General features: G+C 36.5%; 3 protein-coding genes and 2 pseudogenes across 3 annotated transcripts in view; 2 read left to right on the plus strand and 3 right to left on the minus strand.

Moving 5' to 3' along the window:
- Positions 1 to 2,415: 2,415 nt before the first annotated feature.
- On the minus strand, positions 2,416 to 3,096 carry LOC140183125 (uncharacterized). Its single transcript, XM_072231143.1, has one exon. The coding sequence runs from the start codon at positions 3,094 to 3,096 to the stop codon at positions 2,416 to 2,418; it is 681 nt and encodes a 226-aa protein (XP_072087244.1).
- Positions 3,097 to 12,473: 9,377 nt separating this feature from the next.
- On the plus strand, positions 12,474 to 14,696 carry LOC112786051 (protein FAR1-RELATED SEQUENCE 5-like). The gene is made up of 6 exons (XM_025829476.1): positions 12,474 to 12,595; positions 13,126 to 13,129; positions 13,388 to 13,447; positions 13,542 to 14,278; positions 14,374 to 14,417; positions 14,566 to 14,696. Exons 1-6 carry the CDS (start codon positions 12,474 to 12,476, stop codon positions 14,694 to 14,696), a joined length of 1,098 nt encoding a protein of 365 aa, XP_025685261.1.
- Positions 14,697 to 16,433: 1,737 nt separating this feature from the next.
- Positions 16,434 to 17,129, minus strand: LOC112785173 (probable protein phosphatase 2C 76; annotated as a pseudogene).
- A 14,393-nt stretch (positions 17,130 to 31,522) lies between these two features.
- On the minus strand, positions 31,523 to 32,629 carry LOC112786053 (probable protein phosphatase 2C 76; annotated as a pseudogene).
- A 37,998-nt stretch (positions 32,630 to 70,627) lies between these two features.
- The window catches only part of LOC112782442 (transcription elongation factor TFIIS), a 2,831-nt gene continuing 1,369 nt past the window's right edge, over positions 70,628 to 72,089 (plus strand). Inside the window, exons 1-2 of the mRNA XM_025824824.3 lie at positions 70,628 to 70,888; positions 71,014 to 71,221. Coding sequence (XP_025680609.1) covers positions 71,063 to 71,221 — 159 coding nt within the window. The 5' untranslated portion in view covers positions 70,628 to 70,888; positions 71,014 to 71,062. The remainder of the gene's footprint in view (positions 70,889 to 71,013; positions 71,222 to 72,089) is intronic.

The raw sequence follows: 72,089 nt of genomic DNA on the forward strand, positions 1-72,089 counted from the left end.
CACCTGAGCCGTACATACCACAACTGGTAATTCCAGCCGAGGGTCACTTTAGTTCGTTGGGTGGATCTGACACCATCAGCTTCTCTCAGGTCCTGAGAGATACAGATTATTTATTTCCGATGCAACTGCAGGAAGGGTCTGCTCCATCTCAGCAGTCTGGTGGTCGTCGCGCCACTTCAGGTCATGCCAGTGACTTTGACTTTGATCAGTCGACGGGTCAGGTAGATCCGCCCGGTCCTTCCGCACCACCACATTCCCAGTTGTTTGATTTGAATGAGTACCCACAGCAGGAAGAGGGAGATTTGGGATACTGGTGCATGAAATTGTGATTACACTTTTCACAATTCTGCACAACTAACCAGCAAGTGCACTGGGTCGTCCAAGTAATACCTTACGTGAGTAAGGGTCGATCCCACGGAGATTGTCGACTTGAAGCAATCTATGGTTATATTGTAAATCTTAGTCAGGAGATTAATGATAAGAGTGATTCTATTTATGAAAAATAAATAACATGAAATAAATAGTACTTGTAATTCAGTAATTAGAAACAGGCTGAGGTTCCGGAGATGCTCTGTTATCTGAATCTCTGCTTTCCTACTATCTTCTTCTCCAAACACGTATGGCTTCCTTCAATGGCAAGCTTTATGATCCTCTCGAATGAAAAATACCAGGTACGATCTCTGCACGGCTAATCAACTATCGGATTTCTCGTCTCGGATGAAAAATACCATGTACAGCTACCGCACGGCTAATCATCTGTCGGTTCCCACTAGCGTCGGAATAGGACCCTTGTCCTTTTGCACACTGTCACTGCGCCCAACATTCGCAGGTTTGAAGCTCATCATAGTCATCCCTTCCCAGATCCTACTCGGAATACCACAGACAGGATTTAGACTTTTCGGATCCCAGGAATGCTGCCAATTGATTCTAGCCTATACCACGAAGGTTCTAACCTCCGGACTCGGTCCGTGGATTAGAAACCCAAGAGATACGCACTCAAGCTGTCGCCCAATAACTACGTTGAGCTCATATAGAATGGGAGTGGTTGTCAGGCACGCGTTCATAGGTTGAGGATAATGATAAGTGTCACGGATCATCATATTCTCTATATTGAAGTACGAGTGAGTATCTTAGAATAGAATCAAGCGTGATTGAATAGAAAACAATAGTAATTGCATTAATCCATTGAAACACAGCAGAGCTCCTCACCCCCACCTATGGGGTTTAGAGACTCATACCATAGAAGATACAATATGAAGTGTAAAATGTCATAAGGTACAAAGTAAATCTCTAAAAGTAGTTCTTATACTAAACTAGTAACTTAGGTTTTCAGAAAATGAGTAACTAAGTGCAGATAGTGCAGAAATCCACTTCTGAGACCCACTTGGTGTGTGTCTGGGCTGAGCTTTCAAGCTTTCACGTGCATATGCCAAGGTTGGAGTTAAACGCCACCCTGGGTGCCAAAATGGGCGTTTAACGCCAAGAATTGTGCCAGTTCTGGTATTTTACGCCAGAAAGTTTTAGGCTGGCTTTGAATGTCAGTTTGGGCCATCAAATCTCGAGAAAAGTATGGACTATGATATATTTCTGGAAAGCCCAAGATGTCTACTTTCCAACTCAATTGAGAGCACACCAATTGGGCTTTTTTAGCTCCAGAAAATCCACTTTGAGTGCAAGAGGGTCAGAATCTAACAGCATCTGCAGTCCTTTTTCAGCCTCTGAATCAGATTTTTGCTCAGGTCCCTCAATTTCAGCCAGAAAATACCTAAAATTATAGAAAAATACAGAAACTCATAGTAAATTCCAGGAATGTGATTTTTTCATAAAAACAAATAGAAATATAATAAAAACTGACTAAAACATACTAAAAACTACCTAAAAATAATGCCAAAAAGGGTATAAATTATCCGCTCATCAGATACGACTTACAGCACTGGTATGATATTGGTGGAGCAAGTGCGCCTGAGATAAGTGGTGCGAGCATGACAGATTTTGGTGGTCCTGACGCTGGTAGTGGGATGGATGCAGGTGTGTCGCAGGGTCATCCGTATAACTTACGGACACAGACTGCGCCTCTGGACAAATACACCCCATCCTTGGATTCGAAGAAGGCGCCGAAGAAGTAGTCTGTTGCAGTTGATCTTGTATTCAGTGTTGTATTCAGATTTGTATCAGTTTCGTATGTTATATTTAGATGATTCTGTTCAGTATTATCATTATGACATATTTAGCTTTGTTCTCGTATAACTCTATTTCAATCGAAATGTTTGTTCTCTAAAAAATTAAATAACGAGGTTAAAAGCTTTATTTATTATAAATTATTAACTAGGTTAAAGTAAATGACGAGGATACAAAAAAAAGTAACATATAATTGTGAAGTTGGTCATAACAAAGTTACATTGAAAACCTTAACCACTAATCACCTCCAGCGGAGCTTGGACTTGCGCACTGAGGGCATCGGCTACGACTATGTCCCTCGCGTCCACATATAGTGCACTGGCGAGGACTACGCATATCCCGCAAATCCATCTCACTCAAGTAGCGGGTTGACTTTGGTCTTCTTTTTGTCACGTGCCTCAATGTCCAGTTGGCGATCACCTTCGTGCCTTTGTATCTATCCCACGCAGATGGGTCACCCATCGGAACAAACTCGCCTCTATACACCTTGCAAATTTTAGACATCTTGTACACATCGTGCACGTACACTTGCCAATCAAGACTCTGGTTGGCGCAACATACAAGCACGTGGCGACATGGAAGTTGCTCGACCTGGAAATGACCAAAGTCGCAGTGTCGTTGTGCAAGGTTAACAGTGTAAATAGTACCATCTTGCATTTCACAAACCTCAAACATCTCGTTGCGCCTGTCGAACCGGTTGACCACAATGTTTCCTGCACGTCGGAAGCTTTCTTCAACTCTCTTCGTTGAAAATTCTGAATACGTGAATCCGTTGCAGAGTCGCTCATGAGCCTCGGTACTCTTCCGAGTGAACAACCCATTCAGCTGGTAGAAAGTTGACCGGACAAGGGCAGTCACAGGAAGGTTGCGTGCACCCTTCAGGACAGAATTTATGCACTCTACCAAGTTTGTCGTCATATGTCCCCAACTATGACCACCATCGAATGCAAACACCCATCTCTCAACACCGATCTCATCGCACCATTGAGTATATGTCTCACCCCGCTCTTTAAGCCTTTGGTAGTTTTTGTTGTACTCCTACTCCGTCCTAGAATAGCCTGTTGAACAAACCATTTAATCATAAGCAGATGCCACAAATTTACTATGAATAGAACCATAATAGCGAGTTAAAATACCTGTGTTCACCACGAGTTTATGCAAATATGGAGCCTTGAACCTCCTTAAGAAGTTGGACCCGATGTGCCTGATGCAGTACATATGCCATGCCCTTGGTGGTGACCATGCAACATTACTGCGAGCTATTGCAGCGTCGATGGAAGTATGGCGGTCAGAAATAATACCCACACCATCAATGGTAACCACATATCTCCACAAATTGGTTAGGAAAAACTCTCATGCATCTGCTGTCTCACCCTCGACAATCGCAAATACAATAGGCACAATGTTTTGATTCCTATCTTGTGCAACCGCTACCAGAAGTACACCTTTATATTTTCCATACAGGTGCGTGTCATCAACCTACACCAGTAGCTTACAGTGTCTGAATGCTACAATACACGGATAGAAGATCCAAAAAATGCGGTGCAGAACTCTTATACCTTGAACCTCCTCACACTCACGGTAAACGGGGAGTGTTTTAATTTGAACATGAGACCTTGGCATCTTCAATGTCATTGCTTTCAACCATACTGGCAGAGTCTGGTAAGAAACTTCCCAATCACCAAAAACTTTTGCGACAGCTTTCTGCTTTGCCAACCAAGCTTTGCGGTAACTCACAGTGTAGTTGAACCTGCCTTGAACTTCTACAATAACAGACTTCACCTTTATCGAGGGGTCTGCTTCGACCAACGGCCTAATGGCATCCTCAATTGTGTCTGAGTCTAACTTGGCATGATCTTGTGAAATCGTGCCCATGGTGCATGTGTGCTTGCCATTGTATCTCCTGATCTCCCAACAAGTTTTTTTTCGAATCAAGCTAGCTCGGGTAAGGCAGTCGCACTGTGCACCATACCCCTTGCATTTCGCATAGAATGTCTGTGGCTCAGACTCATACACAATGTAATCAACTCCTCTAATGATGGTGTAGCTTTTGATCACAGATATCACCGAATCTCTCGATCCAAATTCTATTCCGACACTAAACTCGCCATCTTCTGCCGCAATGTTGCCTTCACCTACGACATGCGCACCACCATCAGTCAGACAAGGCAAATAAAATAAGAACTATAGAAAACTAGAGTTAATAATCATAACATACCCGTATTCACATACTCAAGAAATTTCGGGGCATGCATGGCTTTGAGATCTAAAGTCCGCATAAAAGGCGGAACACCAAATGGTTGTTGGCTTACAATCGCATTTGCTTTATTTTGAACTGCCGGACTGCCTGCCAAGTCTTTGTCATCGTTTTTGTCATCGACTTCATAGTTAGCTGCGAATTCCTCTTCGCTGTCATTATTCTCTTCTTCCCAATCTATATCCCCGAGCTCATCAACATTGACCTCGTCGCCGACCATACCCATCCCCGACTACTGTTCAAACTCAACGTACAGCTCTATCATCGACCCGTGAGATCGGGTTTATTGATAAATATACAACATCTGTTGCATACTGGCATCGTCAGTGATGGGCATTATTTGAAACTGTATTAATCCACCAAATACTTGCACAGGACTTCTGTATAAAAGGTTGCTCGCCCTTTTCAAAATGTGGCTTTGAATGTTATTACAAAGCCCATTTTGCAACTCGACAAAACTCATGGTACATGGAATAGCAAATGACAACAGACATTCACAAACAAAAGTCACTCCTTCATGTGTGTTTGGTATAACTTCACCGTTATAATATACTCGCAAATTCGCAATATTTTCCATAACTTCAACCTCACCTAAACCGATTTTTTTGACACACCTAACTGCCAAAAAAACTAAAAACTAGAACATATGTATAAGAAAGAAGAGTATGATGAGTAGAAGTGGAGTGAGGCCATTTGGGCGAGGCTTGCTTCGTATTTATAGGCAGGCCTCTTCATTAAAATATTTTTCTCACAAAACGCAACCTGCATTTTTTATTTTTCAAAAAATTAATCTGACACCACAAAAAACGCAGCCTGCGTTTTGTATTTCCCAAAAAAAAAGCTGACATATAGCAGAAAACGCAAGCTGCGTTTTGTTATTACGAAAAAAATAAAACCCATCACAAAACGCAGGCCGCATTTGGTTTTAAACAAAATAAAAAAATTTTTGAAAAGCAAAACGCAGCCCACGTTTGTTCCCGTTCCTGAGAAAAAAAAAAAAAACAAAACCAAGCCAAAAGTAAAACGTTGCTTACGTTTTAAATCTGACACCATAGCAGGGAAAAATTTGTCCATATGTCCATTACTTTGAACAACACCAATTTTTGTTCCATAACAAAAAAAATGAGCCTAAGAGTGTTGCCTATAAATACGAAGCCGGTAGCATTCGAAGGTCTTCACTCCACTTCTACTCCTCCTATTCCTCTTTCTTGCATATACATTTTTTTTGGCAGTTAGTTGTGTAAAAAAAGTCGAGTTAAGTGAGGTTGAAGTTATGGAAGGTATTACCAACTGGCGAGTGTATTATAACGGTGAGATTATATCAAACACACACGAATGAGTGACTTTTGTTTGTGAATTTTCGTTGTTATTTGCTATTCCATGCACCATGAGTTTTGTAGAGTTGCAAAATGGTCTTTGTGATAACATCCAAAGTCATATTTCGAAAAAGGTGAGCAAAATTTTATATAGGAATCCTGTACAAGTATTTGGTGGGCTGATACAGTTTCAAATAATGCCCATCACTAATGACGCAAGTATGCAGCAGATGTTCCTTATTTATCAACAAATTCGATTTCACGTGCCGATGATAAAGCTGTACATTGAGCTCGAACAACATTCTGGGCTGGACGCGGTTGGTGAGTAGGTCAATCTTGATGAGTTTGGGGATATAAATTGGGAAGAAGATAACAACGACAATAAAGAGGAGTTCGAAGCTAACTATGAAGTTGATGACGAAAATGATGACGGAGACTTGACAGGCAATCCGACGGTGCAAAATGAAGTGGATGCAATTGTAAGCCGGCACCCCTTTGGTGTTTTGTCTTTTATACAGACTCTGGATCTTGAAGCCATGCATGCCTCGGTATTTCCTGAGTATGTGAATATGGGTATGTTATGATTATTAATTCAAATTACCACTAGTGTGTATTTTATTTGCCTTGTCTGACTGATGGTGGTGCGCATGTCGTAGGTGAAGGCAACGTTGCGGCGGAAGATGGTGAATTTAGTGTAGGAATGGAATTTGGCTCTAGAGAGTCGGTGATATCTGCAATCAAAATCTACACTATCTCTAGAGGAGTTGATTACACTGTGTTTGAGTCTGAGCCATAGATAGTCTATGCGAAATACAAGGGTTATGGTACTGGGTGCGATTGTCTTATCCGAGCTAGCTTGTTCGAAAGAAAGCTTATTGGGAGATCAGGAGATACAATGGCAAACACACGTGCACCATGGCACGATTTCACAAGATCATGCCAAGTTGGACTCAGACACAATTGCAGATGCTATTAGGCCGTTGATCGAAGCAGACACGTCGATAAAGGTGAAGTCTATTATTGCAGAAGTTCAATCCAGGTTTAACTACACTGTTAGTTATTGCAAGGCTTGGTTGGAAAAGCAGAAATCTATCGCAAAAGTTTTCGGTGATTAGGAAGTTTCTTACCAGACTCTACCAGTATGGTTGAAAGCAATGACTGCAAAGATACCAAGGTCTCGTGTTCAAATAAAGACGCTCCCCGTTTACCGTGAGAGGGAGGAGGTTCCAGGTGTAAGAGTTCTCCATCGCGTTTTTTGGGGCTTCTATCCGTGTATAGTAGCATTCAAACACTGCAAGCCACTGATGCAGGTTGATGGCACACACCTATACAGAAAATATAAAGGTCCACTTCTAATTACCGTTGCACAAGATGGAAACCAAAACATTGTGCCCATTGCATTTGCGATAGTCGAGGGTGAAACGGTAGACATGTGAGAGGTTTTTCTGACCAATTTGCAGAGATATGTTGTTACTATTGATGGCGTGGGCATTATTTCTAACCGCCATACCTCCATCGACGCAGCAATAGATCGCATTAATGGTGCGTGGTCACCACCAAAAGCGTGGCACATGTTCTGCATTAGGCACATCGGGTCCAACTTCTTAAGGAGGTTCAAGGCTCCGTATTTGCATAAACTCGTGGTTAACATAGGTATTTGATTTCGCTATTGTGGTCTTATTCATAGTAATTTCATGGCATTTGCTTATGATTAAATGGTTTGTCCAACAGGCTATTCTAGGACAGAACAGGAGTACAACAAAAACTATCAACGGCTTAAAGAGTGGGACGAGGCATATATTCAATGGTGCGATGAGATCGGTGTTCAGAGATGGGTGTTGGCATTCGACAGGGGTCATCGTTGGGGACATATGACGACAAACTTGGTAAAGTGCATAAATTCTGTCCTGAAGGGTGCACGTAACCTGCCTGTGACTGTCATTATTAGGTCTACTTTCTATCGGCTAATGAATTGTTTACTTGGATGAGCGCCGAGACTCATGATCATTAAAAAGAATACCGTCGCGCAAGTAGAACCCCAACATTGACGAGCTGATCGCAGGGAATAGGCGCCAGGAACGGCATACGCTCCCAAACACAGACAAATAGTAGTATGAGTGGCTTATACATCTCTTTACAGTTGAATCGTGATGCACAACACAATGATCTATATAAATGTATGAGACTGGCTGCCTCCCAACTGTATACTGAAATCCGAGGAAAATTCTGAAGTAGAGGCAGAAACTCTGTGTTCAATGAAGTGGTCGACTTATCTGGAAACACAACCATTCCGAACACGCAGAAACTATTAGCACAGGCGTACCACTCAATAGATTCCTGTGTGTCACATGGCTGCATCGTCGGACCCATGCAAGATTAACTTTACCCAATACGTGATCTTGCAGACCGAGCTCCCGACCGAAACACGCGATGCAGTTCTCCACGAAAAACTAGTGACTGCTATCTGATCTACCCGTAACGGGTTCCCCATTAACCGGGAGGCCAAGAAAATATGTCACATCTTCCTGCGTCACTGTCACTTCACTGACTGGAAGATGAAATGTGTGGATTTTCGGCCTCCATCGTTCCACCAAGGCACTCAAGAGTGCAGAATGGCCTATCATTTCGCCTACTAGCAAAACGTGCTAAAACTCAGTAAGTGCTAATGACGCTGCAGCTACCTCGTTAAAGGTCTTTGGCGGATCTAATTTTCTAGATAACAAATTCCTAATAACCTGCAAAAAAAAAAATACAATAATTATTAATATTGCTTCATAACTGAAACAATACTTACTCCCATAAACCGAAAACATTGATAATAACAATAACAATAATATATTATTATTATTATTATTATTATTATTATTATTATTATTATTATTATTATTATTATTATTATTATTATTACAACATTACTCATGATAGTAATTATTATAACAAGGTTATTAATAATAATAATAAAAACAACGCAAATAATAATAATAATAATAATAATAATAATAATTATTATTATTATTATTATTAAACACTCATCTTTATTTTAATTAACTATACAGTATTGTTATTATCATAACCGTTAATAATAAATTATCAAGAATTAATAAAAATTGTTAAACAATATTCTTTAATTTAATTTATTACACAAAATTGTTAATCACATAAAAATTAATAATAAATTATTAAAAAATAATAAAAAATTTCTAAATAGTGTTATTTATTATAATTTATTACACGTTATTGTTATTATCATAAAAATTAATAATAAATTATTAAAAAATAATAAAAAATTATTAAAAATAATACAAAAATTAGTAAACAGTATTATTTATTATTAGAAAATAATAATAATTTATTATTATTGTCTTCTACAGTATTTTACAAAATTAACAATATACTAATCATGATAAATTTTTTTTAGACTTAATCTTAATACTAATAACAATAACAATGTCACCAATAATAACAATAATAATAGCAATAACAGATTAAAGGACTCATACAAGACTTATTCCAGACCTTATTCCTTCGCATGCTTCTAAGGCTCGAACTCGTCACTAAGTACGAGAGCTCTAATGTCATGTCAAACCTGAAAGCGGATGCGAGAAAGATGTCAAAAATCTGCTTAGGGTCAGGACTTTATCTTCTTGCCCTGCTTGCCACCCGTCTGAAAGCCTGATTCACAGCTCTCTAAATCATTCCGAAATAAGTTTGGGGTAGGGGTCTAGCTCAGCTCTAAGCCTAGGATAGGACCACCTTGTCAAGGAACCAACTTCTTTCTATTTGAGTATAATGAGAACGGAGTAACAACATAATAATAATAATAATAATAATAATAATAATAATAATAATAATAATAATAATAATAATAATAATAATAAAATTACTAGTTAAAACATAAATACATAGAATACAAATAAATATATTTATTTATTAATCATAAAATTAAAAAAAATTACTTATCCATTGAGAATGATCCAGATATTTAATAATGTGTTCTTCCGGTTTGGTAAAATCACGAATTATTTTTTCTTCGTCTCTCAAACCCTAACCCTTCATTGTATACTTCTTCTTCTCCCACACTTACTTCTTCAGTAACGTTTGTTTTTCACAGCATGCTTCCTCACTATTGCTTTCACTCTTGCTTCCTGCATTTTGGCTTTTATAAACCGAATTCACCACCCTTCACAGCACGTGTCGCGCATGCAGCTAGGGAGGCTGCCAATCGCAACTTGCAATTTGCGCTACACGCCTGACAAACGCAACCTGCGTTTTGGCGTACCCAATGCTGGTCAATAGCTGCTCATGCCTGCATGCAGGGGACAACGGGGCACGTTTTGAAACTTGGTTGCCCTACCCTGCCAATCGCAGGCTGCGTTTTGCAGCATGCTTCACTTTCTTGGTCTTCGTCCCACCCAAAACGTAGGTTACGTTTTGTGGTTTCTGACAATAGTAGCTCCACATTTGTGCATAACATGCCATGCATCCATTTTCAGCATTTCACCATTTTTTATCCATTTATAAATTAATTTTTGTTGTATACTTCGTTCCTAATTTCCTGTGTTCTTTTCTTCTTTATTGTTTTGTGTGTTGCTTTTCTTGCAGGATAGCATGAAAAAGAATTCCTGACCAAAAAAGGAAAAAAAAAAAGGGAAAAGAATGGCTTTGTGCTTTGAATGGTGATGATGGTCTAGGGCTCTGACATGATTGTTTATTTTGGGAGAAAATAAAACATTGAAATGCTTGATAAGGGGATATTAAATTCAAGATTTTTAATTTGGAGAATAATTTGTAAAAGATTATGTGAATATAAGGAGTAAATACCCGATTCGATCCCTGTCTATTCCAAAATAGGACAAGGCGACTCCTATCAAAAAAATAGATCCGTTCTGGTCTTTGTTTGTGTCTTTCGTGAGAAATGGTCATCTTTCCTCATCAAACTTATTGGAAGAGACCTACGTGGCACTTAACGTTACTGATGTGGATGTTAAGTCTCCTTAAGTAACATGTTAATGAATGGGCAATGGTCAAGGGTAGATTTATCCCTCTTTATCCACCAAAAACGACGTTTCACATGCTATACTGAATCAAAAGGGTGACTCATCTGTCATCTCTGCTAAAATCTCTCACTTCACAACATCATTTTTGGTAGATAAAGGAGGAAAATTAACCTTTGACCATTACTCATAGGAGACAAATCGACCTTTTTACCGTTGCTCACATGGAGACAAATCGATCCCTGAACATTGTCCATTTGCCAGCATGTCACTTAAGGGAGACTCAGCGTCCACGTTAGCAACATTAAGTGCCATATATAACTCTTTCGTTAAGTTTAGTGAGGGGAGATGACGATGGAACCGCCCTAACTCAAAATGGACATGGATAGGGATCGGAACGGGTCTATTTTTTCAACAGGGGTCATTTTGTCCTATTTTGGAATGGATAGAAATCAAATCGGGTGTTTACTCTAAATATAAGTCGATACAACGGTAAATAAGACATGACAAAACATAGTTTCAGTAAAATGAAATAGATATATTATTTTTTTACAACTTCATGGAATAAAGTGTCACCATAATAAAAGCAGAATATATAGTTTAATAATAGATACCACCAAAAAAACCGATGATGTGTTTTTGGTGTTACAAAGACTTGAAACCAAGTCATTAAAAAGGGAGAGTCTAATCACTCTAAGTGGTACTGTTTGGCCTGTTAATATTAATAGAGTAAAGTATTATTTTTGTCTCTAACATTTGGGATAAATTTCAAAGTTATCCCAAACGTTTTGATCATCTTAGTTAAGTCCTTAACGTTTTAAAATCATTTTAATGTTGTCCTGCCATTAGTGGTCTATTAACAGAATTGACAGTAGGACAGCATTGACACAATTTTGAAAATTAGGATTCAACTAGGAGGAAAATGTTGGGGATAAAAATGAAACATTACCCTTAGAAGATTTTCAAGATTTTCACTCATACTTATGGTAAAAATATATAATTTATACTTTATTGTATATATACCATGCTTTTTTTTCTTTCTTGAAAGTTTATCTACTAATCATTCTACAAGCATTCCATGATAAGTAAAAATCTTGAATTCATAATGTAATTCATTCCGTTTAAATTTAGTTTCATTTTATTTGATTTGGTAATTCTTCTAAGAGTAATATATCATTTTTATCCCAATATTTTTGTCCTATTTAAATTCCTGACATTTCAAAACCATCTCAATGTTGTCCTATCGTCAACTTTGTTATTAGATCATTAACAACAAAACCACATTCAGACAACTTTAAAACGTTAAGGACTTAAATAAAACAATTTAAAGATTAGGAATAATTTTGGGACTTATCCAAATACAAATGATACTTTACTTAATAGTAATATCTGGATAGCATCTCAATGAATTAATATTTGGTTACAAATCTTGCACGATTTGCGAACAAGAATATATAAAAGAAAAAGTATGAGGAGCCAATATATGTATTGTATAATGCATACAAGTACAAGTCTGTTCCAAGTCTGTTCTAACTGGCCTTGTCATCCGCACAGTCCACCGCCCAACACCACGTTCCTCTCGTTTGGTCGATCTTTGCGACAACCCAGACGTCCAGTAAGGACAGTGCACAGTCGGTGTGTGCCTTCTTCCCGATGTCGATATCGCAAGATGAAGGTGTTTCAAGTGTGCTTCCTCATTCACGCACATCACCTAGCTGAAGTTCCTTAATGGAGTGCGATATGTTTGAACTGATGGGTTGTGTTCCATTTGCCGTCGGTAATGAGAATTCATCAAATCCACATGAAAACGTACCTGACCATTTCGTCGTCGACGTGAGCAATCGAATAAGGTGAGCAACTTACATTCAAAACATTGATAATAGATGGTTATTTTTCAACTGATTTAGATTTTAAATCTCAATGTAAATGGCATGTTTATTTTTATGTTTAATGCTTATCCAAATGTGATGGAGAATTTGTGATTCAACCAAATTTGTGATTGTTTTATATTGAATGGTATGCTTATATGTATGGAGAATTTGCATAAATTAATTAATCATGGCATGCTTATATGATTGTTTTATAATGGTATGGTCTGGTTATATGCTTCCTGCATATTATATGCTTATTTTTCATGCTTATATGCTTATATACTTATATGTATGGAGAATTTGCATCAATTAATTAATGGTATGCTTATATGATTGTTTTATAATGAATGGTATGCTTATATGCTTCCTGCATGCGTAGATAAGAATTTATGTATATGATTACACATGATGGTCATTGAATGAATAAAAAAAGCAACTCTAGGGTGATGCAGGCGCTGAAATTGAGGACTGAATTATGTGTATGGTAATTGTATCTACTGCATGTTCAGCTATGTGAAGTACAGTGACATTATTAAAGAGAATCCATAGTAGTTACAATACTTATATAATAGGTAAAATGAAATAATTAATTCAATTACCCATCATTGTCATTTTCATGCATTTGTTTTTAAGCTAAAATAGGTAGGATGATTAACTTGATTTCTAGTTTTTGTTGCATTTTTTGTGCTAGTTATTGAGGTTTTATTTACATGATATTTAAAAAGGATTTATTTTTTTCTTCGGGTTTCTGTTTTTATTTTGAAATTGTAGGCCATGCAACTGTTGGATGTTATTGAGGTTGGAAGTGAAGAGAGGGATCTTGGTTACGAGGTTTTGGACTCTAGTTTAATTTTGTGTAGTCATGATCCGCATGTTTGATTTGATCATTAATGGTAATGTTTTTTGTAATCAATCTTAAATGTAGTTACTGGATCATGGTTGCCTTCAAGAAGACGAAATACCAAGAGTTGGAATGCGGTTTGCGCAGTTGCAGATGGCTCATGAATTCTATGTTACTTACGCAAAGAAAATAGGATTTGTAACTAAGATAAGGATGGCAACATGTGACAAGAACATAAAGAAACCCGTTAACCAAGCTATCCACTGTAATCGAGACGGGTTTTGCGGGTCTCGTGTCAAAGCACCAACGCAGAAGAACACGATTTCAGCTGCTGGGTGCAAGGCAAGGATATATGTAAAGTTTGATAAGGACATGCAAGAGTGGGTTTTGTTCAAGGTTGAGTTGAGGCACTCACACCCATGTTCAGCGAGAAAGGCGGTGTACTACCATGAGTTTAGGGACCTGACCATGCATGCGAAGTGTGTGACCGAGGATAATGATAAGGCTGGGATTCGACCAAACAAGACATCCCTAGCTTTAGCAAATGAGGATAGGGGCCCGTCTAACCTGGGATTCTCAGAAAAGGAATTAAGAAACTATATTACAGCAAGGCCCCAAACCAGCAACGTGAATGCGGATGTGAGGGAGATGATGAACTACTTCATGAGAATGAAGGACATCAATCCTAACTTCTTCTACGCGGTGAAGTTGGACGAGGAGTGTAAATTTAGGAGTGCAGTATGGGTAGATGCAAGGTGTAGGGTGTCGTATGAATATTTCGGAGACATCATGTCAGTTGGTAGCACCTATAGTACAAACCGGTATGAAGTAGTTATGTTGGTGTTTTTTTCTTTATTTTTTTTATTTTGTTCGGTCGTGATTGGAATTTCTTATTTTTGGTTGATTTTTCGTGTAGGCATGGATTACCATTTGTGTCGTTCGTCGGTGTCAACCACCATAGTAAGTCGACCCTCCTCGGTTGTGCTCTGTTGGAGAATGAGGAAATCCTAAGTTATGAGTGGGTTTTCAGCCAATGGGTGAAGTGCTTGGGAACTGCTTCACAACAGATCATCACCGATCAATGCAGATTCATTTTTCGTGCGATCAGAAATACGTTACCCGATACACGCCACTGGTGGTGCATCTGGCACATTACGAAGAAGTTACTGCACAAGCTTGGAGGTTATCGCTGTAACACCTTCACTATCAGAAGTCATGCTTCCGGCTGCGCTACTCTGATAGCAAGAAGTATTACGACTACTTTACATACTAAATATTAAAATAGGAGCCTATGACTCGACACTGTATCGCTGATTTCTTTGAAAAACAGAAATAAATACTTTACCTTAAGAAAAATACAAACAAGCATAGATTCATATACAAGACTCCTTACATAATAATTCAATATATTATATATATAAAACATACAATTCCTATCCCTCTTACAAACTTGTAATAACAAAGACGAGGGAAGAAAATAATCTAGTTAATACAAACAGCATATAAACCAAACGCATTATAACTCTTCTTAATGCTTCTTCATCCGGTTCCTGAAAAGGTAAAGCTGTAGGGGGTGAGAACCTAACCACACGGTCTCACCACGGAGTTTCAAAGTTGTCATAAGAAGATATTTAATAAGAAAATTGTTTTCAAGCTCAGTGATTATCATTGCCTTATGAATATTTTAAAACCAATAGGAAATCGTTCAAAACTTTTTCAAAGAAACAATGTTTAATCCTTCAGAAGTCCGAAACCTTTCCTTTCTTATAAGAAAAAATCAATCAGAAACCAACCACGCAATCAAACAACACAGTCACTAATTCAGCACCAAAGTTCATTCTCAAATGTAGCACGCCAGGACAAACACAGGCAAGACAGACAAGGAAAGCACAAGTAGGTAGCAGTTACAGAAAATAGTTCAAGTAGCAGTTAAGAACAGTTTAGCAATTAGGCAAACCAAAACAAGTTCAAACCCAAGCAAAGCATACAAATGCATATGATGCATGCCTGTCCTATGGCTGATAAGGCTCATCTGTCGGTTATCCAGCCAACCCGACAAGTCTGAATTGTCCTTAGACTGTCCCCCGACGTGGATCCCCAAGAGTCTATACATAGCTTTTTCTCAAATAATCAATATTGCTCAATGGGGGTAACATGGGAATTTATATAGTGCCCGGTCACACTTACGTCGTAGGGTCAACAGAGTATCGAGTTTTCAACCTGGTACACGTGGTGGCAAGCCACGGCACTTAATCCAGGGAACCTCGTATCTCAGATATTTCAAATTCATAAGCCATATAAATAATTCATTCATCATTCATCAATATCTAAGCCATTCTCAATATCATCATCATTCATCAATCCATATCCCATTTCCAAATTCATTCAAAAAACATATTTCAAATCAATCCTCATCAACCTTCTTTCCGTTAATCAACAATCTCAATCCAAAACATAATTCTTTCTTTGATAAATAAAGTAATTTTAAACCACATAATGCTTAAAATTAAACCTTTTTAAAATAACTACTTCAAATGAAACTTCTAATTTTATAAAATTTCGGCAGCATCTCCTCTAAAACTCAGATTCTGCCACCCTTTTCGGGTCCCAACAAAATCATTTCTCAAACTCCTTTTCAACGGTTTCAAATCCAAGTCATTCACAAATCTCAAGCCATTTTCCAAACCCAAATTAACTCTAACATCAAATCATTTTTCAATTCTCAAATTATACTTGATAAACATTCAAATCAGATTTTCAAATTAATCTTCAACTCACTATCTCAATACAAACTTAATATTCAGAAATAGCCACAGTCAAGTAAACAATCACATTCATTCAAGGCAATTCAGTTCAATTGATAAGACTCCATAATCACTAAAAATGTTTATTTGCTTAAATATCAATTTATAACAACTCTTAAGAATAAAAATGAGTTTAATGAAAACTCCCCTACCTCAATTTAGTTTAAACGCATCAATTCCTCTTTCGTTCATCACTTCTGTTTGGCTCATGATCCTTAAAGAGAGCAATTGCCTTACCAGCCTTCGATATTATAGTCCTATAATCTCCAACATCAGCAACATAGAGATGGTTATCAATTAAAACAACGGTTCAAGCAGTAGAGCCATCATCCCAGAAAATGTCTTTTTCAAAATACAGAAATTAAGAATTAGTACCTTGATACATTTCACTTATAGCCAATTTGGCATCAGTAAAAGATTTTGGATGCTTCATGAGATTATCAAAGAGATGCTCTTTCAAATACTCTGCACCACGAAAACCACCATGACCATCAAATACTCCAAGTAAGCATACTGAATGACCACCAATTTTTAATGTTTTAATATCGTAAAAATCCTCCATCGATACTTTCTTCCCTCTGAAGCTTGAATACCCACAGCTAAGCCTTCCATCCTCACTATTCCACCCTCCACTTGCAAACCGGCCATCATCATCTTTTTCTGGCATCATATCTACAAGGAAATCAGCACTTCTTGACACGGAACCCGTATCCACCATCATTACTGTGAATGTCTTGAATTGGAGAGTAGGTGAATAAGAAATTCTAGGGACAGCTTGCAAACTTCTCCTAGTGTTGTTTATTCTCACTCATTTGGCAAAGGTTCTAGCTTGAACAACCAAAGACCTTACACAACTGCTGCATACCATCTAAACGACTAACCAAGAAGACAAGGTTTCCGGCGGTAGCTGAATAACTCACAATAACAACTTCATTCAACATAAACACTCCCTCACAATAGTAACGGAACAACTTAAGCATACACAACGAGATCAGAAATAAGGGTAAGGCTTACCAGAACAGTAGCGACTTCAACGGTGGTTCTCTGGCGACAACGGCGCCGTTCTCCGGCAATAGAAGCACGGCTACAGCAACGGCAGTGGCAGAATAGCAACTCCAAGAATCCAACCACTAAACCAATCTTCGCCAAATTCCAAACCTTGATTTTGGAAAACCCAATCTACGAATCTTCCTCATCAAACTCCGATGACACAGTGCAACTCACCGGCGTCCATGGCAGCGGCGAAGATGAAGCACGGCAGTGAGCTGCTATGTACATCACATCTTTTCCTCTCTCCTTCGTCCAATGGCAACAACGACGGCAAGGGTTCTAGCGGCGACGCGAATGCTTTCAACAGACGGCGGTGGCGGCTCTGATTACGACGACAAGGTGCGGCGGTAGTGACGAGGCAGTAGTAGTGTGTGACGATGGTGGTGCGAGCTGGACAGCGGCGACCTCTTCTCCTCCCTCTCCATCCTCGGCTCTCTTCTCCCCTTCGTTCTCCCTCTTCTCTATTTCCGTTTCCCCCTTTTCTCCTTTCTTCCCCCTCTCTGTTTTTTTCCCTTTCTCCTTTTCTTTCCTTTTCTTTTCTTTTGTTTTTGCTGAAGGCTGAGGCGTAAGGGATGAGGGGGTGACGGTGATAAATTAGGGTTAGGATAAAGTGGTTTAGATAATTTTAATAAAATTAGAGGTACAATGTATTAATTAAAAATCTAATTTAATCCCTCAAAATTATTTTAAAATACTAGTTAATTATAAATTTGCTAATTAACTTCTAATAAGTATTTTAATTTAAAATTAGAGATAATATAATTTATTTTCTTTGTTTATAAAATTAAAGTATTAAATTCTGAAATCTCAATTATTTAAATTAAAGCATATAAAGTTTTTATCCTTTTATAACTGTTAAGTTGTATAATTTAAATATAGAAAATTACTCAATGATTATGAGATTAAGTAAAATTTTTAATTTAATTATCCAAACTTAATTTAATTACTTTTAATAAAATAATTTTTAAAATAAAGTCTTTAATAAATAAATAAATTGAAACTAACTCATAATAATATATATGTTTTTTTAAAAAAATCTGGGTCTTACATCCTATCCACCTTATAAAAATTTTCGACCTCGAAAATTAAAGGAATTCTCAAGGTAATACAAAGAATCAATACTCTACTGTCTAAATGCTTTTTAAATAAGTAAGAAAATTTAGCATATTACAGGAAATATTACGTGGTTTTAATACCTTTCTTTTGAATACTTTAGGAAAAAAAGTTTTGGTACATATAAATTTTCAAATAGAAAATAAACCATAAGACTTAGAAATAAAGGAAAAGCATGGTGTAAAGCAGAAGTTACAAGATAGGCTCAAAAGAAAAGGGGTTACATGGTGTCAACCTTAAGGGTTTTAACATAGCTCACTATCACAACTCCCTTTGATATCACATACTTACAAGCTTCACCTTCCGCATTCACGAACCGTGTCCTAAAGAACTACCGTGTTACAAGTTTCACCTTATGCTTATCTATCTCACGTTGCTCCAGTCACTTAGCTAACTTGTTGCGAGTTGTCATCTTATACGAATTGAGCTACCAAAAACTTGAATATCTTCTCAACAATACTCTTTTCCTGAAATTTAAACGTCATAACCTATGGCGTTTTCAAACTTGCCAAAGTTCACCTCCTCATTTACTAGTCATCTCTGAAAAACTAACGCTTCGGTTTTTATTTTCTAGGGACCACGTGTGACATTGAGATATGTGTCAGTATATTCAAGGAGTTACAAATCTAAGGAAAAGATGAATAAGTGACAAGGATAAAATTCGTATAAATTCAGGAGGATGCGTAAGATTGCAACTAACGATTTACAGGAACGAGAAAATGTTCTGAAAAGAAAATCATTTTGCATCTAAATAGGAAATTTGAATCCAGGTACTCCATAAGAAATAAGAAAAGTAGTGATTATTTAAATTGAAATAAGTTTAAACCAGAACAGAGGAATGATGTACGAAAAACGATCCGACACAAAACTCACCGGCAAGTGTATCGGGTCGCATCAAGTAATAAAACTCACGGGAGTGAGGTCGATCCCACAAGGATTGAAGGATTGAGCAACTTTAGTTTAGTAGTTGAATTAGTCAAGCAAACAAGTGTTGATTGTGTGAAATTGTGTTGACAGGAATTAAATTGCATAGAATGTAAAGGGGAGTAGGTGATTTGCATGAAATTAAAGGGAATAAAAAGAAAAAAAGCTGAATCTTAAAGAACAAGATATTAAATGGCAGAAACTTAGAACGCAAGAAATGTAAATTGCAGAATCTTAAAGTGCAAGAAATGTAAATTGCTTGAATTATAAAAGGAGTTGGGAATTGGGATTGTAGAAATTAAACAAGGAAAAGTAAATTGCAACAAGCAGGAATATAAAATGTGGATTCAATCAAACCGGATCTCAAATGACAATAACAATAAGATGTAGATGTAGATCTCAGGACCCAAGAGACTAGATAACCAAGTCTAGATCTCAATGCCTTCCTAGATCCAAATTTAGAATTCAATTGCAAGAAAAGTAAAGATCAAGCAGTAGAAGAAAGGAATTCAAATATTGATTTCTCAAAAAGTGTAGTAAAGAAAACAGAGAGATCTCAAGGTGAGATTGAGACAGAATTTTTTCAATTCTTCAACACCCAAGACTCAAAATCTCCAAATAGCTCAAAACCCAAAAGCTCTCCAAAAACTACTCAGCAAAACTAAAAAAGAAAAGCTCTACTGCAAGTATTAAAAATTCTAAAAAGGAAGCTCTCTTTGAAACTTCAAATCCTAAGCTATTTATACACTTTCTTCAAATGATCATTAAGCTTTGCATTGGGCCTTTAGCCTTGATGGAATTGGGTTAATAGTAGCCTCCGTTGATTGCTCTTGGTGTTGGGAAGAAATCCATTAGTGAACCGGGCCATGAACCATTCACGTTTGAGTCAACGTTTGAGGCAAACGTTGACTCAAACGTCCCTTGTGTGACATTATGCAGCTCGGCCAAGTTGCTGTCTTCCACGTTTGAGCCAACGTTTGAGGTCAAACGTGAGCTCAAACGTGGTTCCCCCATGCTACTCCTTTGGCCAACGTTTGGCCCAACGTTTGAGGCAAACATTGGCGTAAACGTGGCTCACTCAATGCATCAAACAGAGGTGCTCTTCTTTGCTTTTATGGTGCCAACGTTTGACCTCACGTTTGAGGCAAACGTTGGCGCAAACGTTGGTTTGCTCAGGAGTGATCTTTCTCTTCTCTTTGGCGCCAACGTTTGACCTCACGTTTGAGGCAAATGTTGGCGCAAACGTTGCCTTCCCTTGCCCCTTCTTCAGCCAATGTTTGCCTCAACGTTTGAGGCAAACGTTGGCGCAAACGTTGGCTCTTCTCCAGGGTGTTCTTCATCTGCTTCTCACGTTTGAGTTAACGTTTGAGGCAAACGTTAGCTCAAACGTGAATCCCTCTTTTCAAGCCCATTCTTGCAACCTTCTTCCAAGCTTTATTCCACCTATCATCAATCAACAATTGTATCAAAGCTATGCCATAATCATGAGAGTTGTTCTTCTTCTTGTCATATGAGCAATTATGGCACAAAAACTCATGAAAATGCATCAATTTATCCATGGTTGATTAAATCAAAGGAAACATGAAATTCAACCCAATTGACTTACTTATGGCTTAATAAAGTGCATAAAACTAAATGAAAACAAAGGAAAAAGACTAGTGAAACTAGGCTAAGATGACTTGTCATCACAACACCAAACTTAAAACTTGCTTGTCCCCAAGCAAGAACAGAATTATTAAGAAGAAAGAATGAAAACAAAAGAGAATGCTCATGTTAGCAGAGTATTATTGGTAGCTCATGGGGTTTTATGCAGATATGTAACTACTCACTTCTTAATGACAAGTAGGCCTAGAAAGTTTCCTCTAAGCATCAAGCAACACACTGCTATGACCTCTCATTATTCCTTTGTCCTTGTTTACTGAATTTTTTTCTTTATAAACTTTAGTTCAGTGTCATGTGTAACAAGCTCTTTTCTTTATTTATGCTTGACACATTATTCACTTTAGACACTTGGCTCACATGCCTTCTTAGAACATTGATGCCCAGCACCTCTTTGGGTTACTAAATATCTTGTAGCTAGGTTGCTCTTGATAGTGGACTTTCAGTTGATAATCCCGGGTTAGTTAACCCAAGTTACGAAGTGTTGATGCACTCCAAAGAACTTAATAATCCAAGCAGATCCTAGTACAAAGACACCACAGGCATTTATTCTAAGGTTCAAGCTATTGGTGTCTAGCTTTGTTTCTTTTTTTTCTTCCTTTTGTTCTGTTGCCACTTTTGGCTTTTTCTTTTCTCTTTTTGTTTTTCTTTTCACCCAAGGACTTTTATTTTGTTGAGATTCATAGACAGTGAACTACTTTCTTCTTAAAAAGAGAACAATCTATTCCTTTTATTCACTAATAGTGAGTTGCCACACAATCACACATACATGCCACCACTTACTATTATTTGACTTCTAGCTAACAATGAACCATCTTACTTCATGTTTCAAACATTTTTTTATTGAATTGAAAAGACTTAGGGGACAAAGCATGCATTAGTTAAGTGAAAGTAAACACACAAGTACACTTAGACTAGTATTCTTATTGACAATAATATTCAAGATGCATAACTACTGAACTAACAGTTACTGCTAAGATGGGCATATTCAAACTTCAAATTTAGAAAGATTGCATGCTGATGGAGTTAAGTGACAATACAACCTTTTGCTGGCTTCTTTTTCTTACTCTCAACTGATGGTGTGAAGCCCTCCCAAGAAAGTGTTTGAATCCCTGCAGAGTTAATGGAAATTTCTTGTTTCTCAAGCCCTTAGATAACTAGTTAGTGTGCGGGACCTTCTTGTAGGCTTTTGAACTTACTTTGGTGTGTGAACACCAAATTTAGTCCCTTGCCACTACCTTTGATGCATCGAGTTGTTCATATGTGAATTCCTAGTGTCTTAGCTAAAAGTAATAAAACTACAAAGTAGAAGCAGACAATGATTAAATGATTCATCTGATTGCTTGGAGCTAGCAACCCTTTATGCAGAAGGTGAGAATGTGTTTTTAGATTAGATTTTTGGTGGAACACCAAACTTAAAATCCTTTATTCTCCTTTAAATTGTTTTGGTGTGTGACACCAAACTTAGCTCCTTGCACTGCAGGTGAATCCACTTAATCTTTTTATTGAACTAGCATTGAAAGAAAAGGACTACCTCAGGTTGGGTTGCCTCCCAACAAGCGCTCTTTTAATGTCACTAGCTTGACATTGATCCTCTTAGGGTGGTTGATGGTTAAAATGTCGCAGCTTATTCCCCCCTCACTGTGAGCCTTCTTTGTGTGCCTTGGTGCTCAATTTCAACGTGCTCAAGAGAGAGTACTTGGTTAACAGTGTAGTGATATTTTGCTCCTAGCTGTTGATATACTAATTGCACCTTGTCACCTTTGAAAAGCCCTTCTGTTGGAATTTTCTTGCTCTTCTAACCCTTTTTTATTCTGTTTTTGTTTTTCTTCCCTCCTTTTGTTGACCCTTCTCCTTTGACAACAGGCTTCCTCTTGAGATTTCTTTTCTTAGTTGCCAATACTATAATGTCCTCTTGAATTTCTTCATTATTTTGCACAGTCTCTTTCTCTTTTTGACCTGTTGTATCATCTATCTCTTGCTTGGGAGGGCAGCTGTTGTTTGTCTTGTTGATTCCCTCCTTCCATTGCAGATTCTCTTTGTCAGTTTCTGTACTATCCTTCTTTTCATTACTGAACTGTGTTTCTGGCAGTATACTCAGAGTGACACTTTCATCATGCATCCTGAGGCTTAATTCTCCTTGCTCTATGTCTATGATGGCCCTAGCAGTGGCCAAGAATGGTCTTCCCAGTATAATGGAGTCACCCTCATCCTGATCTGAATCTAAGATCACAAAATCTGCAGGGAAGATGAATCTGTCTACCTTAACTAGAAGGTTCTCAACCATACCCGTAGGGTATATCACTGACTTGTCCACCAATTCTAGAGACATTTGTACTGGTTTTACCTCTTTTATGCTTAGCTTTTTCACTAGAGAGGCAGGCATTAGATTGATACTAGCTCCTAAGTCACACATCGCCTTATTGATGGTCATGCTACCAATGGCGCAGGGTAGAAAGAAGCTTCCAAGGTCTTCGAGTTTAGGAGGAAGTCCCTTCTGGATTAGTGCTCTGCATTCCTCAGTAAGCAGTATAGTTTCATTAACCTACCAACTCCTCTTCTTGTTGATAAGTTCTTTCAAGAACTTGGCATACAGAGGCATTTGCTCAAGTGCCTCAGCTAAGGGAATATTGATCTCTAACTTCTTGAAGACTTCAAGAAATTTTGGGAAGTATTGGTCCTTAGTCTCCTTGCTGAACCCTTGAGGATAGGGTAATGGAGGTGTAGAATTCTTCTCCACTTGCTGCTGTCCCTGAATCGCTTCCTTTGAACTATGTGGCTGATTGTCTTTCTCTTTGAGCTTCTCTGGGGCATTTCTTCTTGTTGTCATGTCTTCATTGCTAGCTTCCCCTTTCTCTGATGATTCTTTGTTGCTATCCAAAGGCTTCTTGGTTATCTCCTTGTTGTTGTCTACCAATGTCTTTCTACTCTGTAGTTGTACAGCTTTGCACTCTTCTTTTGGATTAGGAATGGTGTCACTTGGTAGTGAGCTTGAAGGTCTCTCAACAGAAATCTGCTTGGAGATTTGCCCAATCTGCCTCTCTAGGCTCTTCATGGAGGCTTCATGGTTCTTGGTTGTCATTTCTTGGTGTTTTCACATTTTGTCTATCAAGGTTTCCAAGTTAGTGATTCTTTGAGTTTCTAGTGATGCTTGTGGTAGGTTGTGAGGTGTGGATGGTGAATGGTGGGCATTTTGGTTGGTGGGTTGGTTATTGGATTGATAATGGTTGGGGTTGGGGTAGTTATTTTGAGGTTTTCTGTAAGGGTTTTGGTTAGTTTGCTGCTGGTTGTGGTTTTGGTTGTTCCTTGAAATGTTTTGGTTTGAGTTCCTCTGCCATGGTTGTTGGTTCTGGTTGTGATTGTCTCCCCATCTGAGGTTTGGGTGGTTCTTCCAGGATGGATTGTAGGTATCACCATAAACTTCATTTTGTCCAAAGTTTTGGTTATACATGTACTGCACTTGCTCCTGTTGTTGCTCTTCTTGGCTTTCTTCATTCTGCACACATACAGTTGATGGGTGGCTTGTGTTCACAGCTGCTACTTGAAGGCTGTCAATTCTTTTGGCCATTTGTTCAAACTGTTGTTGAATTTGTTGTTGCATCATCTTGTTTTGAGCCAAAATGGAGTCTACTCCTTCCAGTTCTAATACCCCCTTTCTCTGTGATGGTTGGCAGTTTCTTTGATGAGCAAAGAAATATTGATTGTTGGCCACCATGTCCACAAGATTCTGGGCTTCCTCAGCAGTTTTCATCAGTTGTAGTGAACCTCCAGCAGAATGATCTAATGCCTCTTGAGATTTCAATGTCAGGCCTTCATAGAAATTTTGCAGCACGTCCCATTCATTGAACATCTCTGGAGGACACTTTCTGATTAAGGCTTTGTACCTCTCCCATGCTTCATACAAGGATTCAGCATCTAATTGTGTGAATGTCTGTACCTCGGTTTTCAGCCTGATGACTCTTTGGGGTGGATAGAATTTGGCTAGAAATTTAGTCACCAAGTCATCCCAACTAGTGATACTTCCTTGGGGAAAAGTTTCAAGCCATTGTGCGGCCTTGTCCCTTAATGAGAACGGGAACAGCAGAAGCTTGTAAGTTTCAGGATTCACGCCATTGGATTTGACAGTGTCACAGATCCTTAAGAAGGTAGATAGATGCTGGTTGGGATCTTCCAATGGGCTGCCTCCATAGGAACAATTGTTCTGAACAAGTGTAATGAGTTGTGGTTTTAGCTCGAAATTGTTTGCATTGACATTGGGAGTTAAGATGCTGCTTCCACAGTGTCTGGGATTTGAAAAAGTGTAGGAGGCCAACACTCTTCTCTGTGGTAGATTGGGATTAGATGGATCTCCTTCTATCTCGTGATATTCTTCCTCAGATTCTTCCTCTCCAACAATACCTTTCCCTCTTTCAGCTCTTCTTAATCTCCTGAGAGTCCTCTGGTCAGCTTCGGATAAAATAGGAGTAGCTCTCCCTGTACCTGACATACAAAAAAAACAAGAGAAACACACAACCAGTGATACTTCAATCTATTGCTAGAATGAAATTTTAGTTAGCTTAAGCAAAAATTCAAACAGTTAGTAGGTTAGTCAAAATTAAAGAAAAAGTGCTTGATCTAAACTATCACCTCACTTAATCATTGTCAATCTATTCAATCCCCGGCAACGGCGCCAAAAACTTGATGTGCAGAAAACGATCCGACACAAAACTCACCGGCAAGTGTACTGGGTCGCATCAAGTAATAAAACTCATGGGAGTGAGGTCGATCCCACAAGGATTGAAGGATTGAGCAACTTTAGTTTAGTAGTTGAATTAGTCAAGCAAACAAGTGTTGATTGTGTGAAATTGTGTTGACAGGAATTAAATTGCATAGAATGTAAAGGGGAGTAGGTGATTTGCATGAAATTAAAGGGAACAAAAAGAAAAAGAGCTGAATCTTAAAGAACAAGAAATTAAATGGCAGAAACTTAGAACGCAAGAAATGTAAATTGCAGAATCTTAAAGTGCAAGAAATGTAAATTGCTTGAATTATAAAAGGAGATGGGAATTGGGATTGCAGAAATTAAACAAGGAAAAGTAAATTGCAACAAGCAGGAATATAAAATGTGGATTCAATCAAACCGGATCTCAAATGACAATAACAATAAGCTTGGTATAGCAACGAAACAAGGAAATTGAAATTGAAAGATGTAGATCTCGGGACCCAAGAGACTAGATAACCAAGTCTAGATCTCAATGCCTTCCTAGATCTAAATTTAGAATTCAATTGCAAGAAAAGTAAAGATCAAGCAGTAGAAGAAAGGAATTCAAATATTGATTTCTCAAAAAGTGTAGTAAAGAAAACAGAGAGATCTCAAGGTGAGATTGAGATAGAATTTCCTCAATTCTTCAACACCCAAGACTCAAAATCTCCAAATAGCTCAAAACCCAAAAGCTCTCCAAAAACTACTCAGCAAAACTAAAAAGAAAAATCTCTACTGCAAGTATTAAAAATTCTAAAAAGGAAGCTCTCTTTGAAACTTCAAATCCTAAGCTATTTATACACTTTCTTCAAATGATCATTAAGCTTTGCATTGGGCCTTTAGCCTTGATGGAATTGGGTTGATAGTAGCCTCCGTTGATTGCTTTTGGTGTTGGGAAGAAATCCATTAGTGAACCGGGCCATGAACCATTCACGTTTGAGTCAACGTTTGAGGCAAACGTTAACTCAAACGTCCCTTGTGTGACATTATGCAGCTCGGCCAAGTTGCTGTCTTCCACGTTTGAGCCAACGTTTGAGGTCAAATGTGAGCTCAAACGTGGTTCCCCCATGCTACTCCTTTGGCCAACGTTTGGCCCAACGTTTGAGGCAAACATTGTCGCAAACGTGGCTCACTCAATGCATCAAACAGAGGTGCTCTTCTTTGCTTTTATGGTGCCAACGTTTGACCTCACGTTTGAGGCAAACGTTGGCGCAAACGTTGGTTTGCTCAGGAGTGATCTTTCTCTTCTCTTTGGCGCCAACGTTTGACCTCACGTTTGAGGCAAACGTTGGTGCAAACGTTGCCTTCCCTTGCCCCTTCTTCAGCCAACGTTTGCCTCAACGTTTGAGGCAAACGTTGGCACAAACGTTGGCTCTTCTCCAGGGTGTTCTTCATCTGCTTCTCACATTTGAGTTAACGTTTGAGGCAAACGTTAGCTCAAACGTGAATCCCTCTTTTCAAGCCCATTCTTGCAACCTTCTTCCAAGTTTTGTTCCACCTATCATCAATCAACAATTGTATCAAAGCTATGCCATAATCATGAGAGTTGTTCTTCTTCTTGTCATATGAGCAATTATGGCACAAAAACTCATGAAAATGCATCAATTTATCCATGGTTGATTGAATCAAAGGAAACATGAAATTCAACCCAATTGACTTACTTATGGCTTAAGAAAGTGCATAAAACTAAATGAATACAAAGGAAAAAGACTAGTGAAACTAGGCTAAGATAATTTGTCATCAAGGAACACTAAGTTCACAAGCGAGGAATAACTAAACTAACGACATCATTTGCAAAACTCAAAAGCATGGGAAAATCTAAAAAAGTATGATTTCTCATTCTAAAAAGAAAAGATATGAAATAGATATCCTTCAAGAGAGGTAACAGAAGCGTAAATATTGGGTTATGTTAAAACAAATTCAAGTTAAATTCGATTTGTGCAAAACTTGAAATAATGAAAATTAATTGAGCTAAGAATGTTGAAAAATATTAAAAGATCATAATCAAACAAGAATATGTATAAAAATTTACATCAATCTTAGAGGTAGAACTAAATTCTATTCAAAAGGGAAAGTCCAAGGTAAATTAGTCAATAATAGAATACTTGGTACATTACGAACAAATAGGTTTCGATTGCATAGGAAAGTTTTAAAGCTTCATATCAGTGAACATATGCTAAGTTCCAAAATGATTTTATTGAAATTTAAAGTAAGGCTACGGATAGAATCCAGCAAAAGAAAAACTGAATTGAAACTTCTTCAATGGAATCCGAAACAAAAACCTTAGAACGAGATTATAAAAAGTGGTATGTTGCACCAAAATAAGTTTGAAGTTTACTCAAAGGAATGCAAATTTTGAAAATAATAAGCAACCAAAATGGTGTTTCACAAGAACTTGGAGAAACATTTGAAATTATAAGTAAGCAAAGATGTACAAAAACAAAAAGACGTACCGAAAGGGAAAATCAAGTTGTAACCCTATAAAGGAATGAATTCACTTTCCCAAAATAATTATTAGAAGTTTTAATAAGGTATTGCGTCAAAACAATCCAATTTAAAATAAATTATATGAAGTTTGTCAAATAGAGATTAACTAGAATAGAAGCAAAAATTTCTTATCAAGAATCTTGAGTACATAATCAAGTAAAGACATATATAAAAATTTGAGTAAATATTGGAGGAGAATCAAATTATGTTCAAAAAAAAAAATCTAATGTAAAGTGTTCCTATATGGTTAATAAGGGTATAGATAGTACCTTTAAAAACAAGTATGTTTTTAGCTACATAAAGGATTTATTTATTTCTTGTAGGAAAGTACATGTAAGATCAGAGATAGTCATATCCAGAATTCAAAGAATGGTTACAGACAAGATCAGATAGAATAAAAAGATCAAAACTCTTCTCAACAAAGATTCCAAAACAAAACTTCGAAAGAATATTGCTAGAATTGTTATCTCATACCAAGACAAACTCGAAATTTTTACCAAGGGGAGTACTTTATTCATTTAGAGGAAAACAGGGTCAAAAATTGTAACCTGGGCATATAAGTTGTAGAAGGCGAAGTAGAAGAACCAAATCACACAATTAGCTTGCTCCGAATCGTAACTCTCACGGTTTCCAATCACTCAAGTATTAAGAATTATGTGTTACGCTAGAACAAATTTAAGATCGAATAAAAGGGTACATAATTTATGAAGAAATACATAAATAATGACAATGATGGATAATCAAATCTGGTTCCAAAAAGAATTGAAACAAGGAGCGAAAAAGATGATAAATCGAAGAATAAGTAACACGCGCATCATGTGGCATGATTAAAGCACCTATCTTCGGTGTAAACTAATCAAGGAATAACATCTGACGTTTTTCAAAGAATTAAGGACCATTGTCATGTGAAACAAGTTCAAAACCAACTCAAAAGAAAAACTCATGATTCGTAGAGAGAAATATGAACAACATAAAGGATAAAGGTTCCAAATGATTTCAAGTGAAAAATCAGGATTATAATCAAGCAGAAATATATATAGGAACAAATAAGTATCGTTAGGAACAGAGTCGAATCATATCCTAAAAGGAAGAATCTAAGACAAGGAATTCCAACATAACCAATAAAAGAGAAAACGGTGTGCTAAGCTACACGACACGAACAAGATTATACGTCAAAACGGAACTAACTTCAAAAATTAATTTCTAACGCTCCCAGAACCCGTGAACCGCATCGCTTATTAATTCTACTTTGTCCATGATAACCCATTAACTTTACCGTACACATAAACCATCAACATTAAGCTGGCCAGACTTAACATCAACAGATATGCAATGGTAAGCTAACAACGTTAATCAAAAGACAGTCATGTGCATAAAGCTCTAATTCTCGTCATTCGGACAAGACCTATAACATGACAGACACTCAGAGTATGCAATGAAGCATAATCAGTTCATTCCCAAGGCTCTAACAGGAACAAACTACTCTGATACCATAATGTAACACCTTCACTATTAGAAGTCACGCTTCCGGCTGCACTACTCTGATAGCAAGAAGTATTACGACTACTTTACATACTAAATATTAAAATAGGAGCCTATGACTCGACACTGTATCGCTGATTTCTTTGAAAAAACAGAAATAAATACTTTATCTTAAGAAAAATACAAACAAGCATAGATTCATATACAAGAATCCTTACATAATAATTCAATATATTATACATATAAAACATACAATTCCTATCCCTCTTACAAACTTGTAATAACAAAGACGAGGGAAGAAAATAATCTAGTTAATACAAACAGCATATAAACCAAACGCAGTATAACTCTTCTTAATGCTTCTTCATCCGGTTCCTGAAAAGGTAAAGCTGTAGGGGGTGAGAACCTAACCACACGGTCTCACCACGGAGTTTCAAAGTTGTCATAAGAAGATATTTAATAAGAAAATTGTTTTCAAGCTCAGCGATTATCATTGCCTTATGAATATTTTAAAACCAATATCAAATCGTTCAAAACTTTTTCAAAGAAACAATGTTTAATCCTTCAGAAGTACGAAACCTTTCCTTTCTTATAAGAAAAACTCAATCAGAAACCAACCACGCAATCAAACAACACAGTCACTAATTCAGCACCAAAGTTCATTCTCAAATGTAGCACGCCAGGACAAACACAGGCAAGACAGACAAGGAAAGCACAAGTAGGTAGCAGTTACAGCAAATAGTTCAAGTAGCAGTTAAGAACAGTTTAGCAATTAGGCAAACCAAAACAAGTTCAAACCCAAGCAAAGCATACAAATGCATATGATGCATGCCTGTCCTATGGCTGATGAGGCTCATCTGTCGGTTATCCAGCCAACCCGACAAGTTTGAATTGTCCTTAGACTGTCCCCCGACGTGCATCCCCAAGAGTCTATGCATAGCTTTTTCTCAAATAATCAATATTGCTCAATGGGGGTAACATTCCCGGGAATTTATATAGTGCCCGGTCACACTTACGTCGTAGGGTCAACAGAGTATCGAATTTTCAACCTGGTACACGTGGTGGCAAGCCACGGCACTTAATCCAGGGAACCTCGTATCTCAGATATTTCAAATTCATAAGCCATATAAATAATTCATTCATCATTCATCAATATCTAAGCCATTCTCAATATCATCATCATTCATCAATCCATATCCCATTTCCAAATTCATTCAAAAAATATATTTCAAATCAATCATCATCATCCTTCTTTCCGTTAATCAACAATCTCAATCCAAAACATAATTCTTTCTTTGATAAATAAAGTAATCTTAAACCACATAATGCTTAAAATTAAACCTTTTTAAAATAACTACTTCAAATGAAACTTTTAATTTTATAAAATTTCGGCAGCATCTCCTCTAAAACTTGGATTCTGCCACCCTTTTCGGGTCCCAACAAAATCGTTTCTCAAACTCCTTTTCAACGGTTTCAAATCCAAGTCATTCACAAATCTCAAGCCGTTTTCCAAACCTAAATTAACTCTAACATCAAATCATTTTCCAATTCTCAAATTATAGTTGATAAACATTCAAATCAGATTTTCAAATTAATCTTCAACTCACTATCTCAATACCAACTCAATATTCAGAAATAGCCACAGCCAAGTAAACAATCACATTCATTCAAGACAATTCAGTTCAATTCATAAGACTCCATAATCACTAAAAATATTTATTTGCTTAAATATCTATTTATAACAACTCTTAAGAATAAAAATGAGTTTAATGAAAACGCCCCTACCTCAATTTAGTTTAAACGCATCAATTCCTCTTTCGTTCATCACTTCTGTTTGGCTCATGATCCTCAAAGAGAGCAATTGCCTTACCAGCCTTCGATATTATAGTCCTATAATCTCCAACATCAGCAACATAGAGATGGTTATCAATCAAAACAGCGGTTCAAGCAGTAGAGCCATCATCCCAGAAAATGTCTTTTTCAAAATACAGAATTGAGAATTAGTATCTTGATACGTTTCACTTATAGCCAATTTGGCATCAGTAAAAGATTTTGGATGCTTCATGAGATTATCAAAGAGATGCACTTTCAAATACTCTGCACCACGAAAACCACCATGACCATCAAATACTCCAAGTAAGCATACTGAATGACCACCAATTTTTAATGTTTTAATATCATAAAAATCCTCCATCGAAACTTTCTTCCCTCTGAAGCTTGAATACCCACAGCTAAGCCTTCCATCCTCACTATTCCACCCTCCACTTGCAAACTGGCCATCATCATCTTTCTCTGGCATCATATCTACAAGGGAATCAGTACTTCTTGACACGGAACCCATATCCACCATCATTACTGTGAATGTCTTGAATTGGCGAGTAGGTGAATAAGAAATACTAGGGACAGGTTGCAAACTTCTCCTAGTGTTGTTTATTCTCACTCATTTGGCAAAGGTTATAGCTTGAACAACCAAAGACCTTACACAATTGCTGCATACCATCTAAACGACCAACCAAGAAGACAAGGGTTCCGGCGGCAGCTGAATAACTCACAATATAACAACTTCATTCAACATAAACACTCCCTCACAATAGTAACGGAACAACTTAAGCATACACAACGAGATCAGAAATAAGGGTAAGGCTCACCAGAACAGTAGCGACTTCAACGGTGGTTCTCTGGCGACAACGGCGCCGTTCTCCGGCAATAGAAGCACGGCTACAGCAACGGCGGTGGCAGAACAGCAACTCCAAGAATCCAACCACTGAACCAATCTTCACCAAATTCCAAACCTTGATTTTGGAAAACCCAATCTACGAATCTTCCTCATCAAACCCCGATAACACCATGCAACTCACCGGCGTCCATGGCAGCGGCGGAGATGAAGCACGGCAGTGAGCTGCTATGTACATCACATCTTTTCCTCTCTCCTTCATCCAATGGCAACGACGACGGCAAGGGTTCTGGCGGCGACGCGAATGCTTTCAACAGACGGCGGAGGCGGCTTTGATTACGACGACAAGGTGCGGCGGTGGCGACGAGGCAGCAGTAGTGTGTGACGATGGTGGTGCGAGCTGGACAGCGGCGACCTCTTCTCCTCCCTCTCCATCCTCGGCTCTCTTCTCCCCTTCGTTCTCCCTCTTCTCTATTTCCGTTTCCCCCTTTTCTCCTTTCTTCCCCCTCTCTGTTTTTTTCCCTTTCTCTTTTTCTTTCCTTTTCTTTTCTTTTGTTTTTGCTGAAGGCTGAGGCGTAAGGGATGAGGGAGTGGCGGTGATAAATTAGGGTTAGGATAAAGTGGTTTAGATAATTTTAATAAAATTAAAGGTACAGAGTATTAATTAAAAATCTAATTTAATCCCTCAAAATTATTTTAAAATACTAGTTAATTATAAATTTGCTAATTAACTTCTAATAAGTATTTTAATTTAAAATTAGAGATAATATAATTTATTTTCTTTGTTTATAAAATTAAAGTATTAAATTCTGAAATCTCAATTATTTAAATTAAATCATATAAAATTTTTATCCTTTTATAACTGTTAAGTTGTATAATTTAAATATAGAAAATTACTCAATGATTATGAGATTAAGTAAAATTTTTAATTTAATTATCAAAACTTAATTTAATTACTTTTAATAAAATAATTTTTAAAAATAAAGTCTTTAATAAATAAGTAAATTAAAACTAACTCATAATAATATATATGTTTTTTAAAAAAAACATGGGTCTTACAATCGCCGGTACAGAGAGTTGTATGATGACCTCAATGACATTGTGTGAAATTCTCGAATTGAGGAGTCATTTGAGGATAACTGGTCTGAATTTATAGATGAGTACAACTTACATAACAACACATGGTTGTCAGGTCTGTTAGTGTACAATTACTTTACATGCTTTAATTGACAATTATTTGGTATCTGGCTTTATCTGATTTGTAGTAATAAGTTCAGTGTAAGGTTTCTTTGCTAAAATTGGTTTTTTTTTTCTGTAGACCTCTATGATGACCGACGCATATTGGTCCCCATATACTTCAAGGGTGAATTTTGGGCTACCATGAGGAGTACGCAAAGGAGTGAGAGCATGCACGCATTCTACGGGAGATTCTTACACAGTAGGACTAGCTTGGTCCAATTTATTCACGAATATAACAATGTGCTTGGAATTAAGGAGCAGAGGGAATTGGAGGATGATGCAGCAGACTCGAGGGGGGTTATCCCTTGTGCAACGAGCTCGCCTATGGAGAGACAATTTCAGAAGGAGTACACTACCAGCATGTTTATGCATGTTCAAACTGAATTTGTGAAGAAGGCTAATTGCAGAGTCTCTGTAGTTGCTGAAGAGGGGCCATCGGTATGCATGAAGGTTTATAAATATAATCGCATTGTAAGTATAGTTTCTAAACCAACAGAGAATCCTTTCGTACAAAAGTTTTGTTTGTCACTTAAGCAAACCCAATAAAAATAAATAATCGAAGTATTCAAACCTCGGGTCATCTTCTCAAGGAATTGCAGGGAGGTGTATTTATTACTGGTTATGGAAAATTGTATATCTTTCGGTTTTTGAAATAGGGAACAAGTAATTTAAATGACAAGAAAAATAAATTAATAATAATAAAATCTCTTGGCGAGATATGAAAACTGGACATCCTATCCCAGTTATCCTTATCAATTGTGATGAGAATTGGATTTTGCTCCCACCTTGTTAACCTCTAACTATGAAGATAAGTTAAGTGGATGAATCAATTTGATTCCTCTGGTCCTAGTCAATTCCTATGGAAAGACTAGCTTTAGAGGGATCCAAATCAATCAGCAAAGATAACAATTATCAATCACAAGGAATTTGATAACTCAATTGTCTCCAATTAATCAATTCATCAATTAAAGCCAAGAATATAAAAAGCTAAGTAAAAATCATAGATCTGAAATACCTCAAATTGCATTAATAAAAAAATCAAATCTAACATGGAAATTCATAAATTAAATTAGGAAAATAAATAAAAGGAACATTGAACCTAGAAATTGAGAAGAAAAAATCCTAAAATTAAGAGAAATCCTAATCCTAAAACCTAAGAGAGATGAAAGAGCCTCTCTCTCTAAAAGCTATATCTAATCCTAAAATTATGTATGAATGTATGTTGTATCAATTGTCCAATGATGAATGGATGCATTCTCCCACTTTATAGCCTCTAATATGTATTTTTTGGGCCAAGAACTGGGCCAAAAACAGCCCAGAATTCGCTGGTTGCGAATTCAAACACGCTGATTTTCGCAGATACGACGTGTCCGCGTGATGCACGCATTCGCGTTACTTATCCTCAGGGAAACTATGGCAAATTATATATCATTTCGAATCCCCGGACGTTAGCTTTCCAATGCATCTAGAACCGCATCATTTGGACCTCTGTAGCTCAAGTTATGACTATTTTAGTGCGAGAGGGTCAGGCTGACAGCTTTGCAGTTCCTTCAACTTCTTGTATTCCTTCTAGTTATGCATGCTTCCTTTCCATCCTCTAAGCCATTCCTACCCTGTAATCCCTGAAATCACTTAACGCACATATCACAGCATCGAATGGTAATAAGAGAGGATTAATATTAGCAAATATAAGGCCAAAGAAACATGTTTCCAATCATAGCACAAAATCAGGAAAGAAAACGTAAAACATGCGAATTGTATGAATAAGTGTGAGTTTAGTGGATAAAATTCACTCAATTAAGCACAGGATAAACCCTAAAAATGGGGTTTATCAGACGTCCACTTTGACCATTCCACACAGGAGGTTCGTTGTGAGTGCAATCTTTTTGAGAGTTCAGGTGTGTTGTGCTATCACTGTCTTATAGTTTTCCATTCGTATAAAGTGTATAAAATACCTACATATTATGTTCTCCCTCAATGGAGTAAGAACATAAAGCGCAAGCATACTTATGTCAAGAGTAGTCACGACGTCAGTCGGTCAGATGAGAGTCATGTTGCATTCAGGAGATTATGTGCACACTTTTACAACGTTGCTCAAGAGTTTCTCAATGACGATGACGAAACAGTGATGAATCCATATTTTACAATAATTTTTTGTTAGATTTGAAAGGATTTCATCATATAAACCTACACTTATTCCATTAAATAGCATGTTTTGAGATTTCCTCCTAAATTTTTGATGCGTGGCAGAAGTTAACCAATTTAGAGATTTCAATTAAGAGGACAGCGTTGCACATATAGCTCTTAACCGGCTAAAATCTGCCTCACCAATTTAAAAAGGGTTGTCACAAATTTTAGAAATAAAATACTGGGAGTATGAGTCCCAGGTCGTCTCCCAACGAGTTGCAGGAATGAGTGCTATTTTATTAACTAAGGGTTTTCAGGAAAAATAAAGTTTTGATAACCAGTAATTAAAATGACTAAAAATTAAAGCAATAAAAATAAACTAAGAATAATTATTGATACTCTAGATAAAAGGCCTTGACTGGGAAAATAATTAAATGAAATTGTTATCCTTGTTGGGATCTTCTCAAGTGTAGTGTAAAAAGGATGTTGTTCTCACTCAGTTATCCCTTACTAAATAAGGAAAAGTATGGTGATTAAACTAACTCTCACCATCAATTCCTAGTCCTCTCTCTTGGAGAGGTCTAGTGCTAGTAGGTATGGAATTAGCTAACAACGTCCAATTCAACCAAGCACTTAAGCATTCCAACTCAAGTATCTCCTCTTAATCAACCCCCATATCAAGTAGAAATTCTACTCCATTGACATGAAATTAATAATCATAAAAATATGAGAAGACATAATTAAATAAAATAAAATAGAGAATTAAAATTAATTAAAATAAAAATAACTCTATATATTAATAAATTCAAAACGCAACATAATTATATGAATAGAGTCAATGAGTAACTAATTAAAAATAAGGGAATAAGGAAACAAACTAAAGTAATGTCTTCAACGGAGGTAATGACTCTCAGCATCCATAAATCTAAGCAAAAGCATAAACTATCAATGTAATGCAAATCTAAAAACTCAGATCTAAAACTGACGTAATCCTAATGTGATGAATCTGAATGTGTGTGGATGCGTGTTGAGTCTCAGCATCTTCCCTAGGTTTAGTCTGTGTTTCTGGGCCGAAAACTGGGTCAAAATGCGGCCCGAAATTACCCCAGCGTGTTCTGTTATTCTTACAGATCGCGCAGGTCACGCGTACGCGTCGTCCAGGTGTTCGCGTCATTCAGCGATTCTCCTTGTCACGCATTCGCGTCATTCGTGCAGACTCCAATTCACGCGTTTGCGTCAGGCACACGTTCGTGTCGCTGCGAATTCTCCATTTCACGCGTTCGCGTGGGCCATGCGCTCGCGTCATTGCTCGCTGGTCATCTCCTTATTTTCTTGTGTTCCTTCCATTTTTGCAAGCCTCCTCTCCAATTTCTAAGTTATTCATGCCCTATGAAGCCTGAAACACTTAACACACGGATCACGGCATCGAATGGGATAAAGGAGAATTAAAATACATAATTAAAAGTCTCTAGGAAGCAAGTTTTCAACCATGGAGTGATTTCGGGAAGGAATTGTAAATACAGCTAATCATATGAATAAGTGGATAAAGATTTGATAAAACCACACAATTAAACACAATATAAATCATAAAATAATGGTTTATCAACCGCCCCACACTTAAACATTAGCATGTCCTCATGCTTAGTTGAAGGAGATAAAGTAAATGAGTAGGGAAATGTAAAACTCATGAAATGCAATGCAACCTATATATATATATATATATATATATATATATATATATATATATATATGAATGCAACTATATGATTCTTGATTACTTGGTTAAAAGTAAATAAACTCTTCAAGACAAACATAAATCAAATTCCACTAATTCAGTTTATACAGTAAGAACAGATAAAAATGCAAGAAGATAGCTCATGAAAGCGGGGAACATAGAATCAAGCATTGAACTCTCACTGATGGTGTATGTGCACTCTAGTCTCTCAAGTGTATAGGGTAATCACTCTACTCTTCTCTAATCATGCTTTCTAAATTTTTGTTCTTCACCTAATCAATCAACAATATTTAACATACCAATACAAACATCATGAGGTCTTTTTAAGGTTGTAATGGGGCTAAGGTAAGGGTGAGGGTATGTATATATGGCTAAGTGAGCTTATAAATTGAATCTTTAATTAACCTAAGCTTTCACCTAACATACATATATTCTATATAAGTTTAGAATCATGCCTAGCTACCCAAAATTTCCACTTTTGCATCACATACTCATGTATCAACTTTTCTTTAATTTTATCACATATGCATTGATTTTTCATTAACTTAACATTGGGGCAATTTTGTCCCCTTATTTATTTACTTATTTATTGAATATATATTTTTTTTCTTTTTTTATTTATTTTTTTAAATAGAAAAAATAAATATAACTTATTAATGCACATGGATTTTTAATTTTTATAGTTTCACATGAGTAGGTACCCAAATTTCCATTATTTTATTATGACACATTCCCTTATTAACCCTTGTTCCCACAATCTTCCCATACTTAATTAACACAATTTCTATCTTAAGCTAACCAAAGATTCAATTGGGATATTTAATTATTTTTCTGCTTAAGGCTAATAATGTGGTAAAATATAGAACAGATGGGATAAAAAGGCTCAAAATGGCTAACAAAGGTAATTTAAAGAGTAGGATTTTTGGGATAAGTGAGCTAAAATCAAATAATCGCCTCAATCATACACATGCATATAACATATTAAACATTGGACATATAGGATGAAACAAAATAAGATTACAATCATAGAGAAGTAAACACACAAGAATAAAATATTTATGGTTAAATAATGTAACCATGTAATTAAGCTCAAATCTCACAGGTTGTGTGTTCTTAGCTTTTTACTATGTTCCAAATACAACTTCCAACAAATTTAACACAAAAATTTTGATTTAAATTAGTGAAATTTTTCAAAAAGTAGGGTCTTAGAAGAAACTTATTATTTTCAATCAAGTAGAACATGCATGCAATTAACCTATTACTATGCAATCTATTCTATCCTAAACAAAAGAAAAATTAACTAAATATCATATTTTATTGGTGTTTAAAGAAGAGAATTTACCTCTGGAAGTCAGGTACTGACCGACCTCCCCACACTTAAGGCTTTGCACCATCCTCGGTGCCATCTATCAGGAACAAAGGGGGGCTGGTAGCAGTATCTCTACCATCAGGACCGTCATGGCTCCCTGTGTTGGTAAATGAAGTGGAGTCCGGGGTGTCTGGGTCTTTGTAGTTTCCCATAAGTAGCTCCTTGAGGTATGTGAATCGGCGCTTGTTACGGTGCTCTTGTAACTTTGCTTTGTGTTCCCTGCCGATACAACTTTTCAAGTATCTGATGGAGCAGTTGGTTTGTTGTAGGTGCTTGTGGTATTGAAGGAGGAATGTCTTCAGCCAGTTCTGTAGGCTGACTTGTAGTGGCTGCTGGCGGTCTGATATATTTCCCGTTAGGGATGTACTGATCATCCCATGGAAGTAGGGCTTTGGTGTCCCCAGCTTTGTAGGAGGCTCCGACTGCCGAGACGAGATCTAAAACCAAGGCGGGAAAAGGTAAGTTTCCCGCTATCTGTACGTGTCCCATTGCATTCCGGATGTGTCTTGGTAAGTTTAGGTGCTGGTCTGTAAGGATACAACAAAGTAAAACAGCCATGTCTGCAGTGAAGGAGGACTCGTGAGTACTCGAAAAGACGTAATGGGACATAATCTGTGCCCATACTCGAGCCTCCAAGGTAAGTGATGAAGCCGATATCCCTTTAGGTCGAGAACGATGGTATCCATAGATCCATCTGCTGCCAGGTTGTAATATAACTCTGAGAACGGCGTCCTAGTCAAATTGGTATGTCTGGCGCTTGAGTGAGGCTTCTTAGAATGCGTCCAATCCTTCTGGAGCAGGGGAAAGATCTAAAGCTTGTTGAATGGCCTCTTCAGTTATGGGGACTTGCTTCTGATGGACATAGACAAACTACATGGTTGGCATGTGAAGGTTGGAGTAGAATTCTACTACCCATGAGAGATTAACCTGCCGTGGGTGTCTCCGTAGGAATCCCATTGTCTTCGTTCAATTTGTGGCTCAACAAATTCAGTAATGCGGGTCGGGAGGATGAGAAGGTATTCATTGTTGTAATTCCTCTCTGCTAGGATGGGGAACATCTGCTCACAGTAGCGGTTAGGAAACCGCGCAGTGTCCTTTGCTGGGAAGGCTTTTACTTTTTCATCGACCTTGATGATCCTCTTGATTCTTTTTGTTGAGGGCTTTACTGCTGTTGAAGATGGCTCTGCCACTAATGCTCTTTTTTTTCCTTTCCTTGCTGGTGGTTTGGGAGTAGCTTTCTCTTTGCCTTTCTTGGTGGCCATCCTAAAAAGGGAAAGAGAAAGTAAGATGTAAAGTGAAGGGTTTGAGCAAGAGAGCGAATATTATGAGTGGTAATCAATGCACGGTAAGGAAGGATGTTGTTAACACATGGTCTAGACTACATGTGAAAAGTTCATCAAAGGAAACATAGCAAGTGCATGTGATGGCAATTAAATGCAAGATGTTTATTGGCATGCTGGCAAAGGCATGAGTAGCATAGATCAAGCATTCAATGTCCAAGTTAGATTACCAAGTCTTTCAAACTAATAAAATTAAATTAATAAAATATAAAAGAGATTTTGTGAAAAACAGGCATTAAAGTAGTAGGATAACATAAAAGTAGTGCATGATGCCATACGGGCTTTTTCACAAACACATAGCATGCATGGTAAATATGTTTTTGAAAATATAAAATAGAACATGCAAGTAACCCTTTAAAAGGTAATATTAATTGTCAAACAAATTTATGATAATCCACAAGCAAAATATAGAAAATAAAAACCGAAATAAATCTTCAACACCAATTAAAAGGGAAGAAAAAGAAAGAAAGAAAAAGAAAAAGAAAATATAGATAAAGAAAGTAAAAAGAAAAAGAAGAAGAAAACATAATAAAAATAAGAATAATAATGGAAAAGTAAAGGAGGAAGAAGAATAAACCTTGATAATGGGTGTGAAATGAAAAGAAAAGGGGAGAGTAAAAAGTGAGAAAGAGTAGAGAAGGAAGAAGAGAGAAGAAGGAAGTAAGAAGGGATAAGAAAAATTAGGATTTGGGGAAGAAAAGATAAGATATTTTGGCTGATCTGGATATTCTGTGTGCTGCATGTGACGCAAACGCGTGGGTCACACGGTCGCGTGGCGTGTGATGTTTTTCTAGTGACGCGAACGCGTGGGTCACGCGGTCGCATGGTGTGATTTGTGCGAATGGCGCGAGGGCAGTGACGCGTTCGCGCAACTCTCTGTCTCAAACTCATTTTGCCAAAATATTTGGGTGACGCGATCGCGTGGTTGACGCGATCGCGTGGATGGCCATGTTTAGAGGATGACGCGAACGCGTGGGGCACGCGGTCGCGTGACAGGGCTGGTACTTCTAGCATCTCTCTAGCCCCACTCCATCATAACTTGCTGCCATACACCTCTTTTACGTCGATTTTCAAGGGCACGCGTTCGCATGGGTAACGCAGACGCGTGGGCATGTTTGTGCCTAAGGCATGCCTCCAACCACGCTTTCGCGTGACTCTCTGTCCAATTCTCTTTTCTTCAAAACGCACTGGTCACGCGGACACGTTAGCGACGCTGTCGCGTCGCGTGCGTGCTTTTTTTTTAAATAATATGCAGAATGCTCATGCAAAATATATGCAGCTATATGCAGGGATGATGAGAAGAGTCATTAACATCATAAAAATAAAGTAAAAATGAAACTAAGACTGAAACGGAACGATCATACCATGGTGGGTTGTCTCCCACCTAGCACTTTGCTTTTACGTCCTTAAGTTGGACGCTCTTTAGGCTCATTCTGCTTCTCTTGGTGGGTCTTCCAAGAGGAAAATATCTAGTTCCTTTTGATTCTTCATCTTCTCACCATGATAAAGCTTTAGGCGATGTCCATTGACCTTTAGAAATTTGGAGTTAGTAGGATGACGCAGGTGGAAAACTTCGTATGGCTCTACCTTTTCTACTCTGTATGGACCTTCCCATCTTGATCTCAGTTTACCCGGCATGAGCCTCAGTCTAGAGTTATATAGTAGAACTAACTCCCCTGGTCTGAATTCTCTCCTTTTAATGTGCTTGTCATGGACAGCCTTCATTTTTTCCTTGTAACACCTGGAGTTGTCATATGCTTCGAGGCAGAGGTTCTCTAGTTCTGCTAGTTGCAGCTTTCTTTCAGCACCAACTTTTGTAAGATTCATGTTGCACTCTCTTACAGCCCAGAAAGCCTTGTGTTTCACCTCTACGAGGAGGTGGCAAGCCTTTCCGTATACCAAGCGGAATGGGCTCATCCCAATGGGTGTCTTGTACGCTGTTCTATATGCCCAGAGTGCGTCTTGTAGCCTGGCACTCCAGTCCTTCCTATGACGTTTTACTATCTTCTCCAGAATACGTTTAATCTCTCTGTTAGAGACTTCTGCTTGCCCATTGGTCTGGGAATGATAAGATGTTGCTACTTTGTGAATTATCCCATGCTTTTTCAGTAATCCTGTTAGTCTCCTGTTACAAAAATGGGTGCCTTGATCGCTCACGATTGCTCGTGGTGATCTAAAGCGACAGATAATATGGTTTCTAATAAAGGAAACAACAGTGTTAGCATCATCAGTATGGGTAGGAATTGCTTCCACCCATTTAGAAACATAATCTACGGCTAACAGTATATAAGAGTAACCGTTAGAATTTGGAAATGGACCCATGAAGTCAATGCCCCAAACATAAAAAATTTCACAGAAAAGCATAATCTATTGAGGCATCTCATCCCTCTTGGATATATTACCAAACCTTTGGCATGGGGAACAAGATTTACAAAATTCAGCAGCATCTTTAAAAAGAGTAGGCCACCAGAATCCATAGTCTAGAATTTTTCTAGCTGTTCTTTGGGGGTCAAAATGTCCTCCACTCTCAGATGAGTGGCAGGCCTCTAAAATAGACTGGAATTCTGATTGAGGCACACACCGTCTAATTACCTGGTCAGCACCGCACCTCCATAAATATGGATCATCCCATATATAATATTTGGACTCACTTTTCAGCTTGTCTCTCTAGTGCTTAGTAAAATTTGGAGGAAAAGTGTGGCTAACTAGATAATTAGCTATAGGTGCATACCAAAGAACTATTTCAGATACTGCTTGTAAGTTATCAAATGGAAAATTATCATTTATAGGAGTGGAGTCATCCTTAATGTGCTCAAGGCGACTCAAGTGGTCTGCCACTAAATTCTGGTTACCACTTCTATCCTTAATTTCTAAATCAAATTCTTGCAGCAGCAGTATCCAACATATTAGCCTTAGTTTGGACTCCTTTTTAGCTAATAAATATTTTAGAGCTGCATGGTCTGAGTACACTACTACCTTAGTACCAAGTAAATAGGCACGGAATTTATCCAGAGCAAAAATAATATCAAGAAGCTCTTTTTCAGTAGTAGTATAATTAGACTGAGCAGCATCTAAAGTCTTAGATGCATAAGCAATTACAAAAGGGTCCTTACCTTTACGCTGAGCCAGCGCTGCTCCTACTACATGGTTGGAAGCATCACACATGATTTCAAATGGCTGGCTCCAGTCTGGTCCTCTCACAATTGGAGCTTGAGTCAGGGTGGTCTTCAGCTTATCAAACGCTTGCATACAGCTTTCACTGAACTCGAACTCAATTTCCTTCTGCAGCAATCTGGATAAAGGTAGTGCTACCTTACTGAAGTCCTTAATAAATCTCCTGTAAAAATCTGTGTGGTCAAGGAACAAATGGACTTCCCTCACGGAGGAGGGGTAAGATAAACTAGAAATAACATCCATCTTTGCTGGATCTACAGAAATGCCAGTATTAGACACAACATGTCCTAGTACAATTTCTTGTTTGACCATAAAGTGACATTTTTCAAAATTTAATACAAGGTTTGTATTAATACATCTGTCTAACACTCTAGATAAACTATCCAAGCAAAGGCTAAATGAATCACCATATATGTTGAAATCATCCATAAAAATCTCCATACAGTTCTCAATAAGATCAGAGAAAAGACTCATCATGCATCTTTAGAAAGTAGTCGGTGCATTGCACAAGCCAAAGGGCATTCTCTTATAAGCATAAGTCCCAAAAGGACATGTAAAAGTGGTCTTTTCCTGATCTTCAGGAGCTATATGAATTTGAAAGTAGCCTGTATAACCATCTAAAAAGCAGTAATGGGATTTACCTGACAAGCGATCAAGCATTTGATCAATAAATGGCAAGGGGTAGTGATCCTTGCGAGTGGCTTGGTTGAGACACCTATAGTCAATGCAAACTCTCCATGAATTCTGCACTCTAGTTGTCAGGAGCTCTCCATGCTCATTTTTTATTGTTGTGACTCCAGATTTCTTGGGCACCACTTATACTGAACTGACCCATTCACTGTCTGAGATTGGATAAATAATATCTGCCTCAAGTAGTCTGGTTACTTCTTTCTTGACAACTTCTAAGATGGTGGGATTCAATCTTCTTTGAGGCTGACGGACAGGCTTTACTCCCTCTTCTAAAAATATTCTATGTTCACAAACTTGAGGGCTAATGCCTACTATATCCGCCAAGCTCCATCCAATTGCTTTCTTATGTTTTCTCACCACACTGAGTAGCTGTTCTTCCTGTTGAGAAGTGAGTTCCTTTGCAATGATGACTGGAAACTTTTGCTTGTCCTCAAGGTAAGCATACTTAAGGTGTGGAGGAAGGGGCTTTAATTCTAGTTTCTGCTCATAGCTAGGCTTTGGATCATCTAGGGCTGGTGATAATGGTAAAGTCTTCTCATTGTTTTCAGAAAGTGTCTCCACACTTGGACCTTGCTCCATGTACTTCTCTTCTAATTCTTCCTGGTGAACTTCAGCTACAATTTCATCAATAATGTCGCATTGGAAGATAGAATGATCTTTCGATGGATGCTTCATAGCTTCATTTAAACTGAAACTTACTGTGCTGCCATCTATCTCAAAGGAGTAAGTTCCTGAGAATGCATCCAGCTTGAACTTTGAAGTCTTCAGGAATGGTCTTCCAAGCAGGATTGATGATGGTCTTCCTGAGTCATTAGGGGGCATTTCCGAGATGTAGAAATCAATGGGAAATGTGAGCCCCTTAATGCTCATTAATACATCTTCAGCAATTCCAACTACTATAATAATACTTTTATCTGCTAACACAAAATGAGCTGCCGACCTTTTTAAGGGAGGGAGCCTCAAAGTATCATATATAGACAAAGGCATTATACTAACACATGCTCCTAAATCACACATGCAGTCAGAAAAATTTACACCTCCAATGGTACAGTTAACCATACATGGACCTGGATCACTACATTTTTCAGGTATATTTCCCATTAAAGCAGATATAGAACTACCTAAAGGAATAGTTTCTAATTCATTAATTTTATCTTTATGTATGCACAAATTCTTTAGAAACTTTGTGTATTTAGGTACCTGTTGAATAACATCAAAAAGGGGAACAGTTACCTCGACCTTTTTGAATATTTCTACCATTTTGGGGTCAAGTTCCATCTGTTTTCTAGGCTTCCTTGCAAGTTGTGGAAAGGGAATAGGAGGGGCGCAATTTATAGCTTCAGCATCCCTTGGGGCTTCATTCTGTGGTTGAACTTCTTCTTCTTCAACTATGTCTTGTACGTCCTCTTCCTCTACAGCATCTTCCACTTCCACCACATCCTCTGCTGGCACATTTTCTGGTGGGTTTGGCTGATCATGGTTCCTCTCCTGTAATGTGGTTCCGGACCTCAAGGTGATGGCGTTGATGCTACCTTTGGGATTAGGCAGTGGTTGAGAAGGAATTCCATTAGAGCTTGAAGGTTGATGTGTGGAATTAAGTGAGGAATCCATCCAGGAGACGAGAGCTTGTAAAGTGGCAGTCCAGCCATTCAGACTAGAGTTCAGCTGTGCCTGCATGTCTTGTTGTCCTTGCGCAAGAGAACGGAGTATCTCATCATTTGATGAGGAATTAGAATAAGCAGTCTGAGAAACCTGTTGTTGGGTTTGCTGGGGTCCTTGTGATTGTCTTAGGTGAGGTGCTCTGTAAAGTTGGTTCTGATTCTGCTGTCTGTCGTTATTATTGTTATTCCACCTTTAATTTCCATTATTGTCTCTGCCTCCTCTGTTAAAGTTATCCCTCCAGCCATGGTTAGAATTATCTCTCCAGCCTTGGTTGGAGTTGTTCTGCCATCCATGGTTATTGTTGCTACCTTGGTTGTAGTTGCCACCTTGTTGATTGTATCCTTGATTCGGGCGGTCATAGAAGTTGTGAGTGGCTGCCACAGTGTTGTCTTCCTGGAGCTGTGGACATTTATCAGTATAATGACTATAATCAGCACAGATTCCGCATACTCTTTGTGGAACTAACTGTTGGCTTTGTTGTGGTGAAGGCTGAGCTTGTTGTGCCTGTTGTTGATTTAACTGCATCTGCTTCAGTAGGTTGGTCATTTCACATATACTCTGGGTGAGAGCAGTAGTCTCTTTGCTAGAGGAAATCTCTGCAACAGCTTTGGGATGGTTGCGCCTCTGTCTGTGATTCCTAGTAGACTCAGCTAAGTCGCTGATCAGTTGCCATGCTTCATCTGTAATTTTGTACTTTTTCAGAGAACCATTACTGGCACCTTCCAATGTAGTCTTATCCTGGGGGTTCATGCCTTGAGTGAAGTAGCTGATCAATACTAGTTTACCAATCATGTGATGGAGACATGCGTCCAGGAGATTGTTGAAGTGCTCCCAATATTCATAGAGAGTCTCTGATTCACCTTGAACAATGCAGGAGATCTCTTTTCTCAGTCTATCTGTGACTTCAGCTGGGAAGTATTTTTCCAAAAATTCTCTCCTGAGTGTATCCCAATTGGTAACAGTTGCTTCAGGTTGGGAGTAGTACCACTCCCTCGCCTTTTCCTCAAGAGAAAATGGGAAAGCGATTAACAGAATAGAAGTTTCATCTGCACCATGACGCCTAACAGTAGAACAGGCTGTCTGAAAATCCCTAAGGTGCTTGATAGGCTCTTGAGCAGGTAAGCCATGAAACTTGGGCATCAAGTTGATCAGTGCGGTTTTTAGTTCAAAATCTGCAGCTCCTGCCTCCTGGAGAGTAATCCTCCTAGGTGCTGCCATGTTTCCTGCACGTGAATCAACTGAATCAGTAGTAAATGAGCTTGTCTCACTCTCAGATGGTGGTTCAGATTCGCCCTCAGATGAGACTAGTGAATTGATAATAATCACTTAACCACTCTCAGAGGCTAACCGACGTCAAGTTCGTCAAATATGTGAAAGAGTTCTTTCAATTTCAGGGTCAAATGGGACTAAACTCGGATCAGGCAATGAACGCGTCATTCAATGAGAAAGACATGTAGCTCATGGTAACAGAAATAAAAATAAAATATGCAAATAAAAATAAAATATATACACTAATTAATAATTTAGCACACTATTGCAACTCTCCGGCAACAGCGCCAAAAATTGATGCGTGGCAGAAGTTAACCAATTTAGAGATTTCAATTAAGAGGACAGCGTTGCACGTATAGCTCTTAACCGGCTAAGATCTGCCTCACCAATTTAAAAAGGGTTGTCACAAATTTTAGAAATAAAATACTGGGAGTATGAGTCCCAGGTCGTCTCTCAACGAGTTGCAGGAAAGAGTGCTATTTTATTAACTAGGGGTTTTCAGGAAAAATTAAGTTTTGATAACGAGTAATTAAAATGATTAAAAATTAAAACAATAAAAATAAACTAAGAATAATTATTGATACTCTGAATAAAAGACCTTGACTGGGAGAATAATTAAATGGAATTTTTATCCTTGTTGGGATCTTCTCAAGTGTAGTGTAAAAAGGGTGTTGTTCTCACTCGGTTATCCCTTACTAAATAAGGAAAAGTATGGTGATTAAACTAACTCTCACCCTCAATTCCTAGTCCTCTCTCTTGGAGAGGTCTAGTGCTAGTAGGTATGGAATTAGCTAACAACATCCAATTCAACCAAGCACTTAAGCATTCCAACTCAAGTATCTCCTCTTAATCAATCCCCATGTCAAGTAGAAATTCTACTCCATTGACATGAAATTAATAATCATAAAAATATAAGAAGACATAATTAAATAAAATAAAATAGAGAATTAAAATTAATTAAAATAAAAATAACTCTATATATTAATAAATTCAAAACGCAACATAATTATCTGAATAGAGTCAATGAGTAACTAATTAAAAATAAGGGAATAAAGAAACAAACTAAAGTAATGTCTTCAACGGAGGTAATGACTCTTAGCATCCAAAAATCCAAGCAAAAGCATAAACTATCAATGTAATGCAAATCTAAAAACTCAGATCTAAAACTGACGTAATCCTAATGTGATGAATCTGAATGTGTGTGGATGCGTGTTGAGTCTCAGCATCTTCCCTAGGTTTAGTCTGTGTTTCTGGGCCAAAAACTGGGTCAAAATGCGGCCCAAAATTGCCCCCAGCGTGTTCTGTTATTTTTGCAGATCGCGCAGGTCACGCGTACGCGTCGTCCACGCGTTCGCGTCATTCAGCGATCTTCCTTGTCACACGTTCGCGTGGTTCACGCGTTCGCGTCATTCGTGCAGACTCCAATCCACGCGTTTGCGTCAGGCACGCGTTCGTGTCTCTGCGAATCCTCCATTTCGCGCGTTCGCGTGGGCCATGCGCTCGCGTCATTGCTCGCTTGTCATCTCCTTAGTTTCTTGTGTTCCTTCCATTTTTGAAAGCCTCCTCTCCAATTTCCAAGTCATTCATGCCCTATGAAGTCTGAAACACTTAACACACGGATCACGGCATCGAATGGGATAAAGGAGAATTAAAATACATAATTAAAAGTCTCTAGGAAGTAAGTTTTCAACCATGGAGTGATTTTAGGAAGGAATTGTAAATACATGCTAATCATATGAATAAGTGGGTAAAGATTTGATAAAACCACACAATTAAACACAATATAAATCATAAAATAATGGTTTATCAATTGTGCTTGATTATGAAAATATGCTCTTTTGTGCCTAATTTAACCTATTTTATTCCAATTGCCTTCCATTCGATACCTTGATATTGTTTGTGAGTGATTTCAGATGTATAAGGTAGGATTGACTTGGTGAGAATGGAAGAAGAGCATGCAAGGAGGAGGAAGCATGAAGAAACAAAGGAGAAGAGCAAATTGATGCGTGCGTGCACACAGCTTCTTGTGCGTACGCACAGGTAGTAAATCAGAGCCAAGTCTGCGAGCGCACAGCATCTAGCGCATCGCACAAGCATCCTAAGTATCGTGAAGTGTGCGTGCGCCCAACCCCTTGCGCATGCGCACAACCTGTAAATTCAGCCAAGTGTGCGTGCGTACAGGTCTGTGCATACGCACAGGTGCCCGCTCATGCCTTCATTAAAAATGCACATGACTCGCATTTTGAGGGACTTGGAGGCCCAATTGTGATGCTAAGAGCTCATATTGGAGGGGGCAAACATAGGAGAAACATAGCATATCATTAAGGTAGTTTTTAGAATAGGAGTAGGAGGCTTTAGTTTAGTTTTTTCTCTAAGTTTTCTATCAACACTATTAGGATTTATATTGGGGTTTTACATTTTAAGTTCCATTTCTATTTTTGATCTTAGTTTATGCTAGCCTCCATTGTAAGTATCTCTTAATTACTACTCTTAATAGTTATAATTTTGATATTCTTTCTTGTAATTAAAGTCATAGTGTTAATATATATACTTTTTGCAATTTTGATTTCTTGTTGATGATTGATGACTGTTATATGCGTGGTTGAGTTGCTATTGTTGCTTTTGATCATTTGTCACTCATAGTTTCAAGCATTTTCTCAATTTTACCATGATTTGTGTTTTTGCCCACCAAGTGTTTGTGGAAATGTCAATTTTGATTATGGGCTAAATTTGCACCTCTTGACTTGGGGAAAATAAGTTTATGGGTTCCTAGAGTTGGAATGTCCAACATTTTGGATTGTTAATTGTTCTTGTTTGCACTAAAGTTAATTTGTTGCCAAGGCAATTAGCAAGTGAGTTAGGATTTGTGGATTAAGAACAACTATGCTCCTTACTCTACTCTCCGATGTGAGGGTTAACTAAGTGAGATTAATCCATTACAATTGTCATAGTTGTGGTTCCAACAAGAAAAGGATCCCTAGTTCATCCCAAGCCAAGACTCCATTTATGCTTTGAATCACACACACACACATACATTAATCTCTTATAGCTTACCTGTTCATATTACATAGCTTGTTCTTTAATTCCTTTATTAGTTCATTACTTGTAATTTTGAATGTTCTTTTATTCCTTTAATTGTTTATCTCTTCATTGAAAATCTTGTTGACTTCACAACCAAAATTGGTCATTCATTGATCACTAGTCCTTGGGAGACGGTCCAGGAATTCAAACTCCCAGAATTGTATTTGTTTTTATTGTGACAACTTTTGGAATTTAAACTTTGGTATTGGTCGATTGTCGGGTTGGGACTATACTCGCAACGCTAATTCCCTCATTTTATTGAGAAAACTTCCCAACCCGCTCTAGGCCTCCTACCAAATAGCATTGCTGCATGCTGCTCTGGAAGAAACAAGGGCTAAGCTGGTCGTGCACCGTGCCAAGAAGAGGTCCGAGAGCGTGGTGGACACCCACACCAGCATTGGCTCACAGAGTTCGAACGTTGTAGGTGTAGTCGACATCCAAGGCCCACGAAGGTCACCATTTCTATGCAAGAAGTTAATTGTTATCATTTTTTGTTGTGTTTAGCAGGTGGTTCGTCCAGAGGCATCTCAAGATGTAAACTTCGGTGCTGATGTCGGCCGGAATGATCCCCAACAAGCTGGTGGCTTCATGTCTTTGTTAAGCTCCTTCAACAAAAGTTAGAATATGTTGGACATGGGTGCACTTGTGTTTATTTTTAATCTCTATGTATATAGGGTTCCGATCGGTATTCATTTATTATTAAGATTAGACGAAGAGGGTGGTTTTATGCTATAAATATATATAGTTTTAAGGTTTGTATGCAGTTGTTGCAAGACTCTATACTTGATTAATTTTCATGAACCATTTTACTTTGGCCAGAATGAACTATTTTACTTTACTAATTTCAATGAACTAAATGCATAATGATTATAGATGATGGTTATTCTTTAACTTATGAGTAAGGTTATTAAATTTGTACTAAATTTCTTCATGCTATACTATATAGTCATTCAGAACGTAGCTGTTCGCTTTAGATAATGACTACATTGGATGTTCAATATTGTATGATTTTGGATTATCAGTTTTGCAATATTCGTGGATGGTTATTCATCGGGTAATTCAACATATACTATCTATAGCATGCATCCCAAAGGAATAACTGGATCTTGTGTTAACAACAGTGATCATGCTGTTCGTTTCTATATATTACTAATGTTCATCGTTACTGTACAGATGGATGGTTGGTTTCCAGGCTTCACCCCGTATTCACTTTAGAATGTACTCAAAATGAATCACGCGATCTGCGCTCAAGGTCAATGACCAAGGTTTCGACACTTTACAAAGTCTAGTCATTCCACTTTAAAATGTGAAAAAGAATTCACCGAATCAAGACACAATAACCGGATGTTTGATTCAACATGTTCATGGATGGTTAATTTATAAAACAAAACGGATGGTCATTCTGAGTATATGATCTCACTTATTGATTACACGATTATCTCTAATCACAAATGATAGATGTTCGTGTCTACATATAATTAGAGGTTCATAATCAATATACAAGGGTCATATAATTCTACCAATGCATTATGCGGCCCACAGACAATATCTAACATCAATTCTGACCTGCTTTCTCTAAGCATATCCTGGATGAAGATTTCCATAACGAGTTAGATGATACAATTTACATTACTTTGTATTCAAAATTAAACTAGGAATAAACTTAGAAGTGTGGTGGTGCATAAAACTGGCTCTATAGAATTCGCACAGATAGACTGACAAGTATACCGGGTCGTCCAAGTAATACCTGAGGTGAGTCAGGATCGATCCCACGAGAATTGTTAGTTTGAGCAAGCAGTGGACACCTTGCAGATCTTAGTTAGGTGAATAGAAAATTATAAGTTGTCACAGAAAAAGCATAAAACAAATAATTAAATAGAAGTCACTGGATAGACGAGAATTCAATGGTGATAGAATGGTTGAGGCTTCGGAGATGCTTTGTCTTTTCGGATTAACTTTTCTTATTGTCTTCTTCAATAACCTTATGATTCCTTCAATGGTGGTCGTAAGTGATTAACTCATGTCCTCTCATCAAGTTAACCTCCTCTACTACAATAATCCACCACGTTGAGATGACTCATGTCCTCTCATCAAGCCACCTCTAGGTTTTTTACTGTAGCAGATGATGAAACTCTAAGCAATCCACTCCCCTTCATGATCCTACTCAAGGTGCCATAGACAAGGCAGATCTTCTGGATCAGAGAGTGCTACTTCTCTGACTCTAGCCATAATGCCACAGAGACTTCACACACCCATAGTCAACGAGATTATATGTCACATATCAAAAGTTGCTCAGATGCTTTATAGGAATCCGCAATGCAATCTCTAGCTTTATTTCAACGCTATCCGGGTCAGGAATCGCACGGAACCCATGTAGAACAAGGGTGATTGTCACGAGTCACCCTCAATTCATAAGATGAAGAATGAGTTTGCATAAGAGAATAGAATCAGACATATTGAATGGAACAGTAATATTATTGATCCATGAAACTCAACAGAACTCCTAACCTTAACCTTAGGAGGTTAATGACTCATATTGTACAAAAGTGATGAATTCGAATGGGGGAGGAAGAAGCTCCTAAACATGGGTGATCTTCTCCTATATATACTACTCTGCTAACTAAGGATTACAGAAATAAGATAAACTAAGTTGGTAGTGCAAAAATCCACTTCTGGGGCCCACTTGGTGAGTGTTTGGGCTGAGCTTAAGTGTTTCCCACACGCTAATGTCCCTTAGGGGTGTTGAACGCTGGCTAGGGACCCCCTTTTGGGCGTTGAACTCTAGCTGCTCCTGTGTGGACGCTGGAAGCCAGGAATAGGGCTGGTGACTAGCGTTGAACGCCAGTTATGGGCCTTTATTTCCAAAACAAAGTATAAACTATTATATATTTCTGGAAGGCTCTAGATGTTAGCTTTCCATAGTCGTTGAAAGTGTGCCATTTGGACTTCTTTAGCTCCAGAAAAGCTCCTTCGAGTGAACAGAGGTCAGATCCTGACAGCATCTGCAGTCCTTTCTCTGCTTCTGAATCAGACTTCTGCTTAAGCTTCTCAAATTCAGCCAGAAAATACTTGAAATCAACATAAAACATACAAACTCAAAGTAGAATCCAAAAATGTGAATTTTGCACTAAAACCTATGAAAACATAATAAAACTTAAACAAAACAAAACAAAAACTATATGAAAATGATGCCAAAAAGCGTATAAAATATCCACTCATCAGAACACCAAACTTAAACTGTTGCTTGTCCCCAAGCAACCAAAAACAAAGTAGGATAAAAAGAAGAAAAGGATACAATAAATCTCAGAGTTCTCAATAAAGCTCAGTTTCAATTAGATGAGCGGGACTAGTAGCTTTTTGCTTCAGAACAGTTTTGGCATCTCACTTTCCATTGAAGCTCAGAATGATTGGCATCTTTAGGAAATCAGAATCCAAATAATATTATTGATTCTCCTAGTTAAGTTCTTTTTTATTCTTGAACACGTTTTTTTTTTTAGAGTCTTAGCCATGACCCTAAGCACTTTGTTTTCCAGTATTACCACAAGATACATAAATGCCATAGACACTTAACTGGGTGAACCCTTTCGGATTGTGATTCAGCTTTGCTAGAATCCCCAGCCAATGATGTCTAGAGTTCTTAGGCACACTCTTTGCTTTGGACCATGACTTTAACTGCTCAGTCTCAAGTTTTTTACTTGACACCTTCACACCACAAGCATATAGTTCGGGAACCAGCTCAATTGAACTGTTTAGGCTAAGATATTTCTTTTAGGCCCTCCTAACCATTGATGCTTAAAGCCTTGGATCCTTGCTCTTTCCTTTTAGTTTAAAGAGCTATTGGCTTTTTCTTTCTGTTTCTGCTTGCTTTTTTTTTCGCATATACCTCTATTTTTTTATTGCTTTTTGCTGCTTTTTTTATATTCAAGAATCAATTTTTGGATTTTTTAGATTACCAATAATACTTCACTTTTATCATCATTCCTTCAAGAGCCAACATTCTTGACTCCAACATCAAATTTGCACTGTTTATTCATGCATTTAGAAAATAAAAGCAATGCCCCCACATCAAATAATTAAACTATTCCTAATATAAATCTCGAAATTCATGCATCTTACTTTTTTTTCAATTAAAAATTTTTCTTTTAAGTAAGGTGAGAGATGCATAGAATATTTCATAACTTTAAGACATAAAGATAGATGATCATGCACTAGAAACAGACAATGAAACATAATACATGGAAAATAGAAAAAATAATATAAACAACAGGGGAGTAAAGGAAACGAATCCACCTTAGTGCGGGCGGCCACCACTCCTTCTGGAGGATCCAATAGAGTGCTTGATTTTCTCTATGTCACGCCCCTGCCTCTATTGTTCTTCCCTCATAACTCTTTGTTCTTCCCTCATGGCTCTTTGATCTTCTCTTATGTCATGGAGGATGGTGGAGTGCTCTTGATGTCCCATCCTTAGTTGGTTCATACTGGAGCTCAATTCTCTTAGAAAAGTGTGCAATTGGTCCCATTAGCCTTGGGGGTGCATCCCTTGAGGTATCTCAGGAATTTCTTATTGAGGCAGCTCCACATGCTCTTACTGTGGTCCATGTGCTGACTCTCTAGTTTGCTCCATCCTCTTCTTGGTGATGGGCTTGTCCTCCTCAATAGGAATGACTCCTTCTATGATAATTCCATCTGAATTGCATAGACGACAGATAAGGTGGGGGAATGCCAACCTTGCTAAGGTGGAAGGCTTTTCAGCTTTCTTGTACAACTATTGAGGTATTACCTCATGTACCTCCACCTCACTTCCAATCATGATGCAATGAATCATGATGTCTCTGTCAATGGTCTCTTCTGACCGATTGCTAGTAGGGATGAGCGTTAGATAAATTCCAACCATCCTCTAGCTACTGGCTTGAGGTCAAGCCTTCTCAGTTGGATAGGCTTGCCTTGAGCATCCCTCTTCCACTGAGCTCCTTCCACACAAATGTCTGAAAGGACTTGGTCCAGCTTCTGGTTAAAATTGACTCTCCTAGTGTAAGGATGTGGGTCTCTTTGCATCATTGGCAAATGGAGCACCAACCTTACACTCTCCGGGCTGAAATCCAAGAGACGCCCTCGGACCATGGTGCTCCAATTCTTGGGATGAGGGTTCACACTAGTGTCATGGTTTTTAGTAACCCATGCATTAGCGTAGAACTTTTGCACTATCAAGATCCCAACTTCTGGGATAGGATTGGTTAGGACTTCCCAACCTCTCCTCTGGATTTCTCTTTAGATCTCTGGGTACTCATTCTTTTTTAGCCTAAAGGGGACTTCAGGAATCACCCTTTTCTTTGTCACTACTTCATTGAAGTGGTCTCGATGAGCTTTGGTGATGAATCTTTTCATCTCCCAAAATTTGGAGGTGGAAGCAACAGCTTTTCCTTTCCTATTTCTAGAGGGTTCTCCGACTTTGGGTGCCATAAGTGGGAATGGAAAGCAAAAAGCAAGGCTTTTCCAACACCAAACTTAAAAGCTTTGCTCGTCCTCGAGCAAAATAGGAAGAGTAAAAGAAGAAGAGAATAGAGGGGATGGAGGGGGAAAGTGGGTTCGGCCAAGTGGGGCTATTCGTGTATGAATGATGTGTGTATGAAGGATAGGAAGAAGGGGTATTTATAGGAGTGGGAAAGGTAAGGTTCGAATGAATGGGTGGGAATTGGGTGGAAAATTTTGAATTTGAAGTGGGTAGGGGTTGGTGGGAGTTATGATGGTTTTGAAAAGTGATATAGATGTGATTGGGTTAGAGTTTATAGGGAAGAGTATGTGGGGAAGAGTGAAAGTAAGAGAGAGAAGAAGGTGGAATAGGTAGAGATTCTATGGGACCCACTGATCCTGAGGGTTAGGAAATTCAAGTTCCCTGCCCTCTTGTGGGCGTTGAACGCCCAGCTCTTGCTCCTGGATGGCATTCAACGCCAGCTTGATGCTCCTTATAGGGCATTGAACGCCCATTAAAGTTCTCCTTCTTGGCGTTCAACGCCAGGTCTCTGCCCTCTAGCTGGCGTTCAACGCCAGCTTCATGCTCCCTGGCTGGCGTTCAACGCCAGCTATGTGCTCCTTCCTGGCGTTCAACGCCAGGTCTCTGCCTCTTGGCTGGCGTTCAACGCCAGCTTTGCTGCTTCTCATACGTTGAACGCCCACTCTGGCCCCCTTGTCTGGTGTTCAACGCCAGCAAGGTCTCTGCTCCAAGGTGTTTTGTTCCCAGCTTTGACTATTTCTATTTCTGTTCTAACTACTGCACATGATCACAAACATAAAAAAGCAAGGGAAAATTCTGAAAATAAACTCAAATGAAAATAAATAGAAGAAATAAGAACAGTAATACTCTACTCATGGTTGGGTTGCCTCCCAACAAGCACTTCTTTAATGTCATTAGCTTGACACTCGATTGTTGACTTTCTTTCTCTTCTTCCAGTTGGTTAACAGAAATGACTCCATGGGAGAAGAGGAGAAGATTAGTGCCCTCAGATTTGAATTTCTCCTAACAAGCTTTCTTTTAGTGTGATGAGCTTGATTCTCCTTGCTTGTTAGGATTGGGGTTGTATTATTTCTCCATCTCCTATGCATCTTTCTCTTAGGACCTTCTTCCTTGGTGGGTGATGACTGCCCAACACCAAACTTAAGTTTGATATCTGGGAAAAATGTATAAGTTTTCACCAAGGGAGGAGGCTTCAGTATTGTACTCTACATGGAAGTACCTCCTTTGTCAGGGGGTAGTGGAGGTTGAAGGACCTTGATAACCATGTAATTCTTCTGCAACCTTATCACTAATTCTTCTCTCTCAGCATTAAAGAGGTCTCTTCCAGTAGATAGAGACCATTGCTTCAAAACATCAACAAAAGGACTATTGATGTGTAGCTTCTTAGAGCCTTCCAAGGATTGTGAGCAGTGCTCGTCCTTGGTCTCCTTTTGGGACTTCTGAGGGTGTGGTACTTCGGGCTTTCTTCCCATAAGAAGGGCATGTAACATTGTGCTTCCAACCTCTCCTTAAGTCTCTTCTTCATTTAGTTCCTCAACAGTGTGTACTACCTTAGGCTCGGTCTCCTCCATTTCTTCTGGTGCCTCTAGAACAGGCTTGGCATCATAAAAGATGTTGTCCAGCTCTTCTTCAAGTGTCTCAACTATATTCACCTCTTCTACCAGGGATTTGATGATATCAATGCTCATGTATTTCTCTGAGGTGTCTGGATGCTTGAGGGAAGTATCTCCTAAATTTATTTCCATTCCCCCCCCCTCTCTGGGCATTGAACGCCCTTGGTGATACCTTCTTGCCGTTCAACGCTAGTATTGCTCCCTTCTGGGAGTTCAACTTTAGCTTTGCTATAGTTGTGAATATCACCTTTAGGGAGGTTACCACTCATATCACAATGAGTATCTAGAGGATCACTATGGACCTTAGCAACTTGATTCTACATGCTACTGTATATTTATTCCAACATAAGTTCATTCTCAGCAATCTTTGCGGCTATAGTCTCCTCAGATGAGTATAAGCAGTGGTTATTGACAACAACCCTCTCAATGAGCTCATCTGCCTCTTTGAATGTCATTTTTCAAGGGTTTAGAGAGTCATTTGTAGAGTGATCCAAGAACCTCTTGGCCATCTCAGAGAGACCTTCGTAGAAGATCTATATCCTACGCCAACATGCGAACATGGCAAGGGGACATTTTCTGATCATCCGCTTGTACCTTTCTCAAGCATCGTAGAGTGATTCTCCCTCTTTCTGCCTGAAGGTCTGAATGTCTGTCATTAGCTTAGTCCATCTCTGCGAGGAGGAGAACCTGTTCAAGAATTTTCTAACATCCTTATCCCAAGTGTTCACACTTTCTCTGGGCTCATAAATCCACCATAGCTTTGCTTGATCATTTAGAGCAAATGGGAAGAGTATTCGCCTACAGACTTCAGACTCTATTCCATTGGTCTCTACAGTATCACAAAACTGCAGGAAGTTAGAGAGGAATTTGTTTGGATATTCTTGTGGAAGTCCATGAAACTGGAAATATTGCTGCATCGGCATGATCAGGCCGAAATTGACCTTAAAGTCATCTAGATCAATAGGAGGTCTACTAATATTCCTTCTATAAAAGTCAGGAGTGGGGGACGTATAAGATCCCAAAGTTCTTCTGAACTGTTCACTCCCATTTGAGTCCATAGTGAACTCATCTTGTTCTTGCATACATAGAAAAGAAGCAAAGAAAAATGAGAGTCTCTGTGTCAGAGTATAGGAAACTCCCAGTGAGATATCTAGAGAAGATAAGAAGAATGGAGGTAAGGAAGTGAGATAGAATTCGAAACAGAGGGGATAGGGAAACTTCAAAAATTAAGAAGAAATTGGTTTTAAAAATTAAAATATTTTTATTTTGTTTTTATTTTATTCATGTAATTCAAAAAAAAAAGAAAATAAAGAAAAATTAAAGACAATTAAAAGCTAGGACAACTAATTAACTAAAAAGATTTGGAATTTAAATGTTGATTTTTGAAAATAGAGAGGGAAGGAGAGATAAGAATTTCGAAAAAAAAAAGAAAGAAGAAGTAGTTAGAAAATTTTAAAAAAGATGAAAGAGAAAAAGAAAATTAAAGATACACCAAACTTTTAAAATTGAAATAAGATAAAACAAGTAACCAATTAATTAACAAGATTTGAAAACAAAAATAAAAAGAGTTGATTTTGAAAATCTTAAAAAAAAGTCAAAGAAAGATCTTGAAAATTAAAATTTGAAAGAACAAGTCAAACAAGATAAGATAAGATTTTAAAAGATTTTGAAAAAGACAAGATATGATAAGGATTTGAAAAAGATTTAAAAAGATTTGAAGTTTGAATTTTGAAATTTGAATTTTTAAATTTTTGAAATTTGTATTTTAAACTTTGAATTTTGAAAATTGAATTTGAATTAGGATGAAATAAGATTTTGAAATTTGAATTTTGAAAAAGATTTGAATTTGAAATTTGAAATTAAGATAAGATAAGATAATGATTTAAAAAAGATTTGAATTTTGAAATTTAAAAGAAAGATAAGATAGAAAAGAATCAAATTAAAAGGAAAGATTTGAAAAGATTTAAAATGATAAGATTTGAAATTTGACTTTACTAACAAGAAAACACCAAACTTTAAAATTTTTAAATCAAGATATGAAAATAAGATGAAATTTTCGAAAATTTTGAATAAAGATAGAAAAGATATTTTTTGATTTTTTGAATTAATGAAGAAAGAGAAAAATAACTAAAAGACACCAAACTTAGAATTTTTAGATCAAAGACACTAGCTTTTTTCGGAAATTTGAAGAAGGAAAAACACTAAAAGTTACTAAACATAAAAATTTTGGAATCAAACAAAGAAAAGCTCTAAGAACAATTCGAATACCAAGAAAGAAAAACAAGAACAAATTTTCAAAACTCAAGAAAACACAGACCAACTAAAGCCCAAAAGACAGAACAATACTAACCAAACTAACACTAAACTTAAAAATTTTTGAAATCAAAGCATTAATTTTCAAAAATTTGCAAAGACAAACACAAAAAGACACCAAACTTAAAAATTTTAAGATCAAAACAAGAAAAGAAACAAGAACAACTTGAATACCAAGAAGAACACTCAAGAACCAATTCGAAAATTCAAAGGAAACAAAGAACGTACAAAGGACACTAAACTTAAGAATTGACACTATACTCAAACAAAAGACACTATTTTTGAAAATTTTTTGGAAAAATAAAACAAGAAAGTTTGAAACTTTAACAAGAACAAGAATAAAAGACTCAAACAAAACATAAAGATCAATAAAGAAAAGCAAAGATTTTTGAAAATTTTTTTATTTTTTTGAAAAAGAAAATAAAAGACTCAAACAAAATAGTAAAAAGTACCTAATCTAAACAACAAGATGATCCGATAGTTTGTCAAATATGAACAATCCCCGGCAACGGCGCCAAAAACTTGGTGTACGAAACTGGCTCCGCACGTTTCGCACAGATAGACTGGCAAGTATATCGGGTCGTCTAAGTAATACCTCAGGTGAGTGAGGGTCAATCTCACAGAAATTGTTGGTTTGAGCAAGAAATGGTTACCTTGTAGAACTTAGTCAGTCGGATAGAAAATATATTTGTCACGAGAAAATGCATAAAACAGATAAATAAATAAAACGTTACTAGATAGGAGTGAAATCAATGGTATGAGAACGATTGAGGCTTCAGAGATGATTCTTCCTTCTGGATCAACTTTTCTCACCATCTACTCCAACTTTTGATTGATTCATTCCATGGCAGGCTGTATATGATTAACGTCGGGTCAGCGGTCATTAATCTCCTCTGCTTCAGATCAAACGCCGGGTCAGCGGTCATCCAATCTGAACAAGGGTGAAGGTCTAGCAGTCTATTCCCTTGGTGATCCTACTCAAAACGTCATAGACAAGGTCGGATCTTCTGGATCAGAGAATGCCACTTCTTGGATTCTAGCCTATACCACAAAGGCCCTAATTGCCCCGTACCTCGGCTGAACTGATGTCTCGAGAAATCCCCAATGAAGTCGTGGATTAGCCGTCTAAGAGATGTATAATCAAGCTTGTAGTTCATTACTATCCAGTTAAGGACTCACAAGAACCCATGTGAATAGGGATGACAGTCAAGTTACACTCCCAATTCATTAGGATGAAGAACGAAGATACATTTTAGAATAAAATCAAGCATAGATTGAAATAGAATAGTGATATTATTAATCCATAAGAATCAACAGAGCTCCTAACCTTAACCTTGGGAGGTTAGTGACTCATACTGTACAGAGAATAGTGTTCAAATGTAAAGTGAGGGAAGAAGATCAAAAGTTAAAGTGTGTCCTTAAACAAGGGTGATCTCCTCCTATATATATTAATCTACTAACTAAGGATTACAGAAAATAAGATAAACTAGACTTGTAGTGCGAAAATCCACTTTCCGGGCCCACTTGGTGAGTGTTTGGGATGAGCTTGAGTGAAGCCACGAGCTAATACTCCCTTTTGGGCGTCCAACGCCAGTTTTGGACTCCTGAATGGGCGTTGGACGCCAGCTACCCCCTTTTGGGCATTGGACGCCAGGACTGGGGCTGGTGGCTGGCATTGAACGCTAGTTTTGGACCTTCATTTCCAAAGCAAAGTATAGACTATTATATATTTCTGGAAAGCCCTGAATGTTAGCTTTTCAGAGCCGTTGAGAGCGCGCCATTTAGATTTTTGTAGCTCCAGAAATGCTCCTTTCAGTGCACGGAGGTCAGATCCTAACAGCATCTGCAGTCTTTTCTCTGTCTCTGAATCAGACTTTGTCAAAACTCCTTAATTTCAACCAGAAAATACTTGAAATCATCATAAAACACAACAACTCAAAGTAGAATCTAAAAATATAAATTTTTCACTAAAACCTATGAAAATATAATAAAACTTAAACAAAATATAATGAAAACTATATGAAAATGATGTCAAAAAGCGTATAAAATATCTATTCATCATTTAATAAGATTGTATGTTGGTTTTTGTATATCTTAGATATAGATAAAGTGATATAGCCGCAAAAACACAATTTTTTAATTTGTTTGGTGACTAAACACATGATAGAACATACAAATCACAATCTAATTAGAATATTATTTGTTACAAATTAACACCACTTAACAATTACCATCTCAACCATACCACCACCCTTAAAAGTTCTTAATCTAACAACGAATTCAATCAACAAACCGAGTGCAAGATTACTTAAATAAAACTTAAATCAAAATCTAAATAAATAAAACATTCAAAATATATAAAATAAAAAAATAGAGAACTGAAAAGAGACTGACGGGAAAAAGAGATGGAAGTAGAGGAAGATGACGACAGAGCAGAGAGATAGAGGTAGAGGAATACTAAGGCGTGGAATCAAAACTTCGGTAGAAGAAGATCAAGAGGAAAAAAAGAGAAAGATAGATATAGGAGCTGGTGACGTTAGAGACGACACAGACGTTATGCGAAGGAGAAGCAATAGTGGACTGAGGCACATGCGAAGGCAACCACAGTGCGAAGTAAAGACACAACGATGTGACAAAGACAGATGTGATGATAAAGAAAAAAAAAAGACGAAATCGGAGTGAAGAGAGGCAAAAAAAGAGGCAACAAAAAGGCAATAGTGATAGTGAAAGCACATGAAGAATAAAGAAAAAAATGATGATAATAGAGGCGATAAAAACTGTGAAGAGAGAAAGAAAGGAAGGAGGAACAACGATCATACTGTGGGTGGTAGGAAAGGAACTGAAGAGGAGACGATGATAACAAGAAAAAGGAGAAGGAGAGGCGACGACAATGGTTTGCTTGGGAGGGTTATGCTACAATGAGGATGCCTTTTTTCACCTCATGTGCAGAAGGAACGTGGTGCTTTAATGAGGCAACGCATGTAAGCATTGTCTCTGTTGACCAAGGCAGCTCTTGTGGTTCTTATAGAGGTTCCAGATGTTGTCGAGTGTTTGGTGGTTAATGATGTTGAGTTAGTCGGAGCATACTGGTGATGATTAAGTTGATGGGCATTTTTGGTGTATGAATTTTGCCAAAGGGATGGGTTGGGTTGATAGTGAATATTGTCGGTCAATGAAACAACATAAAGAAAGAATAGGTTTGGATTTAGTGATTTACTGAAAATGTTTTTTGGTCCATGAATAATAATAATAATAATAATAATAATAATAATAATAAGAAGAAGAAGAAGTTTGCTATCATTTTAACATATAAAATCTAATATTCATCGTCTCATTACACATTTCAAGCGACTACTAAAGAGGAAAACTAGTATTTATTTATCTCTATTTTTTCAAAAATTCATTTCTTGTAAAATGATGTGTACCACTATGGAAACATTTTTAAACCCTTTAATATTATTAAAATCGTAGGTTCACTTTTAATTTCAGAGTTAAATTCATTTCCTAAAAAATATTATAAATACATAAGCTTTAAATATTAAAATATTTTAAATGATCTTATTATAAACCAAAACTTAAAAACGTCAACATTAGCAAAAACAAAAATTAATTCCTCTATGGCTCTATCTTTCTTATTAATTTACACAAGCAAATATTTAAAACAAGCTTATCAAATCAAGTTGGATTATTTTTGAATCAGTTACGTAATTTATTCAGTCAAACCTAATTAAAACTGATTTAATCCTATAAAAATTGATCAAAAAAGTCGTCATGTTGTGATTAGATAACCTATTTTTAATAAGCTTAGATTTTTAAGATGAAATTATATTTAATAAAATTTAAAAATAATGACCATGTACGTGTATAAATAGAGGAGTAAATTTTGTGACAAGAACACACAACAACAAATATTTTTTTCTCCCTCTTTTTATACACAGTAATAACAAAATAATTTTCTCTTTTTATGTTGTAACTATTTTGAATATTCCTCTCTTTCATTTTTTATATATAATATTAGTAAATATATTATTCATCTCTATTATATTGATATAATAATTATGATCAATATTACTATTAGAGTTATCTAATTATACTTTTTTATTTTATATTTATTACATCTTTTTTTTATTTATTTATTTATTTTACAACACGTTATTAGCATGAGACTTTGATCAAATTTTAGGAAGACTCAGGTAATAAATTTTCATTATGTTGAAACTCTCTCATCTTGAATTTAATGCTCTTGATATATCTGGAAACAACTATTTATCATGGATATTAGATGCTGAAATTTATCTTGATTCAATGGATTTTGGAGATACCATTAATGCTGAAAATAATGTATCCCAGAAGGATAAAGCCAAAGCCATGATCTTCCTTTATCGCCATCTTGACGAATGATTGAAAAATGAATATCTCACATTAAAAGATCCTGCAGATCTGTGGAAAGACTTTGAAAAAAGGTACAATCATCAAAAGACGGTGATACTTCCTCAAACCCGATATGAATGGACGCACTTGCGTCTACAGGATTTTAAATCCATAAATGAATATATTTCAGCAATGTTTCGAATCACCTCACGAATGAAATTATGTCGAAAAAAGTTAACTGACAATGACTGCTAGAGAAAACTTTCTCGATCTTCCATGCCTCGAATATGTTTCTGCAGCAGCAGTATCGAGAAAAATGATTTAAAAAATATTTTGAGTTAATTTCTTGCCTTCTTGTTGCTGAATGTAACAATAAGTTGCTTTTAAAAAATCATGAAGCGCGTCCAGCTGGCGCCGCCCCATTTCCTGAAGCAAATGCGGCAAATCATTACCCCAGAAGAGGTAAATGGCAATGTTTTAGTAACAAGACAATTATGAAACGAAGAAGAATTATGTTCACAAGAAATGATCTCAACAGAAGTAGGATAAAGAAAGAAATATTGGGCAAAATAAATCAACAGAGGATAAATATTTCCGTTGTGGTGGAAAGGCCCATTGGTCACGTACCTGTCGTACCCCAAGGCACCTAGTCAATCTTTATCAAGCATTTTTTAAAAAGGACGACAAAGGAAAGAAGTCGAATTTTGTTTCAAAAGATGCTGAAAATTTCACCACTCATTATGATGTATCTGATTTTTTTTTTTTTTTGAGGATCCCAAAAAAAATATTGGTCATTTAATCAATGATGGAATACTTTAATATGTGGGATTGTTAAGTATTCATGTAAATAAATAATGTAAAAAATTTATTGTTAAGTTTTATTTTCTATGCATCTAAATTTCAAATATGATGTATATAAATAATGAAATATTAATGTTTAAGAATTTTGAAATCACTAAATGTCTCAAGTTTTAAAAATAATGATAATAATAACAGTGATAACAATAAAATCTTAGTATATGATATTATGTACATTGTTTCTTAAAAAAATAATTCCAATCAAAAATTCAATTTGACTGTGCAAGTACTACTAATCATTTTATTATTATTATTTGTCTTTGAAGAAAATGGCAAGGATATATAATGAAGATGTATACCTTACGAATAGTGCAAGTTCGCACACCATTCTCAAAAGTAATATATACTTTATCCATCTTGTGCCAAAAGAAGAATATGTTAATACTATTATTGGTTCAGGCAAGGTGATAGAAAGCTCCGGAAAAACTATAATTTTGTTTCCTGGAGTAACAAAATTCATAATAAATATGCACTATTGTCTACTAAGTCTCTAAGAAACTTATTAAGTTTCAAAGATATTCATCGAAATGGATATCATATTGAAACAATAAATGAGGGAAATCATGAGTACTTATGTATCACAACTCATGATTTAAATAAAAAGGTTATATTAGAAAAGTTACCCTCACTCTCATTTGGGTTATATTATACCAAGATTAGTGCAATTGAATCACATGCCATTGTAAACCAGAAGTTTACTAGTCCAAATAAATTCATAACTTGGCATGATTGATTAGGTCATCCGAGAACAACCATGATGCCGAGAATTATTGAAAACTCCCATGGACATTTACTAAAGAACTAGAAGATTCTTAAATCTAATGAATTTTGTTGTGCTGCATGTTTTCTTGGAAAGTTAATTTTAAGGTCATCACCATTAAAGATTGGATTTGAGTCCCCTGAATTCCTAGAAAGGATTCAAGGCGATATATGTGGACCTATTCATCCAATATATGTTTTCTTCCCAAGCCTTTGATGCTTATTGTATGGCTAACGGAATAAGCGTTGAACATCTAGTAACTCATGTTCACACACAAAATGGGTTAGCAAAATCACTTATTAAACGCCTCCAGTTAATTGCTAGACCCTTACTTATGAAAACAAATCTTCGAACATCGGTTTGGGGACATGCTACTTTACATGCCACAGCACTTATTCGTTTGAGGCCAACAAGTTACCATCAGTTCTCTCCTATGCAATTAGCTTTTGGCCAGTAGCCAAATATTTTTCATTTAAGAATATTTGGTGTGCGATATATGTTCCAATTGCACCACCTTTTCGCACCAAAATGGGACCCCAAAGAAAATTTGGAATAAATGTTGGATATTATTCTCTCTCTATAGTGAGGTATCTTAAGATACAAACTGGAGATGTATTTAAAGCCCGAATTGTAGATTGCTATTTTGATGAATCAAAATTTTCAACATTAGGGGGAGAGAATAAGATTCCTGAAAAAGAACTTAATTGGAATGCATCATCCTTGATGCATTTAGATCCTCGATTAGGCAATGTGAACTAGAAGTTCAAAAGATTATACATTTGCAAAGAATAGCAAATGAATTGTCCGATACATTTTCTGATACGAAAAGGATAACTAAATCCTATATACCGGCTAAAAATACTCCAACTCAAATTGATGTCTCAGTCGGACAAATTGCCACTGAAGCAAATTTACGTCTGAAACATAGTAGGTCTATCGGTTCCAAAGACAAAAAATTCTCGAAAAAAAAGAGGTAAATACTATTCCTGTTGAAAAAGACATAGTAAAGATACCTGTAATTGTCCAAAATTCTGATATAGTTTTAACGCCAGAAGATGGTCAGGTACCTGAAAATTGTGAAAATGACGAGATCTCGATAAATTATGTCTTTACAGGAAAGAAATGGGACCGAAATAAAACAATTGTCAATAAATATTTGTATATAATGTGGCATTAAATATCACACATGAAAGTAAGGATCTTAAGCCAAGAACAGTGGAAGAATGTCGACAAAGAAATGATTGGCCAAAATGAGAAGAAGCAATAAAGGCTGAGTTAGACTCACTTACAAAATTTGAAGTCTTTGGACCTATAGTCCGTACACCAGAAAATGTAAAATCTGTTGGATATAGATGGGTATTTGTGATAAAACGAAATGAGAAAAATGAAGTTATATGCTACAAAACTCGACTTGTGGCACAAGGTTTTTCACAAAGGCCTGGTATAGATTATGAAGAAACATATTTTCCTGTAATGGATGCAATAACATTGCGTTACTTGGTCGGTTTATCCGCATATCCTAAACTACATATGCATTTAATGGATGTGGTAACAGCCTATTTATACAGATCATTAGATCGTGATATCTATATGAAAGTCCCTGAAGGACTAAAGATGTCTAAACCATCCAATGAATATCCGCAGAGATTATGTTTAGTTAAATTGCAAAGATCCTTATATGGTCTAAATCAATCTGGACGAATGTGGTATAGTCTTCTTACTGAATATCTGGCCAAAAACGAATTCAAGAATGATGATATCTATCCATGTGTTTTCATAAAAAAATCTGCATTTGGATTTATTATAATTGCTATGTACGTTGATGATTTAAATATCATTGGAACTCTTGAAGAGATTCCAACAATTATGAAAACTCTAAAAGAAGCGTTTGAGATGAAAGATCTTAGAAAGACTAAATTTTGTCTCGGCTTACAGATCGAGCATACAAAAAATGAAATCTTTATTCATCAAACAACATACACAGAAAGATCTTAAAGAGATTTTATATGGATAAGTCGCATCCATTAAGTACCCCAATGATCGTAAGATCTTTAGATGTGGAAAATGATCAATTCCGTCCTAAGGAAGAAAATAAAAATATCTTTCAATATTTTCATAGAACGGTTGATATGGAATTGTTTTATTCCAAGGGATCCAAGTCACAACTAGTTAGCTATGTAGATATAAAATACTTGTCTGATCCACATAAAGAGAGATCTTAAACAAAATACCTGTTTATATAGAGAAATTAGTGTACAAATATCTTTCACAAAATATTTTTTATCATATATAATTTATTAAAAATATATTTTGTTAAATCTAAGAGTAAAATATATAATTTTATGTTTTAATGTAACAAATTTAATATGTTATCTGATTTCAATGTTATTATATTATTATAATTATTTATATATATATATATATATATATATATATATATATTAAAAAGATTATTTTATATTTTATTATATAAAAATGGAAGTTTTTTGTTCTAAAAAATATAAAATATATAAATACAAAAAATATAAGTATTTTTATTTATTAGAATTAATTATTATACAAGAAAATTTTTATAATATTAAAAATTATATTAAAATGGATATTTTAAACTACAAAACAAAAGTACAAAATAATTAAAGTTTATTTTATATTATTTGATAAATAATTATATTACTATATTTAAATTTTATTAACTAATTACTTTATTAAATATATTATTATTATATAATATAATTTTTTATCAAAATATTTGTAAAAATAAAATTTATTTAAAAAATTATATATAATACATAAAAATATTAATTTTTTCACATTTTTTGAAAAAACTAAATAAATAATATAATTTATTTTTTTTTAATTTTTTAACAAATTTGTATATATATGGATAATTACATATAATAATTGGTTTGCATTTTAATTCAGATAGTATATAATATATATTATTTTGAAAAAAGTATAAAAAAATAAGGTATTTATACTATTATATTTCTACAATAGCCTAACTTTGCATTTAGTTTTAATATTTTTATTGCATAAGTTTGATTAGTTTAGCTCTTACTAATATAAGTAAATATATGATGTGATAAGCATGTATTTAGGATTATATTATTTATTCTTTTTTTTTTAATTTAAAAAATTCAAAAGTTAATATTTCTATGTATAATGTATAATATTTTAAATAAATTATATTTTTAAAATATTTTAATAAAAAATTATATTATATAATAATTTTTTAACAAAAATAGTTAGTTAATAAATTTTGAATATAATAATTTAATTATTTGTCAAGTAATATAAAATAAATTTTAATTATTTTATATTTTTATGTTATAGTTTAAAATATTATTTTAATATAATTTTTTAATATTATAAATTTTTTTTGTATAATAATTAATCTTAATGAATAAAGAATATTCATATTTTTTGTATTTATATATTTTATATTTAATTATTTAAGAATAAAAGATTTTATTGCCATTTAAAGTATTTGGGTTAATAGTCAAATTAGTTCCTAGAAGATAAGATATTCTTTAAATTTATCGTTGAAAGATTTTTTCAATCAAATTGGTCTTTCAAAAATTACGAATTAATTATATTTGTCATTCAGGCACTCCATTAACAATTTTCTTCAAAGATTGATGTTATAAAACGTTAATTGATAACATATTTAATACTTGATACGTCTAATTGAATATTAACCAAATATATTTATAAAAATTTATTAATTTAGTCATTTTTTTTCAATTACAAAAATCTTATTCCCAATATCACCTAATGACTAAACTAATAGATTTTCGTAAATATATTTAGTCAACATCCAATTGAACATGTTATGTGTCATGTATGCTATCAGTTAATATTTTATATCATTAATCGTTGACGAAAATTGTGAGTGGAGTATCTGAAGGACATATATGATTAATTCGTAATCTTTTAAAGACCAATTTGATTGGAAAAATTATTTAGGAACGAATTTGAAGAATATTTTATTTTTTAGAGATTAATTTGACTATTAACCTTAAGGTATTGTGTGTTAAAGTATTGTCATTTAAAGTATTTATTTATGTATTAAAATATTTTGTATTTATATTAGCCTTTTTTTTATATTAGTCTTTGATTTTCATCTAATAAAATCTAATAATCTATATAAATGTGGCACATTCAATAAATACATAATTGTTGTACTTATTTTAAACATACCCTTTATATTAATATCTATTATAATATTTTTAAATTTTAAAAGATATTTTATCAAATACACTTAGGCCCAATTTGAATAAATAACTCAATTAAGTTCCTTTTAAAAAAATAGTTTAAATAATAAATGACTATATTAAAAGTAGCTTATAAATAAATTATTTTATATTTGGATTTTTAGTTCTAAAAGTGCTTATCTTGTAAAAATGTGGTAAAAAATAGTAGTATTAAGATTTAAGAGAGAAGTCATTTTTTAAACTATTTTATAAACTCCTAAATAGCTTCTTAGAAAGCCACAATTTAATTTTAAAAATTACACCAGACATTAATACTACTACTTTTCATAAGTCAAAAATTAAAAAAAATTACTTTTAAAACTTCTCAAACAGACCCTTATTATTATTTGTACTTATTAAAATCTATTTTTAATTTAGAGTAATTACCCAAATCAATCCCCAAGGATTTTAAAAGCGGACAATTTAGTCCTCAAGAAAAATTAATACACAGATCAATCCCAAGGTTTTACTTTGGCGGACAAATCAGTTCCCAATTCATTTTTCTTGGGGACTAAAATGTCCGTTTTTAAAATCTTTGGGGACTGATTTGTCCGCCAAAATAAAATCTTGGGAATTGATCTGTCTATTAATTTTTTTGGGGGACTAAAGTGTCCGCTTTTAAAATCCTTAAGAACTGATTTGGGTAATTACTCTTTAATTTAATTTATCAATTATAGATACTGCCATTTTTAAAAATTATCTTTTAAAAATTAAATTTTACAAACTACTTTTAAAAAATAAAATCTTTTCCAAACCAAATTTTATAATATCATCTAATCCGATCAAATTTAAGTCAATCCATACCGAAAATACTTTTTGAAACAACTGATTTTATCTTAAAATAAATATAAAACGAATCTAATTTGCTTTGTAAATTTTATTTATTTATCTTTTGAGAAGTAAGGGTATAAACTTCATCACAAAAAAACCGGATCCAGAATGTTCCACTGATATACGCTTCAGACTGATCCTGAACCGTTGGATTTGGATGAGTGAATGATCACAGCAGCTAGTTTGTATCATTATATATGTGACCCTTGGCCGAGTGTTTCGTTCTTTTCCTCCTTTCAACTGCCAAAATATTATAACAGCAGCAGCAGCCGCTCCACCAACACAACCGTTCTTCTTCTCGTGAGTAGTTCTTCTTTTTCTCAGCTAATGTCTCTCACTCTTAATGTTTCTCTAGGTTTCCAACAATCTTTTTCATAAATATTAATTTTGTTAATTCCTCTACGGGGGCTGTTTTGATCCGATAGGTTTACGGGGGTTGAGGGAGGAACCCTAATTTGGATTGAATTAGGTGTTATGGAGAAGGAGCTAATCGAGCTCTACGATGCAGCCAAGAAGGCCGCCGATGCCGCCAGCCGCGAAGACGCCGGCCCTCACGAAGAGTCCCGATGTATCGATGCCCTCAATCAGCTCAAGAAATTCCCCGTCAATTACAAGATTCTCGTCAGCACCCAGGTACCCAAAGTTTTGTCTTTCTATGCATTTTGTTGTCATGCCACATCATTGTTTTCATTATTTCGATGGATTGAGGCTGATCCATTTTTCCCCCCTCGTGATTTTGGAACTGAATTCGAATTGTTAAGTTTTAAGGGGTAGAGGGTGAATGGTAGACTAAGTTGTTTGATATCTGTTTTGCTATAGCGTAAATTGTGGTTTCAGGAGGGTACTGCGATTGAAAAACAAGATTTTTGAGTGACTTGGTTCTCGAGTATTCCCTTTCACTTTTTGTTTATTGTGCTATCTGATTCACCCAGTGATTAGGTTAACTCAGGATCCATTAATTTCCTCTCTAAGCCTACGTAGCTTTCTGATTTGCACTGTATCTTTGGCTAGTAAGTAGGTACATTATTCTTATGCCAATTGTTCAACAAAAGCGCCTTGCTGATGTTAGCGGGGTGTTTTTTTTTTTTAAAGATCAAATAAGTGTGGGTATTGGTCTATTTGGAGGTGACAACGACATTTTTTTGATAGTATGGCCTTTTAAGGGGTGTAGGTCTGGCAGTATGAGGAACACTCCTGTTTTGTCTCACTGTTTCTAGAATACAGGTGATCCAAAATGCAGTAGAAAGGACCAGAAAGTGAGGAAAACATAACAAAAGATATTGTTATTTTAGAGTTTAGTTCAGAGTGTGAAGCTGAAGCTTACATTGCAGGCTTATCTGTTTCCAAGTTGTGGTCTAAACTTGACATGTGATGCCATAATGATGACTTCAGGGTTCAGTTTGGTATCTCATTCAATTGAGAGAGAATAAAATTAATGATGGGCTCTTGAACATGTTTTTCATATAAAGCTCATTTCTTGAGTGACGAGTGACTACCCTTG

This window comes from Arachis hypogaea, chromosome 20, assembly GCF_003086295.3.
Source record: "Arachis hypogaea cultivar Tifrunner chromosome 20, arahy.Tifrunner.gnm2.J5K5, whole genome shotgun sequence".
Lineage (NCBI taxonomy): Eukaryota > Viridiplantae > Streptophyta > Magnoliopsida > Fabales > Fabaceae > Arachis > Arachis hypogaea.

Coding starts and splice junctions, on each gene's coding strand:
- LOC140183125 (XM_072231143.1), bottom strand. CDS start 3,096: ATGACGACAAACTTGGTAGAGTGCATAAATTCTGTCCTGAAGGGTGCA.
- LOC112786051 (XM_025829476.1), top strand. CDS start 12,474: ATGGAGTGCGATATGTTTGAACTGATGGGTTGTGTTCCATTTGCCGTC. Junction 13,448..13,541: donor AGAGGGATCTTGGTTACGAG/GTTTTGGACTCT, acceptor TCTTAAATGTAG/TTACTGGATCATGGTTGCCT. Junction 14,279..14,373: donor AGCACCTATAGTACAAACCG/GTATGAAGTAGT, acceptor TTTTTCGTGTAG/GCATGGATTACCATTTGTGT.